General features: G+C 58.9%; 3 protein-coding genes across 9 annotated transcripts in view; 1 reads left to right on the forward strand and 2 right to left on the reverse strand.

The window, feature by feature from the left end:
* The window catches only part of ARL8A (ADP ribosylation factor like GTPase 8A), a 13855-nt gene extending 10465 nt beyond the window's left edge, over window positions 1-3390 (reverse strand). The window contains exon 1 of the mRNA XM_062625695.1: window positions 3174-3390. Coding sequence (XP_062481679.1) covers window positions 3174-3296 — 123 coding nt within the window. The 5' untranslated portion in view covers window positions 3297-3390. The remainder of the gene's footprint in view (window positions 1-3173) is intronic.
* A 3880-nt stretch (window positions 3391-7270) lies between these two features.
* PTPN7 (protein tyrosine phosphatase non-receptor type 7) lies at window positions 7271-16978 on the reverse strand. 3 transcript variants are annotated; one of them, XM_062625698.1, is made up of 11 exons: window positions 16449-16978; window positions 14529-14604; window positions 13038-13256; window positions 11921-12104; window positions 11464-11548; window positions 10990-11066; window positions 10282-10419; window positions 9681-9791; window positions 9212-9369; window positions 8875-8988; window positions 7271-8359 (listed from the first exon to the last, which is right to left on the reverse strand). In XM_062625698.1, exons 3-11 carry the CDS (start codon window positions 13175-13177, stop codon window positions 8266-8268), a joined length of 1101 nt encoding a protein of 366 aa, XP_062481682.1. In that variant the 5' UTR covers window positions 13178-13256; window positions 14529-14604; window positions 16449-16978; the 3' UTR covers window positions 7271-8265. The 3 variants fall into 3 exon arrangements, with proteins under 3 accessions (XP_062481682.1, XP_062481683.1, XP_062481684.1); XM_062625699.1 differs by having other exon boundaries at window positions 16429-16978; XM_062625700.1 differs by lacking the exon at window positions 16449-16978 and adding an exon at window positions 15812-15934.
* A 9867-nt stretch (window positions 16979-26845) lies between these two features.
* On the forward strand, window positions 26846-59114 carry LOC134167252 (receptor-type tyrosine-protein phosphatase V-like). Of its 5 annotated transcripts, none has more exons than XM_062625703.1 (39): window positions 26854-27375; window positions 28402-28465; window positions 30501-30767; window positions 31706-31975; window positions 32470-32736; window positions 33662-33934; window positions 34330-34590; window positions 35089-35361; window positions 35762-36031; window positions 36579-36851; window positions 37028-37300; window positions 37507-37779; window positions 38144-38413; window positions 38678-38950; window positions 39968-40240; window positions 41258-41530; window positions 42388-42657; window positions 43108-43386; window positions 43606-43740; window positions 44537-44747; window positions 46903-46988; window positions 47146-47272; window positions 47579-47626; window positions 48465-48558; window positions 49246-49336; window positions 49522-49598; window positions 50398-50532; window positions 51079-51201; window positions 51647-51807; window positions 52151-52286; window positions 52766-52845; window positions 53262-53349; window positions 53652-53742; window positions 54378-54454; window positions 54762-54896; window positions 55345-55467; window positions 55928-56085; window positions 56534-56669; window positions 58521-59114. In XM_062625703.1, exons 1-39 carry the CDS (start codon window positions 27184-27186, stop codon window positions 58578-58580), a joined length of 6966 nt encoding a protein of 2321 aa, XP_062481687.1. In that variant the 5' UTR covers window positions 26854-27183; the 3' UTR covers window positions 58581-59114. The 5 variants fall into 5 exon arrangements, 4 of the variants coding, with proteins under 4 accessions (XP_062481687.1, XP_062481688.1, XP_062481689.1 ...); XM_062625704.1 differs by having other exon boundaries at window positions 46921-46988; XM_062625705.1 differs by having other exon boundaries at window positions 41453-41530.
* Window positions 59115-60948: the final 1834 nt, after the last annotated feature.

Raw genomic sequence — 60948 nt, forward strand, 5'->3', positions numbered from 1 at the left:
TCGCAGCACTGATCCACATCACTTTCTGAGAGGGTCTCAAGCATGGGATCACTGCCCCAGGGCCACCACCACACCTTGGCCCCCAGCCTGCAGCTCTGCAGCCTTGGAAGGCTCTGGCAGGTGGAAGATGTGTGATGTTGAAGCAAGAGCAGAAAACCACCGTCTTTCTCGAAAGCCATCCTGTGCTGATGGGGTCTGAGCCCCAGCACCCACTGAGGAGCTCTCAACACCCTCAAGTCTCACCCTTGCCACCCCCAACCTGTGGAAAAGGCAGCTAAAAGCCCACTGGCTCCTCTTGGGAGATCTCTCCAACAATGCCAAAATCCAATGCTTTTCCTTTTAGGATTTTATCTTCCCCGAAGCCCAAATCACAGCTTCTTCCCTTTCCAGTGCTCCCATTCTGTTTGGCTCAAACATTTCTCATGCAGTTCATAGAATCATAGAATAGTTTGGGTTGGAAAGGACCTGAAGATCATCCAGTTCCAACCCCCCTGCCATGGGCAGGGACACCTCACACTAAACCATGGCACCCAAGGCTCTGTCCAACCTGGCCTTGAACACTGCCAGGGATGGAGCATTCACAGCTTCCCTGGGCAACCCATTCCAGTGCCTCACCACCCTCACAGTAAAGAACTTCTTCCTTAGATCCAATCTAAACTTCCCCTGTTTCAGTCTGAACCCATCACCCCTTGTCCTCTCACTACAGTCCCTGATGAAGAGTCCCTCCCCAGCATCCTTGTAGGTCCCCTCCAGATACTGGAAGCTGCTCTGAGGTCTCCACACAGCTTCTCTTCTCCAGGCTGAACAGCCCCAACTTTCTCAGCCTAACAAGAGCTTCTCCCCAACAAGATCTTCTTTACAGGCTGTTTTCTCAAAGGTTGATGCCTCTTTTTTGGGTGCATCTGCCCCAAAACCCGAATGTTCCAAATAACTTCACAGAGGCAAAACTGCAGCAGAGACTGAGCTCCATGCTCAGCACCCAGAGCCCGACTGCCTTGCAAGGAGTTAAACACCCCTCCTCAGACCTCATGGTGCACCAGCAGACCAAGAAGCTTCATCCCATGGGCAGAAGCATAGAATCATGGAATGGCTTGGGCTGGAAAGGACCTTAAGATCATTCACTTCCAGTTTGCTGCCATGGGCAGGGATGCCTCACACTAGAGCATGCTGCCCAAGAGAGGAGCACGGAGAGCTTCCCTTGGGAGCTGCCGTAATTCCTGGATGCCACTCTTCCCTACACCAGCAACCCAAGCAAAGAGAGCCTTGGTGCACAAGTCTTGCAGGCAGCACAACTGCCAGGTCCGAGCCGTTGGCAAGAGGATGAGGACCATCCCCAGTGATTTCCAGCCTTGTGCAGGGGAAGAGTCCAGCATGGGTGGGATAAAGCCCCATCGCCCTTTAATGCTTATCCAGTTCTTTTAAAAGGCGCTAAATAACCACATCCCACCCCGATACTGGACTGCAAAAAGGGCCCATTAAACATGCAAATGCCAGGGTCAAAGTCACCCCAGGAAAGGACGGGTGCTCATGGTCCCTGTCCCACAGCTGGCATGGGTCTGCTGGGAGAACCAACACGGGGCCTCAAGAACATTTGCATCCCTGCAGACACCGGCACCCAGGGAAACCCTCCCGGGGATCAGCAGCGCAAGGAAGCCTCCAAATCCAATGCAAAATCACCTTTGACAGCCCAGCAGCTCCCAGCACCGCCGGCAAGCAGAAGTCACTCGCTTTACTCCAGAGCCGAGGCACTAAGTGGAGCAATGTGCATGGAAAAGGGGGGGGCACTGAGGAACCAGGGCAGCCGGAAGATCCACATCCGCCTCCCTCCATGAAATCCCCTGGGAGCACCAGCCTGGACCTGCCCCGTCAGGATCCACCTGCAGCAGCTCCCGCATCGCAGGGCAAGAAGAACCCAAAAGGCAAGAGGGGAGACGCTGCCGAGCATCCCCATAGGGGAAACCACACCCTGGGCTTGGGGATCCAGGCACCCCAGCTCCTGCTCCATCACCGGATCCACGTGGCTGAGGCAGCAGAGCTGGGGAGAGGCCGAAGTTGAAGGGTCCCTGTCGCTGCCCCATTAGGGTGCAAAGCTCGCGCCACTGCAGCAGCACCCCAGCACCCACCGGACACCGCTGCGGGTGGGTGCTGGCCAAGGAAGGGACAATAAGGTCCTGGTGGCACCGTGAGGGGCCTGGCGATGACAAAGCACCCGCCACGAGGGGATGCGGGCAGGAGCTCCCCGGGATGAGGCACCCGTGAGCCTGGGACCAGCCACGGCCCCAGGACCCGCGAGGGGCAGGGGGATGCTGGGATCCTCCCCTAGGGCCTGCTACAGCTGCGGCCCCGGAGCCGCCGCGCTCAGCACCAGGGATGCGGGAGCAAAAGCTGGGACCTACTGGGGGTGCACCCTGCACCCCACTGCCGTCACCCCACACCTGCACCACAGCCTGCACCCCACACCTGCACCACTGCCTGCACCCCACTGCCTTCACCCCACACCTGCACCACAGCCTGCACCCCACACCTGCACCACTGCCTGCACCCCACTGCCTTCACCCCATACCTGCACCACTGCCTGCACCCCATACCTGCACCACACTGCCTGCACCCCACAGCCTGCACCCCACTGCCTTCACCCCATACCTGCACCACAGCCTGCACCCCACTGCCTGCACCCCACTGCCTGCACCCCACAGCTGCACCACTGCCTGCACCCCACAGCCTGCACCCCACTGCCTTCACCCCACACCTGCACCGCTGCCTGCACCCCACACCTGCAGCACTGCCTGCACTCCACACCTGCACCCCATTCCCTACACCCTACTGCCTGCACCCCACACCTGCACCACTGCCTGCACCCCACTGCCTGCACCCACTGCATCGTGCACCCCACATCTGACAAATGCATTTCGGGGCTGGGATGCACCCGAGCAGCGCAATTCCAAGGGGCACAGCGAGGGTTGGGTGCAGCGATGGGGGATGGGGGGGTGAACGACGACGACGTACCTCGATGGAGGGGGTGCAACGAGCAGGGGTCACAATGCGGGGGAGGGGAGACGGGGAGGATGCTACGGGGGGGTGGGGGTGGGGCAGAGATTGGGGTCCATTGGGGTGAGCACCGCGCGGGGGGGGGCTGGGCGCTGGCCATGGTGGGGGAGGGGCGCGGCGCTCACCGCGATCACGTTGACGAAGGTGGTCTTGCCCGAGTACTGCAGCCCCACCAGCGTCAGCTCCATCTCCTCCTTCCAGAAGAGCGCCCGGAACCAGTCCAGCAGCTTGTTGAAGAGCGCCAGCATCCTGCCGGGCCGGGCCGGGCCGAGCCGAGCCGAGCCGAGCCGAGCGGGGCCGAGCCGGGGCGGGGCGGGGCCGAGCGGAGCCGAGTGGAGCCGAGCGGGTCCGGGCCGAGCCGATCGAGGCCGAGCCGCCGCCGCCGCCGCCCCGGTATTGTCCGCGCGCCCTCCTGCCGCACCGCCGCGCGCCGGGTGGGGCCCCGCGCGCCGCCCGCAGCCCTCCCGCACTCTGCCGCCCCCTGCCGGATGGGAGGACCCGCAGCACGCGGCGCTCCGCTGCGCCTGCCGGGGCGGGATGGAGCGGGCCGCTACCGCCAGCGCCCGGTACCCCTGCATCCTGCACCCCTACATCCTGCATCACTACATCCAGCACCCCTACATCCAGCACCCCTGCATCCTGCATCACTACATCCAGCACCCCTACATCCAGCACCCCTGCATCCTGCATCACTACATCCAGCACCCCTACAACCAGCACCCCTGCATCCTGCACCCCTGCATCCTGCATCCCTACACCCAGCACCCCTGCATCCTGCACCCCTGCATCCCTACATCCAGCACCCCTGCATCCAGCACCCCTGCATCCCTACATCCAGCACCCTACACCCAGAACCCCTGCATCCTGCACCCCTGCATCCCTACATCCAGCACCCTACACCCAGCACACCTGCATCCTGCACCCCTACACCCAGCACCCCTGCATCCTACACCCCTGCATCCAGCACACCTACATCCAGCACCCTACACCCAGCACCCCTGCATCCAGCACCCCTGCATCCTGCACCTCTGCATCAGCACCCCTGCATCCTGCACCTCTGCACCCAGCAATCCTGCATCCAGCATTCCTACATCCAGGAACCCCGGCACCCGTCACCCTTACATCCAGCACCCAGCACCCCTGCATCCAGCACCCTTGCATCCTGCACCTTGCATCCAGCACCTCTGCACCCGACAACCCCAGCATCTGGCACTCCTACATCCAGCAACCCCAGCATCCAGCACCCCTGCACCCGGCACCCCTCTATCCAGCACCCTTGCACCCAGCAACTCCAGCACTCCTGCACCCCAGCATCCCCTGCACTCAAGTGCCCCAGCACCACTGGACCCCTGCAGCATGCACTGTTATCCCTGTACCATGCGACATCCCCCACCCAGCACCCCATTGCCCCCAGCACCCTTGCACCCCTGCACCCCATTTCCCCTATACCCAGCCCCCTATGCCCCCAGCACCCAGCATCAGTTCTGCACCAGCGCCTCTGCGCTCAGCACACCCACACCCCCTTCACCCTATGGCAGCAGTGCCCAGCACCCTGCTGTGGCTGGCACCGATCCCGCATGCTGGAGCAGCACCTCTGCAGCACCCAGCACAGCTCCTCCATCCTTCCTGCACCCTTACACATCTGCTCCCCTGGTCCCCAGCTCTCCGTGCATGAGGGGGACCTCAATGTCACAAGAGCTGAGGAGCAATTTTCCATGCGCAGAATGAGGCACAACCCAAAGGCACCAAACTGTCTGTGAGACGTTTATATACCCTGCTGCAACACCACCCTATAGGGACCAGGCTGGGCCCTGCAGCCTCAAAACACCCTCATTTTCACCCAGCTAAGCTCTGCTGGGCTGCAAGGGGATACTGAACTGCTCCTGCACCTTAGGTACATGTGCAGGCTCTGCTTTCAATCTGCTTTGTGCTTCCACACTGATGCTGAGTGCCCAGGGCAGACCATAGCCCAGCTGTGCAATACTGACAGGGCTCAGTCACATCCAGGCTGGATCTGAACCAGTCCTAAAGTGAGGGCTGACACACGGGGGGCACTTAACCTGCCAGAGGGGAGACTGAGATGAGCCCTTGGGCAGAAGCTCTTCCCTGTGAGGGTGCTGAGGTGGTGGAGGAGGTCGTTGGTGCTCCCGCAAGAGAGCAGGATGCTGAATGCACTGCTGGGGCTGCCTGAGGCAAATGTATGCATAGAAAACAGAAACTGAGCTGTGGCTGGGTGTGCCTCGCAGTGGGTATCTCAGAGCCCGTGACAACTGATGGTGGGAAAGAGTTTCCATCACATGCTGTAAGTCACTGGGAAGCTGCCTTTGGTTTTGGAGACAGAACCCATTTTGCTCACAGAGATGCTGCAGCCTGCTAAAGACCCCCATGCTCGCAAAGGTAGGCCTAAGGAAGCAGGAGTATCATTGCTTTTGGTGATGAGTCCATTGTAACTCCTCTTTGTGCCAGCGAAAACCTCATCATTGCCCAATTCCTGTGGGTAATTCTGTCTGAAGATGGGGTTTCTCTAAAGAAAACGCAACAGATTCCAGCCCAGGGAATGGCCCACACCAGAGCAGGGCCTCCCTCCCAACACACCTGTGGCATTCAAGTTGGTAGCAGAGATTACCTCTTGATAGCACACGTTTTACTGCATGGTCTCCATGGACCGCTCCAGGACCTCTCGAGACAAGAGCATGTTTTACATTCCCAGCACGTTTCGATGTGGTTGCTCAACCAAGTTCCTTAAAGAACCTGAATCCCGGTCAACCTCCAGCCTGGGGACTCGTCACAAGGGTAGGAAATGCAGTAGCAGCCTGGGAAGCCCCAGGCCAAAATCAGAGTCATGTGGAGAAAGGTTTCGTGAACCCTGGGCAGGATCTGACCTCCTGGGGGTCTGCTGGCCAGGGCTCCCAGTACTGGAGCTCCCTACCTGCTTGTCTGGGCTGCATCCCCAGCAAGGCTCAGAAACACCATGGGAAGGAAAAACCTTGGGGGTCGATAGCACGCTTTTAAGGGAGAAGAATGAGGAACAGGAGCAGCCTTGACCCTGCTGAACCCCCTGGCCAAGATGTGGGGAGAGGCAGGACGTTTGGAGGGATTCCCCTCCTTTGCCTGCTGGCCACCCCGTGGTCTTTGTGGAGAGGGTGAAGCAGCTTCCCAGGACTGACACAGCCCAGCCCGAACACCCTGCTTCCCCGAGCGAACCCCGGGATGGGGTTTTGCAATAACGCAGGCAATCGCTCAGCATAGCCCTGAGGAATGCTTGGGAAATCAATACAGAGAGGGTGGAGAGGTACTGAGATAGTGCAGTGGTAATGGCCTGATAGAAATGGAGATTGAAAGACAGCAAAACTGCTTAACTGATCATCACCTGCATCAGAGAGGGCTGATGGGGATAGTGCAGTGGTAATGGCCTGATAGAAATGGAGACTGGACAGCAAAACTGCTTAACTGATCATCACCTGCATCAGAGAGAGCTAATGGGGAGCAAGCCCCATCAGAATCAATGGGGGGGAGCAACACCCCTGCCTGGCTGCCAGCCCCAAAGATGCTCCCGTGGGCTCCTTCAGAGACCCTCACACAGCTCTTGCTGCCCTAACATCTCTCCTCTTGAGAATAAACCACAAGCGTGAGAGAAATGGTGCCTGTCCTGCTGGGCAGGGAGCATAGGGAAAGGCTGGGCCTTGGTGCAGTTTGCAGGCTCAGGTTCCCCTGCCTGATGGCGACGTGGGGAGGAGGATGCTGTGGGCAAGCTGAATGAAGCCATGCTCAGTGGCACGAGGAAGGGTTGACCTGGCATTGGGCATGAGGAGGTGGGGAGATCGATGCGCCAGGGAGATCCAGATGCTGAATGGGGAAGGACATGAGTTCAGATGTGGGGTTTTTCCTTCTGCAGGGCAGGGAGCGGGTCTGTTCCTGGTGATGGGCTGTGCTAGCAGAGGGGTTCTCGCTATCCATCACTCTTCCATCCACTCCTTGCAGCAATCAGATGCTTAACACGGCTTTATTTTATAGTGCCCTGGCAAGTCCTCTATCCAGAGAGTCTGCAAGACACATGGGAATGACTGATAGGGACTACCAGGGCTCAGCAATACATTATAATTACTGTAATACTGGATGTTTTTGCACAGTGCTTGGTCTGCCACTGGGCTTGCTGCTTAAGGCCAGTGAGAACAGGGAGAAGCAGCTGCCTTTGGCTCAGGACCCATCCCTGGACAAGGCTCACTTGCACACTTGGGCAGCCACTCAAGTGCATCTCGGGTACCCACAGTGTGGTGGAGGGGGGTCCATGCACACAGCCCTGACCTGGGGATGCTTGGGGCAAGCTCAGGCTCTCTCAGCAATAAGATTGACCCTTTTTTCCCTTCATCTCATTCACTGAGTGGGTCACGTCAGGGCTCGTGGGCACCGGCAGGTGCAGTGCAGGCAACCCCCAGCTCCTTGTCAGTCGTTGCCCCGGAGGGTGTGCAGCATCCCTCAGCTGAAGGCCAGGCTTGAATGGCTTTGATGTGTTTTACAGACTAGTTCCATCTCTATGCTTTGTGCCAAAATGTTCCTCTTCTTCCTTCCCCCTCCCCATTGAATTTATCAGTGAAAAAAAACCACAAAACCCAAATATTTTGCTCCGATTTCAGCCCCAACCATTCAAACCCTCCTCCCTGTGTAACAGAAGGCGATCGGGTATGCATCACTTGTGGAGTTGAAGATGCACGTAGGAACCTCCCCTACTTTAAGGCTGTTGAGAAGGTGTTGGCTGAAGGTGGAGAGGAAAGCAAGCCTTGTCATGAAAGCAACCAACTGCAGCCCTCTTGTGCCACATCATCAAGGGGTGTCTTTAGTAAGAAGAGCATCGCAGTGCGTGTTTGGAGCAAGCCCAGCACTGCCCACAGGTGATGCTCGGGTTATTTGCAGGGTGATTCTGCCAGCTCTGGGTCTCACGGGGAGAGCATCCCCATGGAGCTAAAAGGCAAACAGTGCTCCCAGTGCTCATCCGGCTTCAGCTCCTCTGCACTGCTTGGGGAGGCTCCCGTTGCTCCTTTCGAAAGCCAAAGCCTTTTTCCATAGGTGAAATCTGCCTTGAGCCAGCAGCAACGGGCACCTCAAGCACCCACGGAATCCCTCAGGTGGACCTGTCGAGCCTTGCTCGTCCCCAGGGCCACAGAGTCCCCACGGGTTTGCTCATCCTGAGGGATGCTCCTGCTGCTGCTCCGGTGGGAGCTAGCAGCATCCCGCCTCCAGCAGCTGGGAAGCGTAGAGAGCCAGTGTGTGATGGAGGAACTGGTACTGCTCGCTCGTCTGGATCATCCCGCCTCTGCAAGGGAAAGGCAGGTCCCACTGACACCTCCCAGAGCCCACAGCCCCATCCCTGGCTCCCTGCTTCCAGGGCACAAACATTCCTGCTTCACCCACCATGTCCAGCTACCTCTGGAATAGGCACCAGAGCTGTCTGAAGAGCGTTCAGGCTCAGCAGCAGCACCGGGCTGTGCACAATGCAGATCAGCAACTGATTTGGCTCTGATTTTTACCAGTGAAAAGGGGCAAAGCAAGTGTTTCTGGATGCAGTGGCTGAGCTGGAAGGAGCAGACTTGGCTGCCAGGCTCAGAGCTGCTCTCCTCTCCCTCATGTCCTCAGCTCCCCAGAGCTGCAACAGCCCCGATAGGAAAACCAGCCCGGCACTGGGGAATCGTTTGCTATTGACCCATCTGCATCCCTCAGCAACCCTTCTGGTTTCCATCAAAACCCATCCCCGTGCCCCCTGGTGATGTCCATCCCCACATCCCTCCTCCCAGGCTGGGTACCCAGCAGGCCCCTGCTCCGAGCCCCCACCTGTCCATGCGGAGACGGCACACGATTCCCAGGATATCCACCTCCCCCTTGTCCTTCAGCTGCTGGCACCCGATCCTGGTTGCGATGAAGCAGCCCGTCCGCCCGATGCCTGCGCTGCGGGACACACAGAGCTGTGCTCAGCACCCACAGGATCCTTTGTCTGAGCTGAACATGCCCCTGGCTTGGTTTGCTGCCGTTGCAGGTTGAATGGCTCTGCTGTGGGGATGCTGCATCCTGGGACCCCTGCAGCACAGCGGGATCAGGTCCCCTCCTGCATTTGCAGGCCGACCCCAAGGCGGGGAGCACCCAGGGGCTTGGGTGAGGGGAGAGCTCTTACCTGCAGTGCACAACGATGGGTCCTGGGCTGGCTGCAGCCTGCAGAGTCTCCTCCACCTTGGACACCAAGTGCAGCAAGGGCTTGGCTGACCCAGGCGTCTGCTGGTCCGGCCAGGAAGGGAAGAGGATGTGCTTGACCTGGCGGCATTCACCTTCGAGCTTTCCCAGCATGGAAGAAAGAGAAATGAGGATGTGGGAGCAGCCCAAGCCGGGCAGACTGCATCCATCTCTTTTCCTCTGAATCCCTCTTTGAGCCTCTGCCATTCACCCAGGAGAGACCTCCTTGGGCAGGCAGGGGCTCTGCAGACCCCTCCTCTGCCTGGGGCTCCTAAGAGCCAGCTCTCAGAGCCGTGAGCCCTGTGCTCTGCTCCCACAGCAGTGCCCTCCTGCCAGGGAGCCTGGGGATGCTGCGGGCACTGCCAGACCCTGCTAGGCTCCCCCTCCGCCCCCAGGATGCAGCTCGAACCCACCTGGATGGAGAGATCCCGCACCACGTACTCCGCGCAGTCGCTCACCCCCTGCACACGGATGGTGAAGGGGCCGTAGGTGCCCTCCTTCTGGGGCCAGTAGTGGACACATTTCTGGAAGAACAGGGCAGGATTTGGGCCGTGTTGATGCCCGAGGCACCCAGCCTGCGGGGGGGGACACCGGGATGCTCTGCCAGGCTGGGAGGGAGGGGACAGAGAGGGGGAACCCCCCGCCCCATGCAGGTGCTGCTTGGACAGAGCCAGGGTTCAGGGTGCTGCCAGCTCCCATCCCAGCCCGGATCCACTGCCTGGGAGCTCCCAGCCCAGAAGCAGAGCAGCTCAGGACTGGAGGGACGCTGCTGTCTGCTGCTTCCCCTCCCTCTCCCAGGGGTTGCCCCAGGCTCTTTATCCTGTTATCCCGCTGGCAAAGCATGCCCAGGGCACGTGAGGAGGAGGGGGGCCAAGGCTGCAGCCCTGGGGTTCTCCACCTCCATGTGTGAGGGGAGAGAACCTGCTCAGACCCCCCCTTGGTCTTGCAGGACCCTCTGTTGTTGTCATCACCCCACAGCACCCTTGGCTTCTGGCTGGGGAGGGGCAGCGATACCTCCTTGTGCTCCTGGAGCTCGGTTATCTTGATGATGAGGGGCACCTCCTCCTGCCACACCATCTCCCAGAAGTCGCTCACAGTGTTCAGCATGGGTCCCTGCGTGGCAATGTACTCCCGGGGCCGTCCTGCATAGCCCTGCCAAGCACATGGTCCATCGGTGATGGTGCAGGGGGACCCTGATGTGTGGGGATCCTGTCTCCAAGCCGCTCCAGCCCTCATGGTGCTTTTCTTCCTCTACAGACTGAGCCACACAGGCCGTTTCCTGCCAAACCTGTCCTTGAAATGCTTTTATAGACCCGATCAGAAACCACCGCACGTCCTCTCCATCCTCCTGGTCCCACAATCCAGGAGCGAGCCCATGAAGCAAGCCCTGCGCATCCAAGCTCCTTGCAAGCATCCCCAGGTTGCTGGGGTGATGACACCCAGGGTGATGGACACCCTGGTGAGGCAGAAACGCAGGGAGCAGCATCCTCACTGCAGGCATTCCCCCAAGGACAAGCAGAGCCCATCCAGCCCTGCTCTGGCTGGGACCTGGGATAGTCCCAGCTGGGTCCCACCAGTCCTGTGGCCGCCAGCCCAGTGGTGGGCACAGCGTGTGCCCCAGGGTGGCACTGTGCACCGAAGGGTCTGCAGCCTGATGCCTCGTGATGCTGCGTGCGGCAGCACCCGGGGGACCACCGCTGTCCGAGCAGGCAGGGCGCTCACCGTGATGTAGTTGGCATTTATGTAGCTGCTTTCCTCCTGCTTCCCTGCCCTCCGGAGGCAGACCCGGCTCTCAGGATCTACAAGACGCAGAAGGCAGCACCTCAGGACCCTGACCCTGTCCATCCTCCAGCTCAGAGCTGTCTGCACCCTCCCTCAAGCCCCTTCTTGCCCCACTTCACCCTCACTGCCATGGCAGGGTGCAGCCAGCCATGCCCTGTACCGCAGCGGGATGTGGGGTAACTCAGCTGCCGGGCAATGACTCCCAGGGCCAAGCAGAGCCCAAAGGAGCCCTCCTGTAACGTTCTCAGCCTTTACATCCCATTGGCACATGGCAGGGACCATCCCTGGGAATACAACCCAGGGAGCAGCTCCCCACAACGCACGGTGCACCCCTGCTCTGCACAAGCACCCAGGGATGCACCACCACCACCACCACCTTTCCAATGGGAGGTAAAGGGATGCAGCAGCACTTACTGGGGAGGATGGTTTTGTATCTGTCCTTGGAGGCACGGCCAGGGATCTCCAGCTCCTCCGGACTCACAAAGTTGGGTGGGATTTTCTGCAAGGGGAGAGCACAATGAAGAGGAAACCCCATTGCTGCTGCTTGTGGGGGCAGAGCTGGTCCCTTACAAACACAAGGCTAACCCAGGGACCGAACGGTGTCCCAGCTCCTGAGATGAGCCCTGTCCTTACCCCAGATGTGGGGGACACCCTAAAGAGGGCCTGGTTTGGGATCTCAGCACAGGGGCACAAACAGGACTTGGGTGCACCAGGGAGTGGGCAGGCAGGGAATGCCCAAGGTCCCCCTCACCTCTGTTTGCCCACATCCCCTTCTCGGGCCTCCCTTGGTGATGTCCCCCCTGCCAGCCCCATCGCTGCCAGCCTCTGCCGTGCCTCCTGTGAGGAAGGGGAGAGGAGGGGAGCATCGCACCGCAAACTCCTCCTGGAGCTGTGTCAGGCTCTGGGTGCGCTGCTGGAGCTCCTCTGTCCGCAGCACGTGGCTGGATGTCCTCAGGAACTGCAGGGTGATGTCCCGCGGCGTGCAGACGGGCTGGATGGGCTCCACGCTCCCCAGCAGGCTCATGTCCAGCATCAGCGACATGTTGGAGCCCCTCCTGTAGGGCAAAGGGGTCCCTGGCTGAGCCTCTGCACCACATCCTGCCACGCCATCAGAGTCACCCCACACTGAGCAAAAGCCAGGCAGAGAATAAGAGAGGATGAAGCCCAGAAAGCCAACCGTATCCTGGGCTACATCAAAAGGAGCGTGACCAGCAGGTCATGGAGGTGATCCTGCCCCTCCACTCTGCTCTCTTGAGGCCTCACTTGCAGCACTGTGTGCAGTTCTGGGGTCCTCAACATAAAAAGGACATGGAACTGTTGGAACAAAGCCCGAGGAGGCCACGAGGATGAGCAGGGGCTGGAGCAGCTCCTGTATGAAGACAGGCTGAGAAAGTTGGGGCTGTTCAGCCTGGAGAAGAGAAGCTGCGTGGAGACCTCAGAGCAGCTTCCAGTGTCTGAAGGGGGCTGCAAGGATGCTGGGGAGGGACTCTTCATTAGGGACTGCAGTGACAGGACAAGGGGTAACGGGTTCAAACTGAAACAGGGGAAGTTTAGATTGGATCTAAAGAAGAAGTTCTTTACTGTGAGGGTGCTGAGGCACTGAATGGGTTGCCCAGGGAAGGTGTGAATGCTCCATCCCTGGCAGTGTTCAAGGCCAGGTTGGACAGAGCCTTGGGTGCCATGGTTTAGTGTGAGGTGTCCCTGCCCATGGCAGGGGGTTGGAACTGGATGAGCTTAAGGTCCTTTCCAACCCAAACCATTCTGTGATTCTATGATTCTATGATAAGGCAGAGAGCCCGGAAGATGCAGGAACAAGGAACAAGCTGGGGCATTTCACCCTTTGCTGGCATCTGCACAAGCGGGGGGGCAGCAGGAGGCAGGGATGGGCTGGGGTAGGGAAGCCTGGGCAGGCCCAAGCTGTGGGGGTGAGCAGCGCCGTGGGTCCCTGTGCTGAGCGGGCAGGCAGGGGTCAGGCTGCAGCCTCTCACCTCTCCTGCAGGCGCACGTGCTTCTTGGCAGGGGTACTGGGCTTGTCCTTGTCCTTGTCCTTGTCCATGGCTGTCCCGGCTGCCCGCATGGTCACACTGCAGCTAGGAGCTCTGGAACACACCAGGCAGGATTGTACCATGCTGCGGCAGCCACGAAGCCCTGGTCCTGAAGCGCAGGGAGCGGATGCACGGGGCCCTCAGCCGTCGGAGGGGAAGCGGCTGCAAAAGAAAAGGCAGATCTGAAGGATACCGTGATGCTGGGGACCCCCCCCGACAGATGGTCCCTAAGCATGTCACCGATCACCCCAAAACCAGGACCCCTGCATGCGGGAGGGTGGCACAGGGAGAGATCCCAGCGTGTTCACTCTCTGGGATGCTCACAGCACTGCAGACCGCAGGGGCACCCACTGGGCATGGCATCTGCTTGCACCAAGTGGAGGACACCCAGGCCCCGTGCACTGGTTTTGGGGGGGGTCCAAGATGCTCTCCACGTCCATGGGATGCGCACACTGCTTCCCACGTGCCTGCTGTGGGCTGGTGGGGAGGAGGGAGAGCATGAGCACAGCAGCATTGGGAATGTGAGATGAGGGAGGCTGAGACACCGCAAGGAGCCTGGCCAGCTCCTGCTGTTGGGAAACACGGGGTCAGGCCCCCTCGCCAGCCCCGTGGTTCTGACAAGGGAGGGATGACCCTGGGGCTGCCTCATCCATCCCTCAGGTTTCAGCAGCTGTCGAGGAAACTGCTTTATCTGGGTGGTTGAGCAAGAGGCGATGGGGCAGCGCTGCTGGGGGAGGGTGACCGGGCCCCACCAGCCCCAGGACAGAACCTTGTAGGGACATGGAGATGCAGGTGATGCTCTTGGGCAGAGCTCCTCATGGCGCCGGCAGCACCATGGGATCAGGAGGCTCCTTCCCAACCCCAGATTCCTTCATGAGGAGGAAACAGATCCAGGGCAACACAGGATGCTGTGGTGTTGGAGCTCCTGCTTGTGAACCAGTGGGACCTCAGCTACCCCATCAGCTCAGGGAGGTCCTGCTGGTTCCCCGCTGTGGCTGTGCCATTTGGGAGCGCGGCTCAGAGAGGAGCTGTTCCCCATCACTCCCTGCTGCCCCACAGCACTTTTGGGGGCTGGCCAGGCTGCCGCTGCCGTGCACAGCATCCACATGCCCCACACAGGGTGCCCTAGAGGCACTGTGCTGCTGCAGCATCCCCTGCCAGGCAGGGCAAGGACGGCTGCTCCCTAGGAGAGCTGGGGAGATGCAACCGGAGGCAGCAGCAGCTCCAGCCCCAGCAGCCCCATCCCTCACCCACCAGCCAGGAAACACCCAGGACATGACCCAGCCAAGAAGCCCCCCGCAGGCAGGAGGGCTCTGGAAGAGCCCCCAGTGCCAGCGCTGCAGGGAGAGCACCCCATCACCCTGCCCAGCATCCCTGCCCTGCCCCGAGCTGCCCCACGGGGTCCCTTCTCCGGGCGCGCTGGGTGCTGCCTACCTGCTGCCCATGGCGGGGGCTCCCTCGCTCTCTGCCCGGGCCCACAGGCACCGCGTGCATCAGTGACAGCCACGGTCTGAAAGGATTCAGGAAGCTGCTTATCAAAGGCGCTGCTGCTCTGCCGCTTCCTCCCCTCTTCCGCACACCCTCCCTGTCACCCACACGCGGACCGGCCACAGCGCCGCGGCTCCATCTGCGCGGCCCCGGCCCTGCTCTGGGGACACCAGGCATCACTTGCCCCACAGGGAGCCAGGGTGGGTCAATCACAGAACCCCAGCCTGGTTTGGGTTGGAAGGGAGCTTAAAGCTCCTCCAGCTCCAACCCCTGCCACGGGCAGGGACCCCTTCCACTAGAGCAGCTTGCTCCAAGCCCCTTCCAACCTGGAGTCCCCCCATCCCTGTCTCCCTGGTATCCCCTTTACCCAGGTTCCACCATGGGGCAAGCCAGGGCTCGGTGCCTCTCACCCTCATTGCCTGGCGTGCACAGTGTGGTCCTTGTGCCCCCCCGCTGTCTGCCTGCCCCATTCCCGGGTAGGTGCCCTCCACTCCCCCTCTGCATCCAGCATCATCCTTGGGCATTTTAGGGGAACCCCAGCAGAGCAGGGAAGGGGATGTGTTTGGGGAGGCTGTGGCTCAGGTAGGACAGGCCTGCCCATGGGGCACTGCACATCCTTCCTGTGAGTGCCTGCTGCCGCAGCGCTGCCACTCTTCCTGTTGCTGCCCAGGCTCTGTGCAGGGACACTGCAGGCTTCCTTCCTCTCAGCTTCCTTCATCCCCCCCAGCCACCATGGGCCTCGCATCCCTTGGCTGCTCCACAGCTCATTGCAGCGACCAGAGCTGTCTCTGGGATTTGTGGTGCCAGCACTGCCCATCACTGAGCTGTCTGTGCACGCCTGGGGGTTTGCGAGGGGATGCAGAACATCATCACTGATGTTCCCTGTCAGTGCCCCTTTATACCCAAGAGCTGGGAAATCAGAGGGCCCAAACTCCAGAGCAAAGTGCTGGGCTTGGCCAGCAGCACAGAAGCTTTATCCTGGAGAGCAAACTCTCCTAACCCACCAGCATCTATGTCTTATGGGCAGGTACCAGGGTGCCACAGCCTCTGCACACCTGTACTGGACCATATCAGTGCCTGGACCATAGTGTATTCATTCCTGACTTGCCTGACTGCAGGAGGACCTGCACAGACCATGCATGGCCCAGAGACCACCCACAAAAACCTGGCAGCGCTTGGAGGTGCTGAGTGAACCCACACGTGCAGAGGGCATGTTCCTGTTTGCTCACTGGTGGCCACCCGTGCATGCAAAGGGCCTGCAGAGCACAGAGCTGTGCGCACTGCTCCTGGCCAGCCCTGTGCCCCAGCTTGGAAAAGGATGCTGCCACCCTGCTCCTCTTGAAGGACACACGCTGGGCACGGGACGTGTTCTCTGCCCGTGGATACCTGTGCATGAGCATCACGAGTCGGGATGTAGGGACTGGAGAGGCCTGTGGCAGGTTTTGAAGGGGCTGTATAGCTGTGGTTGTATCTTCAGAAAGCCCAGCAGGACATGGGGACTCTGTGGAGCTGGTGCTTCAGGGAGGGAGATCTGGATTTATCCCTGACTGATACTTGCTGGTTGGTCACTTGCATTTTACAACTCCACTTGCATGGGGTCATTTGCACCCTGAGCATCCTCTGGCCCTACCTACCCTTACAGTCACTTCCCCTTGTGCAAAGAGCAGCTCCCAGCTTCAAATTCCTCCTCTCCCAGCCACCCTGCCTGATCCACACACCCCAGCACCTCTCCTCACCCTTTCCAAACAGCAGCGTATCCCCAAGGTCACAGCAGCCCAGGCAGGCACCCAAGTAGCACCCAAACACAGATGCTGCCCCGCAGTCTCAATCCCCTGAGGTTGCCTACCACACCATGGCCTCCCTCACCTTTAGGTCCAGCGCTCAGGAAGGGCTGGTCTTGCTGCTGCTGGGAGCTCAGGACATCGTGCAGGGTTTTGGAAACTGGCCCATTTCCTCTGCTGCCCGAGCATCGTTCATAGGCTTGAAGGTGAAGCAGCTGCCTGGGGATTAAGCAGACTCTGGTGAAAGTGCCTGCTCAGCTCCTGGAGGGCGTGAGGACCACTCAGGGAGCCCGAGCATCCCAAAGAGCCGCTGCGGGGATGCAGTTACCGCACGGTACCAAGGGGCTCCGCGGCGCCCCGCCGGCCTGGGGACAGGCAGGACCGGGGAGCCGAGCGAAGCACCTCTGCAGAGCGCTGTTCCCAGAGAACCACGTCTCGCTCCTCCAGCGCATTCCCAAGGACAGCCCCGGTCGGAAGCGCCTGGCACGCACAGGCTGTGCTGGCGGGGCTGCGGGAGCTCGGAGCCCGCAGAGCAGCGCTGCACAGGAGCGCTGGGCATCCGGCTGGGATGGAGCTGATCCCGGGCAGGGAGAGCCGGGAGCAGAGGGGAGAGGACGTGTGACCTTGCTCCCCATTGCCGCGGATGCTCCTGCCGCTGGCCGGCTCCGGCTGGGAGCAAGCCATTGCTGTTTCGTTTTCAATCCAGGCTCATCTCACCAGCCCCTGTGCTCCTGCGCTCTCCTCAAGGGGAACCAAAAGGATGTTTTATAACCTGAATTTAACTCTTTATTGGGTTTCATTTTCCCTTCTTTGAATGAGTGCCGAGCAGAGCCACGTTTGGCTCCTGGGATCAGACATCCTCCCGCATCTCCTGCAAACAAGCCAAGCTTTCCTTCAACTTTGCAAACAGAAAGGCAGAGGCAAAGCAGATGAACCAGCAGCCCCTCTGTGTGGGGCCAGCAACGAGGCAGAGGTGTTGGACTAACGAGAGGTGCATGGGCACAGGAGCAGCTCTGCTGGGAGAGGTGTTCTAGTGTGAAGGTGCTTGATATGACATGGAGGATTGCTCCTAAGCCGAGAGGTGAGGGTAGAGGGGAGCTAAGCCTGCTTGTGGGGCCAGATCTCCAAGGTGCTGGAGGAGAAGCAGAGGCACAGCAGGAGCCATGGGATTACCTGGTTACCCAGGACTGCAGAGAGGGGACAGTTACAGCAGCATCTCACCCATCTGTGAGTCTTGGGCTTGTCCTGCGCTTCCCTGCCTGCCTCTGGGTGAGCGGTGCTGTTGGCGAGGCTGCCTGGGAAACACGGCGTGCCTCAGTTTCCCCTGGGGAGCTTGCTGTCTGCAGGGCAGGAGGGCAGAAAACTGTGGCTTGCCCCAGGCCAGCACATACACACACACACACACACACACACGTGTGTCCTCTCAGGAGGCTCTATCCCACAGCATCTGCTTGACATCAGTGAGCTCTGTGTGTAGGAAGGAGGCTCCGAGGAGCAGGAACCCCCCAGCTCCTCCCCATCCCCAGAGCATTCAGGACAAGGCAGCTCCCTGTGAAACAGGCACCAAAAGGCCTGGAGACCCTGCAGACTCGTGCTGCTTGCACCCAGGCTCCCTTGGCACACTGCAGCCTGTGGCAGGAGGCTCCTTGGTACCCAGCGGCATGGCTCGAGCCCCCCTGTCTGCCCCAGCAAAGCTGGGTTGGGTTTGCTCTGCACACCCCTGGGCTGTGTTCTGGAGGGGTCACTGAGTGTAGTGGCAGCTCGGTGGGTGCAGGGCCCGCTATCAATAACAGGAAGCAAACGTCAGGACAGGCAGGAGGGAGGGAGATGCTCAGGAGGAAAGGAAGCGGTTAGCAAGCAGTCACTTCCATTTCTGCTGCGAGACAGCCTGTGCCCACGTGGCACTGGGCCCAGGGGAAGTGGTGCTGGCTTTCTGTAGGCTTATCTGGTCTGGGATCAGCGGTGAGTGTTTTGTGAAGAGCACACAGATCCAATCCTAGCCGGTGATAGCAGCCAGAAAGAGCACAGTAACCCAGGGGTGGTTAAAAATAGCCCGCTCTCAGCCAACGTCCGGTGCAGAAATAGGTTCAACAAGTGAAACAGATGCTGAGTTTGTCCCTCCAGGGGCTAAATTTCTTAACCTCTCTAAAAACCAGCCCATACGTGTGATGCTGACTGTGCCATCTGGCCCCAGCACAGGATGGACCTGTGGATGCAGCTACCCGAGCCAAAGGGCTTTGCTGCTGCACGGTGCGGGCCAGGGAGGATGAGCCAGCAAGCAGCTCCTGCATGGAGGCTTGGAGGTGGGGATGAGCTGGGGTTGGCTGAAACTAGTGGTACAGGGAGAGGCTACCCAAGAGCCTGGATCCTGCAGTTCCCAGCTGCTGTTGTGGCATCTCCATGCAGATACAGCTGTACTCAGAGCAGCTCCAGTGCCTAAAGCGGCTGCAGGAAAGCTGGAGAGGGGCTTGGGACAAGGGATGTAGGGACAGGCCAAGGGGAATGGCTTTAACCTGCCAGGGGGGAGACTGAGCTGAGCTCTTAGGCAGAAGCTCTTCCCTGTGAGGGTGCTGAGGCGCTGGCACAGGGTGCCCAGAGAAGCTGTGGCTGCCCCATCCCTGGCAGTGTTCAAGGCCAGGTTGGACACAGGGGCTTGGAGCAAGCTGATCTAGTGGAAGGGGTCCCTGTCCATGGCAGGGGTTGGAGCTGGATGAGCTTTAAGGTCCCTCCCAACACAAACCATTCCATGATTCTATGATACCTGCATACTTACCCTGGTGGCCTCTTTTCTTCAGCAAACCATAGAGCTGAGCCCTGTCAGATCTCTTAATGAAAGCCAGGTTTTCTTGAGCTTCCCGTGTTGCTTTCCTCATTCTATTAAAGCATCTTAAGGCAGGAGAGCCCACAGGAAAACCTTGCTATCTCCTACAAATGTGAATCCACTGCCATATCCTGTTATCCCCTAGCAGCCCTTGAGCATAGCTGCCTCACCCTGAATCCCACCAAGGAAATCCTAAGCCCAGCAGGGCATGTCCTGGGCTGCCAGCATCACGGGAGACACGTTGCATGTGCAGGTGAGACCAACCCAAGCCCTTGATGCTGTAGTTGTGGTGCATCTCACCCTGTGACAGCCGGGGCAGGTCCCATCCCTCCAGCCATGGATGCGTGGAGGCAGCCAGAGGGCAGCAATGCAGAGCGGATGGGACCCGCAGGGTGCCGCTCCCCCAGCGCACAGAGTCCGTTTTAACCCAGCTCCAGGTATCAGGGATATTTCTGTCGCTCCCTGTGGCAAAGCCACGGTGCTGGAAGCCGCGGGTGCCCCAGATCTGAAGGAAAAGCTGAGAAACTGCAAGGTTTGGGTCTTTTTCTTCTGCTTTTGGGGCCACGAGGAGTCCTCAGATGCCCTGGGGCAGGGGCACCTTCACTGCCAGGCAGAGGATGGACCATGGGGCTTTCAGCACTGGAGAACAAATCAAGGCCAGGTTGGACACAGGGGCTTGGAGCAGCCTGCTCTGGTAGAAGGTGTCCCCGTGGCAGGGGTTGGAGCTGGATGAGCTTCAATATAAACCGCTCCAGGGTCCTATGGTCCCACGACACCGCAGCAGATCACGTCCCACTTGGTGGGCATCACCCCTGCCAGAGTCCATCTCCAGCTCTGCCTGCCCATTCCTGTGGGTCTCTCTTCCCAGACATGGCAGTCACCTCAGCTGGGCTCGGGGGTCACTCCGGTGCTGCAGCCTGTGGCCCTGCTGCCTGCTCCTGCAGGCAGGGAGGATGTGCTGTGTGATGGGCTGCATCCTGCAGCACTGCCCGGGTCTGAGCCCCGTGTCTGCCTCTGTTCCTGCAAGGGCCTGGTTTATGTTCCTGTCCCTGTCGGGGATGGCTGAGCATGTAAGGATCCAGGATGGACCCCGAGGAGGCCCAGATGGATCCTGTCTTCCATGAGGAGCCAGGACCGAGTCAAGCAGTGACACACAGAGTGTGTCAGCATCTTCCCTGCCTGTCTCTTCTGCATGGGTCAGGCACTGCAGGGGAAGACACAGGCTGGCTTTTGGGGCAGACTCTCTGCCAACGCTCAGCAAAGGAGGGGAAAGATGCTTTCAGCCCCGGGGGGAAGAGGGTGATGCTGTCCCCTCCTCCAGGTAAAGGTCGCAGCTGATCCTAGAGCCTGTCTTTTGTGACACCTTTCTCTGCCTGATGTCAAGCAGTAGGAACTTGCCTTCCTGGTGAGGGTCTGCCCTGGGATCAGCCAAGTCCTCTGCCCCAGTGCTGCTGGAAGAGCTCCTTGGAAAACAGGAAACCGCTTGACCAGGCAGAAGCAGGGAAACGTTCCTTTGCTCTGCAGTGTTTGTTGGTTTAGGCTCCCCCAGGCAGGCGGCTCAAGCCAAACACCAGCGCCGTGAATCCCTTCAAGCTTTGGGCAGTCCCTCCTGGACCCTGGGGCCAGCCCAGCCGCAGCACCCATGGGAGAAACAGGGTAGCGTGGCTTCACAGCCCAGTGCTGAGCTCACTGCTAATGACAGCCCAGGGAGGGATGAGGAGGCACAGCAAAACTTCCCCATCCCCGCTACCAGCTCTGCCTCCCGTCCCGCAGCAGAGCACCTCTGCCTCCCGGTGCATGGGTGCTAAACTGAGGCAGGGCACGTGTGTCCCAGCACAGGGGTGAAAATAGCTTTAGCCATAGCTTTGGGTGGAGACCAGTGCTCCAAGGCTGGCATCTGGGAAGGGACGGACCCTCCTTGCCCCCAAGCCCTCAAGCCAGGGTGTTCAGCTCCGTGGACACATCACTGGGGACCCCTGGACAGGCAATGCTGAGCTCCACGTCACCCTGCAAGACCCAATGAAAGGCCCTGCTATCCCAAGCCAAGCAGCAGAGGCTGTGCCTGAAGGGACAGATGCTTCACGGGAGCAAAACTGTCAACAGGCAATGGTGGGGGGGGCTGATCCTGCATCCCTCTGTGACCGCCTCACCCCTGCTCCGGAATTCCAGCACCCGCCTGGTGGGGCTGAGCTTGTGCCAGCAGAGCCTTTAGCAATCACTGCCCATGACACCCATACCCATGGCCATGGCCCAAGAAGCAGTTTTCATTGCAATGGGTGAATGCCATCTATGGCAGCACCCTGGGGAGCAGCCAGGCTGCAGCTGTGCCAGCCCCAAATGCACATCAGCCTGGGGAAGGGGGAGTCTTGGGGGTCCTGGAGCTGAGCTGGGAGGAGCAGAGCTGGGGGGGTCCCCATCTGCTCCTGTGAAGCAGCAGAGCTGCCTTCTCATGAGGGCTGCACACCGCAAGCAGCAGGCGCCGCTTGTGTTGTGTTTGGCTCCGGGTGCTACGGGAGATGCCAGGGAGATGCCAAGGAGCTACAGAAGCAGGTGCTGCAAAGGCTGCGGGTAGGGGAGCACCCCTGGGTGCCACAGGGCCCTGGGACCGCTGCGGTGCAAAGAGAGCCACAGGCAGACATCGATCCCTCTGCGGAAGGGCCCTTGCACAGCCCCATCCTGCCCCTCTCCCTGTGCTCCAAGGCGTTGCTGCAGGCAGGGGATGGGGAAGAAGGAAAGCAGCCAGGCAGCAAGAGGGGACGATGCCTTCGCCCTGAACTGAGAGGCAGACATGGAGGACGGGCAGGCCTTGTGTTTACTGCTCAAAAAAAGAGACCTTCCTCCTGAAAACAAAACCCTTTGTGTGCAAATGCAGCCGTCGGGCAGGTTTGTTTTTACACAGGAAGCTCGGAAGCAGAGGGCTGGGGCTGGCTTCATTTTGAGGTGAGCTCTGCAGTTCAGGGCGGTGTTTGGAAGCGGAGCCGCTCTCCGCATTCGGAGGCTGTTTTCTCATAGCTGCTGAGCAGGGCAGCGGTGTGCAGGGCTTCATCCCCCCCCTGCCGCTGCCTTGCTCTGAGCCAGCATTGCCTTCCCTCCCCCTGCTCCCTGCACAGAGCTTTGCCCAGCAGGGACAGGGCCCATGGTGGGGAAGCTGCCTCCCATGAGCAGCGCCGGTAGCACGAGCGTTAATGTGACCCTCGTGGAACCATAAAGGGTCAGAGACCAAAGTCCCCCTCCCATGCACCACACATGGGGGAACCCACAGCTACCACATGGGGCTAAAGCTGGGCTAATCCTGCCAACCTCTCGCAATGACACCAGAAACAGGCACTCCAGCCCTTGCTTTCAGCTGGAACTGCAGGAGACTGGAGTCCTCACGCTTGCTGCCATGGCTCTTGTCACGTCCATCAAGACAGGGGAGCAGGTGCCTTGGTACCTGCTCCCATGGTCCCAGGTTTCCTCCGAACCCACTAGCAAGACCTGGTCCTTGCACCCAGGCACCAGCTGGACACCCGCTCACAAGGGTGAGGATAGGTTCCACCCTGGACAAACTCTTGGGATGTTCTGTACCTCTTAAGCAAACTCACAGGCTCCTCTCCATCCACCCCTTGGTATGAGACTGAGAGGGACCAGGATGCTCTCACTGCTTGATGGTGGCTGGTCTAACAGGGCTCAGGGCAGCAAATCCTTTAGCAATGTCCACAGATACCTGCAGGGCTGGAGTGTGGATCTGGGTGTTTGTGCTGGCTCCATCAACAGCCTTGGCGATCTCCCTGTCGCCCTTTGCAAGAGCTGCATGAAGGGATGCTCACCACCCCCAAGGGTCCTTCCCATCGCAGGATGCTCCCAGCAGCATGTGGTACGAAACGAGGCGAGGTGCGAGCCGTGCACAGCACACATCTCCCACCCTCCGTGGTGCTCAGACCCCTGCCCTCACAGGAGCTGCTCCTGCCCAGCCGATCCCTCCTCCCTGGCATCCTGCAGCGAGGAGCTGGGCGAGCCCAGGCGGGCCTTCCTGCGGGACCAGCCCAGACTTGAGCGTCAGGGCCCTGCACAAGCAGCAGTAAACGGCAGGAGTGAGTGTGCCAAGGCGACACGGCTTGCGCCAGGCTCGCGGGGACAGGCTGAGGACCACACCGGGCATGTCCAGCAGGACAGGTACCGCTCCGGCTCCTTGCTCCCCTCCCTCTCCTCCCTGCCGTGCGGTTGAAACCGGGATGCGTGCGGTGGGGGGGAAGCAGCGTGGACCCTCCTGTGCTCTGGCACATCCCAGGGCTATGGGACAGGCGGTGCGGAGCAGGCAGCTGCTGCGCGTGGCTGTGCCAGAAGCAGAGCCTGGCATCGCTGTGCCTGTGCAGGGGGATCTGGAGCCGGGGCTCCCCAGCAGGATGAGGCACGGGTGGGCGCTGGGAGCTGCTTCATGGCTACTTCTTGGTCCTGTGAGTGCAGCATCCAGGCAGCACCGGGCACCTTTGCTGTCAGCCTGTGCTGGCACAGGTATCCCTGGTGGGATGCCAGGGTGGGAGCCGAGCCCCACAGGGCTCCGCAGGCTTTGGTGACGGGGTGGGTTTGGGGCCGTCCAGCTGCTGCCCTTAGTGCTACTCGCGGTGCGGGGCAGGCTCTCCCCAGGCTGCTGCCAGCTCTCCCCACCGGGTGCCTCTGGCCCCAGCCAGGGAAAGGGAACTCCTGATCCTGCTCGTCTCCAGGGCAGCACCCACCCCCCGGGGGGCAGAGCAGGTCTGCCCGGCTCTGCCGGCTCCGGCGTGCTCTGAGTCACCGCAGCCCGGCTCTTCCCAGCTCTGCGGCGCCGGGTGCGCACCCGCAGGCACCGCGGGCTCTGCTGCCAGGTCTCCAGCAGCAAGGGAGGGGAGCGCAGGCACCACCCGGGCATGGGAGTCATTCCTGCGGCTCCCGGACATCCCAGAGCCTGGCCAGAGCGGCCGTGCCTGCCCTGGGCGCAGAGCTGCCCTGCAGAAGGGGGGATGGCTCCCACTGCCTGCCTGCCTTCCGTTCTCTGCCAGATGGGATGAGCTCCAAGGTTTGAAAGCCCAGGGCAAGAGGCAGGCAGCGGCACTGGCAGGGTTCCATGTGGAAGTGATTAAACACTTGTGAGGGGTTGAAGGAAGAGCATCCCAGTGCTCTAGGGTTTAGGTTTGGTGAGCAGTGGCGTGTGAACCTTGTGAAGAGAGAGGTCTCAGCAGCACCTGCATCCTGCACAGGCTCTGCTCCAGGACCAGCCTGTTCCCCTTGTTCCTCCCTCGCAGCCCCAGGCGGTGCTCGGCACCTCAGAGATGGCAGAGGGGAGAAATCGTGGCCTTGGGCAATTCACAGCAATGGTCTGCCCAAAGAGAGACAGGGAACAGAGTGGTGGTGCTGCTGGGCCAAGGCAGAACAGGAACCCCGGTGCTGCTCTGAGCCCAATCACAGTGGCATCAGTGCCCCACATCATGGGGCCCTTGGGCACCTCGCTGTGGCAGGGTGCCAGTTCGGAGGCAAGGTGTCCTGGCCAGGGAGGGATGGCAGAGCTGTCGCAGGGACAGCAGGGCTGCACGTTGAGGCATGGGCACAGGCTCCTCCATGCACTGACAGCACTGCTCATGGCATAGCGCCTGCCTGGGCAGCAGGCTGAGTCCCTCAGGAAGCAACAGCATCCCTGCCTGCATGCTGTCCCCTGGCAGCCGTGTGCAAGGATGTGCCGGGCTCTGCCCTTGCCCAGCCTTGGCAGCACTGCCCACCCCTGTCAGCACACACAGACCCTTGGGTGCCGCAGGCATGCATTCTGCTGCCCACCCTGCTCATCCTCGCTCCCGCTGCTGCTTCCCAGGGAGTGGGAGGTCTGTGACAGGCCTCAGGGGGAACAAGCCCTGTGCCACCATCTCCATGCCCAGAGCGCCTGGAGTAAAGTCCAGTGTGTGGAGCACAAAGGCAAATTCGGGGTGGACCTTGCTCTGGTCTGAGGTTGGCACTGCCAGGAGGACTGCCTGGAACCTTTGCCACTACACTGCATCTACTGTCCCTCAGCATGAGCAAGACCTGACACCACAGCGATGGGCACACTGCCAGAGGTCCCCTTTCCCATCTCTGCTGCAGGCTGGGTGATTCCACTGGGGCCCGGGGGCAAAGACAATCACCCAGCCTGAGGTTCTCCCCTTTCCAGGAGGCAGTGGCTTTGCTGCACAGCTCATGGCCGGCTGCGTGTCCCCCATCCCCCTGCTCCTTGCAGTAGCCTTTGCTGCTTTATGGAGAATGTGATGACTCGGCAGCCCCTGAGTTTCCAGGCCTGGTTCCAGCTGCTGGGTGGAGAAACCTTCTGCAGTTGTTTTTGGGTCTGGCACAGGCGGAGGCTTCGCTGTCGGGGGGACCAGAGGGGAGCTCTGGCATCCCCAGTTGAAGGCGAGCTCTCTGTGCGTCCGTACCTGTGGTGGCACCGTGTCACCGGGGTGGCCGTGGGGAGGGCAGCGCCGGCACATAATGAGCAGCTTCTTCTGTCCAGTCTGGGAGGTGGCTGAGCCGTGTGGCGCCAGGGACGGGGCCTGGGTTTGGCTCCCACCAGCACTTTGGGCTGTTTCCACTGCAGGCACAGCTCAAACACCCTGAGCTCAGGGAGCACAGTGGGGCTGGTACGGGCACATCCCCATGGCCAGGGTGCCAGCAGTGTGTGGAGACTGGGAAAGCTGCTGGGTCACTTCTGGCTCCATGCTCAGAGGTCAGTCCCGTCGCGGTGGGCAGCAGGCACGGTGCAGAGGCGTCCTCCAACCCATTCTCATGCAGGAGCACTGGGGCAGCACGGTGGCAGGCTCAGCTTGCTCCCCATCTGGGGTTGGAGATGAGTCCTAAACCAGGGCCCTTGTGTGCCCCTCAGCACGGGGCTGGGGCCTCCCTATGTCTTTGCTCAGGCACTGGGGCTGCTCTGCCACAGGTCCCACCTTGACAAACCTCTGTTTTGTAGGAGGGAATCTGCTGTCCTGGGGCCAGCTGGGGCTTGCGTCCACCCTGACAGCTCTGTGGCTTACAGCAGCAGGCAGAGCCTGAATAGCCTGCTTATTGTTGGTGGCTGTGCTGGCTACTGGGACAGACTCCCATGGCCACACAGGCTGCTCTGGCTTCCGGGATAGATGCATCACTGAACCTCTTCCAGCACTGCCCCAGATCTCCGGCGCTGATGTGAAGCCAATGGCATCTCTACCCTGAATCAGAGCTGGCACCCTGCCACGCGCTGCACAGTGCAGGCCCCTCAGGGGGCACAGCCTGCTCCCTCCTCGGCTGTACCGCACACAGCAGCTCCTATAACACCCACGAGCAGCCAGGACGCTGCTCAGAGCCAGCCAGCCCCTCCCGTGGGCAAAGCACGCTCCAGGCATCGTTGCGCCCGTGGGATGTGCGCTTCCCCAGCTCCCCTCTGCCCACCCCTGTGCCGCGGGCATCGCACCCAGCGTGACCGCACCTCCCGCTCCCCATCGGCACCCCGTGCACACGGGGCTAAAGGGTGCACGAGCAGAGCACACAGGCGCACAGACAGCAGCAAGGTGCGCAGCGCTCCGCACCCAGCGCTGCTCCAGCATCCCCAGCGCATTGCCGGAGGCTGCGCTCCGCCCCTCCGCCCGTCGCTGGGGGCTGGTTTGGGCACTCCCCTCCCGCTCCGAGCCGCCATCCGCCCTGTCCGGTCTCCTCCCCTCTCGGCACCGACTCCCACAACTCAGCGGAGCTCCCGCCGATGGCCAGAGCGGGCTCCGGTCCTGCAGAGCCCCAGCCGCAGGCAGAGCCCCCGCTCCGAGCCCCCCGGCAGGCAGCTCTGGGGCCGCAGCACGCACACGCTGGCACAGGGACAGCTTCAGAGCCACCGCAGAGGGACACGGACCCAAGGGGACAATAGCAAATGCACACAGCGCGGGGCACACGCACCCCCTGCGCCTCTCCCAGCCCCGCACCCGAGGACCGCTGGCGGGGCTGATGTGCACCGCGGGCCCCACTGAGCTCATCCTGGCACCCGCACTCGGGAAGCATGCGGGGATGCAGCCCCTCGCTGCATGGGAGAAGGGGCTGGCTGGTGACAGCCACTGCTAAGAAGCTACCTCCCCCCCCCCCCCCAAACTTGTCATCCCTCTCATCTGCAGCCACCCCAGTCCCAATGAGGCCACCACTGCTGCCGCTGCTTGTCCTGTGGGTGCCACGGCTCCTGGGAACCCTGGCAGAGGTAAGCTCTTCTCTCTTCAATCCCCCACTTGTCCATGCAGGCTCTTGGCTCCGAGCTCGCTGGTGGCAGGGGCTTTGCATAGTCCTACCCCGCTGAGGAATGACGGCATCTTCCTGGGCTGCCGCTCCGGCTCTGCAGCTGAACCAAATTAGCAACGTTTGCAATTAGGAGCTGGCTCTTTCCTCCACTTCCCCCTCCAGCGCCGTGCCCAGTGCCTGGGATGGGAGCGTGTTACTGCTGCCATGGCTGCACAGCTCCTCACACCAGGAATTGGCTGGCTGCTGTTCCCAGGGGTCCAGAGCCCCTTCGCCTTCCTCCGCACCACGGTCTGTGGGGGAGCCAGCAGTGAGTCAGCCAGCAGAGCCAAGGGGGAAAGAACTAAAGATGATCTCTCTTCTGGGGCTTGTTGTGGGATAGGGAGTGGGCAGAGATATTTCCTTTAATGTGGAGGGAACTGGATGCAACCTAAAGCAGGGCACACCCTGCTGCAAGCAGACTGGGGGGAAACCGGCGTCCTGTGAGTGCTCAGCACCCACTGCGGTGTGAAGGGTGCTGGGTGCTCTGGAGCTCTCAGGCCAAGCTCTTGCTCCGCAGCATGGGGGGGTGGCAGGCTGAGGTTTGGGGTCCCTCCATCCTCCCCATGACCGTGGGAAGGTGTGGTGCCTGTTGAGGGAATGAGCTTGCCAGGGCCTGTCTGGAGCTCCCTCCTTCCCCAGCTGGTCCCCCTGTGCACTGGCTGTTTCACTGGGGTGTCTTCCCCGGTGGGCATGGCCCCATCTTGGTTTCGGCAGTGCCAGGATCCATGCAAAAGGCCAGGGCAGCCCACAAGCCATGTCTGCTGAGTGTGTCCCTGCCTTGGCCAGGGGAGTGCGACATGGGCCTGAGCTCCCCTGGGAAAAGGTGTCACAGCCCCCAGAGGGTCGCAGATGCTGTGGTGGGATGGGACCCTGCACCTCTCCCAGGCGCTGCTCTCATCCCAGCCCACCTCATCCCATCCCTCTCTCACTTGACACCTTCAATCCCCAGGGCGAGGGATGCAACCGGACAGCACGGGCAGGGCTGGAGGACCAGGCTGCACACAGTGATAGGGGTAAGTCAAAGCAAAGGGGTTCTCAGGCTGAAGAGGGTGGCCTTGGTGCAGTGAGACGGGTGCTGGACCAGGACTCTTGGAGTTGAGTAGCTTCGTAAATGCTTTAGCCTAACTGCAGGCTGCAGATCATGGCCTGAGAAAGGGAAGGACTCAGCCCCATCCTTCTCCAGCAACCAGCCTTATGGGGAGGAGTGTGACAGACAGGCCTCGCTCCTTCCCAGGGAGCATTAAGTGGGCTCAGCAGCAGCTGAGCCCCTGCATGGAGCCCCTGCAGCTGCCTGGGCAGGATCGTACCCCATGGCTGTGCTGAGCTGGCTGGGGAGCAGCACAGCCGCATGGCACTGGCCCTGCTGCTGCAAACCCTCCCAGAGGATCCGCAGGCACCAGGCAGGGCATGGGGTGTACCTGGTTGTGGCTGCCTGAGATGTGGTTAGCAGGGCTTATCTATGAGCAGTGCGGTGATCCGGGGCCTCGGGGCTGGAGGATGCCTCTGGTCCATTTCAGAGATGAGTACATTTGTGCTGCAGAGGTGGAGGTGGCTGGAGGTAGGCAGTGCAGTCTAGTGGGAAGCCAAGAGCAGCAGACAAACATGGGTGGAGAACTCGTCCCTTCGTGAGGTAAGAGATAAAAGTGATAACACATCCCTGTTTGAACTCCATGCCGGGCCCAACCCTCCTGGCTGTCTTCAGGGGATCAACCATGCCCTGTGCCCAGTGAGCCCCTGCAGCTGGGTCCCTGCTGCCCCAAGCCCATGGACACCCAGCTCCATTCACATAACCATTCCTGAGCAGGCTGCTCCTAAATCTGCATCTGCACTGCTCAGGGATGGCACTGAGGCTTTTCCCAGGCAGACAAGGTGTGCCCCAATTCCACTCATCGGCTGAGTGAAGCGCTCAGAATGGCAGCAGGCTCCAGTGCATGGAACACAAGTTGTGTGCAGCTCCAAACCTGTCTGGCTCTGTGGGAAGGCCACACACAACCCCAGAGCAGTCCCAAAGGTGCCCCTGGCCCTGGGGCTCACCCCGTGCTGCTCCTCTTTGGCTGTGTAAAGGCAGCCCCTGGGCAGTCCTCTGGGGCAATAGCTGTGCTTGTCTAAAGCTTTTTTTGCTGTGCCAGATCGCATGTGAGCCTGTTACAACGTGTTCCACATCATGCACCTTCAGTGCTAATTATTACACAAATGTCTTATTAGCACTAGAGCTGTTGTGGTGTTTCCCAAAGGCTCAATGCAATAGAGAGCTCATCGTCCACAGCAAGGCTGGGACGGCAAACACACGCAGTCTGCTAATGGAGGCACAGGGACACGTTGCCAGCTTGCTCCTGACAGGCTCTGTCTGGCTCCTGTTTGTGGAGGTGGTTCCAGAGCAACTCAAAGGGCAAGGATTCAACAGCCGAGCTGGCCAGTGACCCAGCAATTAGGCCAAGCCCTGGACGCCACTTCCTTGGCCCCAGACGCTCTCCCATCTGGATGCCACAGCATCAGCCCTGTGGCCGCAGCGTGCTTGCTGCAGCAAGGCTGAGGCAAGGACACACCTCAGCAAGGGGGTGCAAATCTCACCCCACTTTTCTTCCATGCATGCAGTGTCCTGCTCTTTCCGTGTCATCCGTGCACTGGGCAGGACAGTGGGGGCTCTGTGCCTGGATCACTCCAAAGCAGCCTTTACGCTGTCCTCTGTCAGAGCCCGTGCAGAGGCAGTTGGTTTCTGCTATAAACCAGGGCTTTCTGGACAAAGCATGTGATGGCCTGAAGCCTTCTGGACTTTCTCCAAAGGAGGAGATGTTCTATGCTTAGCAGCATCTCACGTAGTGCCTTTGACCCCAGTCCATGGGGGGGTTTCTGAACCTTCTTGTGTTTTCCAAAGGCCACTCAGAGCCCTTGGGGTTAGGGGGCCTGATGGAAGTGGGGCAGTGCCCATGGCGGTGCCCTGTGTCAGGGTGTGCAGTGAGAGGGGTGGGCTAGGGAGCCTGGTCCTGCAGCTTGGCCACCCAGCAGCACCACAGCTCCCTGCTAAGGGTTTTGGCATTGCCCCTGCAGGGACCCTCCTGAACCTCAGCGTGAGTGACCAGAGCCGACCAGACTCCATCCTTCTGTCCTGGGATGAGCCGGAGGTGGGTGCCGAGGGATACTCGCTCGCCCTCTCCCCCTTGGGCTCAGGCTCACTGCTGCAGAACGGATCTGCTGGACCCAACATCACCAGCTTCTGGTTCCATGGGCTGACCCCTGGCACGCGCTACAAGGTTGAGGTGACAGCCACGCTTGCCTGCATGGAGACCACCAGCCAGACAGTCACAGCACAGACAAGTAAGGGCTCCGCAGGGCCTGCAGGGTCCAAGGGGTTTCAATGCTCCTACCGGTGGTTTGGAGGGTGTGAAGTCCAGGTCAGGGTGTTGGGCTTTTATTCACTTCCACAAGGCTTAGGGCCCTTCCCTGGTCCCCAGAGCCCCAAGGGTCATTCCATCATCCATGTGGAGGGAGGGTTGCATCCCTGCAGGGTTTATACCGAATTTTCTGGAATAATATAGCTACTGATGGATCAACTGATGATGTAGACTGCAGAGAGCTGAGGGGTGGAAAATGTGATGCCCAGAGGGGCAGAAAGAGTTACAAGGAAAGAGCATCTGCTCCGTGATTTTTGGCACAACTCTGTCAGTTACTGGCTACCTTACCAAGCCTTGCTCTACACCATCCCTGGCTGATGCCAAGGGCTGAGGTAAGGAGGCAAGGCTGGTGAGTCCACGGCTCAGGTGAGGAGCCTTGAGTAAATCAGTGCAGGTGAAGGTAGAAAACCTACAAAAGGAGAGCTGATGATGGACCAGCTTCTGATGTGGATTGCAGAGAGCTGAGGGGTAGAGAATGCCATGCCTAGAGGTCTAGAACAAGGACCGTAAAGCTCCTCCAGCTCCAACCCCTACCACGGGCAGGGACCCCTTCCACTGGAGCAGCTTGCTCCAAGCCCCTGTGTCCAACCTGGCCTTGAACACTGCCAGGGATGGGGCAGCCACAGCTTCTCTGGGCACCCTGTGCCAGCGCCTCAGCACCCTCACAGGGAAGAGCTTCTGCCTAAGAGCTCAGCTCAGTCTCCCCTCTGGCAGGTTAAAGCCATTCCCCTTGGCCTGTCCCTACATCCCTTGTCCCAAGCCCCTCCCCAGGTTTCCTGTAGGCGATGGGGCTGTGCTTGGGGCATTGGCAGGTCAGCCACCACCAAAACAGCCAGCACCATCCGTGCCGTGTCAATGCAGGTCCTTCACCTGTCCGCAACCTGAGCCTGAGCAGTGGTGGGAGCTCTGCCCTGCTGCTCGCCTCCTGGGCGCATGGCCACGGGCATCGAGACGGGTACCACCTCGCCCTGTACCACAGCGACTCCCAGACGCTGGTGAGAAACGCGTCCATCTCACCAAGTGCCTCCACGTTCCTGTTTGACGGGTTGCTGCCTGGCAGCGAGTACGCCTTGAAGGTCAGCACCCTGGCTGGATCGAACCAGGCGAGCACCAGCATCCACCACTGGACAGGTAGGGAGTTACAGGTGTGCCTGCAGAGAGGGAAGGGGTGGGAGATAGGGTTTGGCAGCAGGGGTGCAGGACAGATTCCAGCTGTGCTGGGCTGGCAGAGAGGTCTCCAGGCTTGGGATAGGGAGTTTGGGTAGGATGGGCAGTTCTTCACATCCTTGCTGTGAGCCCAGCGTGCAGGACCCGCAGCCTGGGTTTGTGTGCTCCATGTCCCCATAGGAAAAGGGCAGTCTGGGCATCCTGGCACAAGGTCTTGGCTGGTGGGAGCTGCAGAAATGCTGCGTTACCCAGGCTGCCACCAGCTCTGCAGCCTGACGGAGCACGGAGGGACCCAGGAGCCCCCCAGCCTGCCTGGGAAGGGCCATAGGAGGGACACGCTCCAGCAGAGCCCTGCCAGCCCCACAGAGAGCAGCCATGGGCATAGGAGACCCTGGGGAGAGAGGAGGGTCCCGGGAGGCTCCATGCTGAACCTCGCTGCCTCCTGTCTTTCCCCTCAGCTCCCTCCATCCCCACGCAGCTGAGGCTCAGCCCGGGCTCCAGCACCAGCCTCGTCGCCTCCTGGATGGGTGCTGCGGGGGCCGCATGGCTGCACCTCGTGCTCCACAACCTCCTCACCCGCACGGTGACCACGACCCTGTCTGCCAGGAGGGGCCTCACCAGCTACACCTTCCAGCACCTCCAGCCTGGCACCCAGTACTGGCTGGGGCTCAGCGTCACGGCTGGGCCCTACACTGTGCCAGGGCCCAATGCCACCGCATGGACATGTGAGTGTGATGCCCAGGAATGGGGGATGACATCGGTGGTGCTTCTGGCTGGGATGCACTGGGGTCAGCCTGTGGGCTCTCCCTGAGGAGGAGGATGGAAAGGCAGCAGATCCCATTGGTGTTTGGTGCAGCTTGGCCTCAGGGCTGTTCAAGGGCAGCAGAGAAAATAGGGCAAGGGGATAGCAGTTCAGCTGGTTTGAGCTGGAGCTTTCTGGTTTGCTGCCAACACCGTGCCCATAGCACTGCAAACAGCACTGTCCCTGGGCTTGCTCTCCCAGATGTTCCCCGGAGAACCAAGAGAGGAAATGGAGAAGGCAAACAAAGCCTCCTGGATAGAGCAAGTTCATGCTGAATGCCAGGGGAGCGTTGGCACTCTCTAGTGAGGAGCAGCACGTTATGGAAGTGCCAAGCTCAGCACCGTTGTGCTGGTGGCTTGCCCTGGGCGGTGATGCTGGTCCATGACCACTCTCCAGCTCTTTCCTGCTCTCCTGCTGGCCTGTGGAGCTGGATCCTGCTCGGTGCTGACACGGGGGGTTCAGAGCTCCACACCCTGCCTGGGTTCCGCTGTGAAGTGACTCTGACTCAGTCCCACGGCTGCTGCCTGCGGCTCTGACCTGCCAGACCCAGCGCAACTCCCCGGTGCCAGGGGCACGGAGCCAGGAGCCAGCCCTGGCCGGCTCCCGGGAATGTCAGCACGCTCGTGGCAGGATGCGAATGGAGACGAGGGGGAGCGTGAGGAATTTCCCAGCAGCGCTGCCAGCTTTGTCTGGAGCAGGAGCGGTTGTGCGAGGGAGCAGGGCTCCAGAAGGATGCGTACGCGTGGATGTAACCCTAGGAATGAGGAAGCAGGGGATGCGGCTTAGGGGTGTGCGTGGGGTCCGGGGCACCCCATAACCCTGACGCACACAATGCTGTTCCCTTCCAGACCCGCTGAGCCCTGGCAACGTGACCCTGAGCAGTGCGGAGGAGCAGAGCTCCCTGCAGGCTCGCTGGAGCACCCCAGCAGGAGAGAGGGACTTCTACCTGGTGACGCTGCGGGAGGGAGAGGACGGTGCTCCAGCAAGGAACATCTCTGTCGGCGGGGACAGCGGTCATGTCACCTTCCATGGGCTGAGCCCCGGGAAGCAGTACTCTGTCCAGGTGACAGTGGTGGCTGGGCCTTACCGGGCATCAGCGCGCAGCGCAGCAGCCTGGACACGTAAGCAGAAAACCTGAGTGTCCTTTGAGGCCATTTCTGCTGCCTGACGGAGACAGGGGCTGATGCCCAGGGGGAGGATGAGGAGGGGCAGAGGTGGGGCTGGGCAGGGCAGTGGTACCTGCTCCCAAGTGGGTCAGAGCAGCAGAACCTGCAGCCCGGTCCCTCCTGGGGTCTTGTGGAGCCACACTTGGTGCTGCCGCAGAGGGGCCGTGCCAGGAAGGAAGGGATGGAGCTTAAACAGCGTGGGGAGGCACTCGCCCAGTCCCTGGCGCTGGGGGCAGTGAAAGGCTCTTCCTGCAGCCCTGGCTGCCTGTGTTTGGTGGGGGGACCACTGGGAGCAATCTGGCTGCCTGCTGCTCTGCCCCATGGCGTGACCCCATCCTTGTTCTCTGCAGAGCCGCTACCACCGTCTGGTGTGAGTCTGTCCAGCCAGGAGAGCCCTCACAGCTTGCTAGCCAGCTGGGAGGAGGCAACGGGAGAGGGTTACGTGCTGGCCCTCAGCACCATGGAGGACCCCATGAAGAACAGCTCGCTGCTCAGAGGTGCCACCAACTTCACCTACGAGGGCCTCAGCCCTGGGACTCTCTACGCCTTTGAGGTCAGCACCGTGGCTGGCCCCTACACATCCTCGCCCCAGCGCATCACCAACTGGACATGTGAGTGCCGCAGCCCTCTCCGCAGCCAGCCCCGGGATTCCCACTAGATCTTGCCCTTCCAGTGGTGTTGTGCCTCAGGGATGTGCTAGCGTGGCTCTTCTGCAGCTTCATGCATTAAAAGGGTGAAAAGCTCAGGAGGAAAGCCGAGGTGGATGTGTCTGACCCTGGTCTGTATCCCCGTCACCCAGCTCAAGGGTCAGCAGAGCCTGCTGCCCTCTTCCTCCTCCTCCCTTGGGCTGCCCCAGCGTGCCACTGCCTTGAGCCACCTCTCCACCTTGCCCAGACCATCCCAGCACCTTCAGCACCAAAGCAGCCCTCTCTTGCCATGCCAGTCTGAGCTCTGGGCTGTCCCAGTCCCTGCCAGGCTGATGGGGTGGCAGCGGCCAAAGCTTTGCTGTGGGTTTCACCAGGGCAGGGTCTCCTGCACATCTGGGGCTGCACATCTGCCGGGTGACCCCGGCTGGGTGCTGCTCTGACCCTAGGCCTTCCCTTTCCTAGATCCTTTGCCGCTGCAGCAGCTGAGCCTCAGCAACCAGGGCCGCAGCACCTCCCTGCAAGCCTCCTGGCGAGCAGCGCCCGCCGGCAGCACCGGCTACACAGGCACCCTCTGGGAAACCAAGTCCCAGGAGCGGGTCAGGAGCATGGAGCTGGGGAAGGAGTGGAGAAACGTCACCTTTGAGGAGCTGGTCCCCGGGCGGCAGTACACACTGGAGATGGCTGCTATGGCCGGACCTTACAGATCCCCTGTGCGATCAGCCACAGACTGGACATGTGAGAGTGATGCCCCTGCCTCAATCCTACTGCAGAATGCACCCAATGACAGCGGGAAGCTCATGGCATGGAAGCAAGGCAGAGTGTGGACCACGTATAGGGGGGCAGGGATACACAGACATGCAAAGAGCAGAAGGAGAAGCAGAGGCACATTTAGGTTGGAATTAGAAGGGTCTGCAGTGCAGGAGGAGCCCATCACTGAGCAGGGAAGGTGGGGACCTGCTCCCATGTCTGTCGTGCAGCAGAAGCTCGAGCTGCTCTGGGGTTTGACGTGTGCCAGGGCTAATTCTGACCTGAGCCCACCGGGGACAGGCGGTGGAGGTGCCCAGGGCAAGCGTGTGGGGTCCCTGCTCCACACCACAACCGCTTCTCACCGCCTTGGGTGTCTCTTCTCTCCCAGACCCCCTGGCTCCGGCCGGTGTGACCCTCACCAACACTCGACGCCCGCTGGGACTCTCTGCCTTCTGGGACAAGGCTGCTGGCGATGTGGACCGGTTCCACCTGCAGCTCTACAGCAAGAGCTTTCCAGTGCAGAGGAACATCACGGTGGGGCCAGACACCCACAATTTCACGTTCCTGGGGCTGTCCCCTGGCATTCAGTACTTCCTGAAGGTGACCAGCCTCGCTGGCCCCTACAGATCCTCCTCACACTTCGCCACTGAGTGGACATGTGAGTGACAAGTGTCCCCAGCCCCTTGTGGGGACGGTGCATCCTGGCGCTGCCTGCAAACCCCACAGTGACATGGATGTGTCTGGATGGAGGGAGGGCTCGGGTGAGACCTGCATGCTTCCTGCCACTGGGAATCAGAGCAGATGGCATGAGTTAGGTGTAGTGTGACTGCTTATGGGTCCCAAAAGACCTTCCCCAGATCAGGCTTTCCCCAGCCAAGCAGAACCTTCTGCCTAGGCCATTTGTGATCCCCAGGCCAGCCTGGGACTGGTGGGAGAAGGATGTGAGAGAAGAGCCATAGAGACCCATATGGGCTTGCTGCTCCCTGTCCATGGAGCACAACAGCCCACTGCGGAGCTGAGGGCTTTCAGCACAGCACACATCTGCTACCAGCACCTTGGGAATGTGCACGGGCAACTTGCAAGTCCCCAGGACGTGGCAGTCAGCTTCTGCTTTAGCCCTGTGCGGAGGTGCAGGCTGTGTCCTGGGCTGCTTCCATTGCTCACCTCCTCCATCTGATGGGTCTCTGTGCTGTGTTTCCCCCTAGATCCACTCTCTCTGGCTAACGTGAGCCTGCAGCCTGGCCAGAGACCCCAGGAGCTCCATGTGAGCTGGGTGGAGTCTGGCGGTGGTGGCAGAGACCACTGGGTGCAGCTCTCGGTGGCTGAGTCCCTGTCCATCATCAGGAACGTGTCTGTCCCCCGTGGAGTCACCCAGCTTGACCTGGAGGGGCTGGTGCCGGGCTCCCGGTACCGCGTGGAGATCATTTCTCAGGCTGGGCCTCATCGCACCTCCTCTCAGACTGCCGTCGGTTACACTGGTAGGAACGCGGCTCTTCTGCACCCATCCCTGGTGCCCAGCCTGGCTCTGATCGGGTGGGGGACTGGGAACCAAGAGCTGTGTCTTAGCGTGTTCGATGCTGACCGTCCTGCAGCTCCCAGCTTCGTTCCCAAGCCAGTCAGCCCTGAGCATCCTGTAATGCTTTCTCTCCCACAGTGCCCTTACCTCCTCCTTCCCTGTCGGCGAGCCCTGTCAGCGCTGCCTGGGCTCTGGCTGTGCACTGGGAGACCCCTTCTGGGCAGAGGGATGGATACGAGCTCAGTGTGCACAAGGAAGGCTCTTCTGCACCAGCAAGGAACCTGGAAACTGGGAAGGACAGCACTAATGTCACCCTGGAGCAGCTGGAGCCGGGAACATGCTACCTTGTTAGGATCTGGGCAGTAGCTGGACCTTACCACTCCCCCACAAAGAATGTCACTGGCTGCACAGGTGAGCATCCATAGCCCCCATGGGTGATTTTGGGTGGGAGTACTCCAGGAGCTCCAGAATGGGATGGGGATCAGTGTTGGCACCCAGCGAGAGGAGGGCAGCAGTGTTTGCTGGCCGGTTGTGCTGCCTGCCTGCGGAAGGCAGGAGGTGGCTGCCTGTTCAGAACTGGCTCTTTCTCTAACTCCTGTGTCTGTCTTTCCTCACAGTCCCTGCTGCACCTACAAACTTGAGCCTTATCAGCCTAGGCAGCTCCTCAGAGCTTTACACAGGCTGGAACAAGCCCCCTGGCAGGAGGGACCGCTACCGCGTTATTCTGTACGGCCTCAGCACCCAGAGCAGGGATCGGGTCCAGACCTTGGGTCCAGATGCCCAGAACATCACCTGGACTCACTTGGAGGCAGGCAGCAGGTTTGCTGTGCAGGTCATTGCCATGAAAGGCTCATCTGAAGCCTCCTCCACCAATGTCACCCAATGGACACGTGAGTCTGATGGGCTGGGTTGGACACAGCATCCCACTGAGACACAGAGCTTCCATCTGAGCTTTGCAGAGCATCCGCCGCCACCTTCCCCATCCCAAACCCTCCCTGCTGTGCCACGAGCTTCTGCATAGCTGTGCCACCTTTCTGCTCCCTGCCCTCACTCCTTCCCCAGCACAGAGCAAATCCTCCCCACCCACCCCAAAGGCTCTGGGTATCTCCCTTGCCATTTCCAGCTCCAAACCCTGGAGATATTGCACTCAGAGCCCATTTGTCCCCATGCTCCTCTCTGGAGGATCTCTAGATCAGCTCACAGCGCAGTGAGTGGGGGCACGCAGGGGCTGACTCTCTCCCTGTTGCTTTCCAGATCCCTTGGCTCCTGCCAACCTCACCCTGCGCAGCCCCTCTGCCTCCTCACTGCAGGCGTCCTGGGCAGCAGCGGGGCGAGGAGCAGAAGGCTACGTGGTGGATGTCTATGACACAGCCTCCAGCAGTCACGTTGGGCACATGGTGCTGGGTGCGGGTGCCAGGAGTCACATCTTCAGGAACTTGAGCTCTGGTACCCACTACAGCGTGGCAGTGAGGGCCACAGCTGGACCCTTCCACACCAGCACCCCCAACCGCACCCACTGCACACGTGAGTATGATGCTCTCCTTGCAGTCTCCACCAGCTCTCCCCCTTCCTTGTTTAAATCAGAGGCCACACTAGAGCAGCCAAATCCTGCCTTCTTCTCCCACATGCCCGAGTGCCTGGTACTTGTGCCCAGCTGGGGAGGCTCTGCACAACCCTGTGGCATGACCGCCCGTGTCCCTGGTAGCCATCCATAGGCTCAGATGTGCAGCATCTCCTTTCCCTCCGCCCAGACCTGCATCCTGGCACTGACCTGTGTCTCCTCCCCAGGCCCGCTGCCACCGGCCGCCGTGCGCTTGCTGAGCACAGGGCACCCCGACAAGCTGAGCGCATCCTGGGGAGCCGCAGCGGGGGGCCGGGATGGGTACGCACTGACCCTGTACCGCGCTGGGCTGGGCACCGCGGCAGCCAGCACCTCGCTTGGGAGGGACACCCACAGCTTCACCTTCACCGGGCTGGCCCCAGGCTATGAGTACTCCCTGGAGGCCAGCGCCACGGCTGGACCATACCAGGCAACGGCCCCCAGCGTCAGTGGCTGGACACGTGAGTGCCTGGAGGAGCATCCCCTGCACAGGGGTGGGAGGTTTGTGGGGACCCGATGGGTTTGGAGATGTGCACAGATGTGTGCGTGGGTTCAAGGCACAGCAGTCAGTGCAAGAGCACAATCTTCCTCTCATCAGCACACGGATGTTTGCCTATAGTCCTGCACAGGTACATAGAATCAGAATAGTTTGGGTTGGAAAAGACCTTAAGATCATCCAGTTCCAACCCCCCTGCCATGGGCAGGGACACCTCACACTAAACCATCTCACCCAAGGCTGTCCAACCTGGCCTTGAACACTGCCAGGGATGGAGCATTCACACCTTCCCTGGGCAACCCATTCCAGTGCCTCAGCACCCTAACAGGAAAGAATTTCCTCCTTAGATCCAATCTAAACTTCCCCTGTTTAAGTTTTAACCCATTACCCCTTGTCACTACAAGGACATGCTGGTGACATGTAGGTTTCCCCAGCTGTGCCCATGCAGGGACATCCCCTGCCCATGATGCCCCATCTTCATGTATATAGGAGCACTCATGCACTCACTGAGTCTCCTCCAACAGGTAGAAACCACACCACCATAAAGGTTAATGAAAATCAGTGTAATACAAGAGGCTGGTCCACAGCTCTCCAGGAGAGCAGCTCTCTGCTCTGGAAATGGACTAGTCCAGCACCTCATCCAGAAAGACTTCAGGACCAGACAGAGAACAGACATTGTGCCAGCTCTGCCCACACTAGCTGGGTGCTGAAGGATGCATGTGCACACAGTGGTGGCAAAGGCACTTCAGCTTGGCTATGGGCTTGAGGGTGACCTGGACAAAGGGTTGGCATGTGAGGGAGCAGCATCAAAGGTGAGGTGGGATGGGACAGGAAAGGGAAAAGTGAGGAGGAGGAGTGTGCTGAGGGCACCTGAGTCCCAGCCCTCAGGAAGCATCTGCCCCATGGCACAACGTCCCATCAAGAGTCTGTTTCCTTCTGCACGGTCTCCAATCCCTAACATCAGGTTTGGTGTCTCCCCCAGGCCCGCTGCCGCCGGCCGCCGTGCGCTTGCTGAGCACAGGGCACCCCGACAGGCTGAGCGCATCCTGGGGAGCCGCGGCGGGGGGCCGGGATGGGTACGCACTGACCCTGTACCGCGCTGGGCTGGGCACCGCGGCAGCCAGCACCTCGCTTGGGAGGGACACCCACAGCTTCACCTTCACCGGGCTGGCCCCTGGAAGCAAGCATCTGCTGGAGGTGGCATCCGTGGCGGGGTCCTACCACACACCTGCAGGGAACGTCAGCAACTGGACACGTGAGTGCCTGGGTCTGAGGGGGATGTGTGTCCTGCTGGGTGGTCACGGCAGCTCATGGCAAAGGACATGGCCTTGCTGACCATGGCAGACCCCAAGCCCTGCCTGAACTCGAGCGTGTTGGTGCTGTGGCACTGAGCAGGGCTATGCGCACCCTCACCGTCAGCTCCAACAGCTCCAGGCCAGTTGAAGCTCCAGGGCTGTGCTTCGGAGGAGAGGCATGGAGGAGGGAGCAGTGGCCAGGGGTATTCGGCTTCCCTTCCCCTGGACTAGAATGGAATAGAATAGAATGGAATAAATTAGATTAGAATAGAATGGAACAGAATAGAATAGTTTGGGTTGGAAAGGGCCTTAAGATCATCCAGTTCCAACCCCCCTGCCATGGCCAGGGACACCTCACATTAAACCATCTCACCCAAGGCTCTGTCCAACCTGGCCTTGAACACTGCCAGGGATGGAGCATTCACAACCTCCCTGGGCAACCCATTCCAGTGCCTCACCACCCTCACAGTAAAGAGCTTCCTCCTTAGATCCAATCTAAACTTCCCCTGTTTCAGTTTGAACCCATCACCCCTTGTCCTATCACTGCAGTCCCTAATGAAGAGTCCCTCCCCAGCATCCTTGTAGCCCCCTTCAGACACTGGAAGCTGCTGTGAGGTCTCCACACAGCTTCTCTTCTCCAGGCTGAACAGCCCCAACTTTCTCAGCCTGTCTCCATACAGGTGGTGCTCCAGTCCCCTGCTCATCCTCATGGCCTCCTCTGGACTTGTTCCAACAGCTCCATGTCCTTTTCATGTTGAGCTTCCTTCTCGCCCATATCACTCCAGCTGGAGCAGAGCTATCTGCTCAGACAGACATTGCTTGAAGCTTGCAAAAGCTTCCAGGCTGCTGGATGCAGCCATCTACCCGAGACAAAGGGCCCTGAGCTGCATGGTGCAGCCCTTCTGCTGACACTGCTGAGATACCGAGGCAATGTCCTCAGGCCTTTCACTGACCCATCTCCCATCCTGTCTCTCCAGACCCCTTGCCCCCCCGTAACGTGTACATGACGAACCAGGGGTATCCCAACAGGCTGAGTGCATCCTGGCAAGCTGAACCCCAAGGACAAGACAGTTACAGGCTCCTCCTGTATCACTGGGGATCAGGTATTGTGGCAGCCAATGTGTCTGTTGGGAAAGGCACCAGCAAATTCACCTTTTCTGGCCTGGCTCCAGGACACAAATACCTGCTGGAAGTGGTGTCCATGTCAGGGCCTTACGCAGCCTCCGCTGGGAACATCAGCGACTGGACAAGTAAGTAGCAAGAGCTGGAGGTCCTCGCATCATGCATGAGGCTCAGCCTTCCCCAGCAGGGTGGAAACACCTGCAGTGGGAATGGGCAGGGACCTGGCCAGGACTGCAGCCTGAAAGCTGCAGGAGCCAGCAGAGCAATGGGATAAGGGGGTGTGAAGCCCCTTGGGAGGGAGAGCAGGGCAGTGCTGGGGCTCATCGGGCAGCCTGGCAGCCGTGGCTGCTGTTTCAGGAGGCAGAGCCCTACTGGCTCCTCCAGACATGGGTCACTGAACAAGAGCAGGGGATCCCATGGCAGTAGTGATGCTCTGGTAGAGGACACCCACAGCCTGGGAGACCATGAAGCCTTACAGCTGGGGGGGGGGCATCCCACCATCCCTGCTGCCTTTTTCCCCAGGCATTCCGAGAATTCCTGGCATGGGGAATAAAAGGGGCTGGGCATCTGCTGGACTTTTTCTCAAGGAATGTGAACGTTGCAGATAAGCATAATAAGCCTTTTCATGTGCTTGTCCCCACAGCCCCTGCACTTTGCTTGGGTAATCCAAAGGCCTCTGCTCCCATGCTCAGCCAGCCGCTGGCAGGGTGCTGGCAGTCACGTGCAGAGCCCTTCAGGCAGGTCTCTAATGAAACATGTTAATTAGCAAGAGGGGGAGCCCATCTCCTCGTGCTCCTCACCCTGCATGTCCTCCCATTGCCATTCAAAGGTCATCTCTGGTAGCGGCAGCCGGCAGCTGCAGAAAGGGTACCACTGAGCGTATGAGGCTTCCTCGCATATTACCCATCTTCTCCTTGTGTCTCCACAGGGTGGAAGAGAGTGCATGCATGCCAGTAACTGTCCCCTGGTGTGGTTCTCATTGCAGCCCCCTCCGTCCCCAAAAACCTCTCTGCGGTGGTAGAAGGGAACCGCACGATGCTCATCTCCTGGGGCAGTGTCTCTGGACAGCAGGATGAGTGCCAGCTGTGGCTGCGGGATCCCAGGAACTCCACGCTGCCCTGGAGGCACGTCCTCCAGAGAGGACAGGTCCAGCACCTCCTCAGGGGGCTGATCCCAGGCAGGAACTACTCTGTGTCCTTGAGCTGTGTGGCCGGGCCCTACTGGAGCAGCACCAAGCCATTGCCAGTGCCAGTGGGTGGGTATGCGCTGCCGTGGGGATGGGGGGAGAAACGCCTGTGTGGCCTCAAGACTGGATCAGCCCTTGGGTATCAGTGGGAGCATAGGAAGTCTTCATGGTGGGAGGTAAGGAAAGGCAGCTGGGTGATGCTCTGGTAGCCATCAGCTCCATAAGCTAGCCCCAACACAAGGATTTCACAACCATCACCTTGTGGACTGGTTACCTGTGAAGTGAGTTGGCCTCTGCAGAGATCTCCTATAAGGCACTTGCTCAGACCCTGACCCAGTCACTTTATCCTGTGGGCCTTGGCACAAAAAGCTCCCAGGTTGCCCATGTCCAGCTCTGCTCCTCTCTCACTGACATAGGGACAGGCAGTAGAGGTCCATAGTGATTCGGGGCTGATGTATGGACTGAGGTTGGGATTCCTCTGGTCCAGTGAGATCAGATCCTGCTGTATCTCCTTCACAGAGCCAATCCCAGTGGAGGATGTGCAATGCCTACCGGAGTCAAGGAGCCTTTACTTGAACTGGAGCAGCTCTCCTGGAGACGTGGAGGCTTATGAGGTGGTGACAGAGAGACTTTCTGATGGCCCTCCCACCTCCAAGTATGTCATGAGCATCCCTACAAGCAAGGCCAGCCTGGAGGGGCTGGAGCCAAACTCTTCCTACCGAATCATTGTGAGCACAGTGGGCATGAACATGATGAGGAGCCAGGCTGTTACTCTGCTCTGCAACACAACAGTGGAGGGTGAGTCCCCTTCCTCCCCACAGCCTTGCCACAGACACCAGCAGAAGACACACAGTGTTGCTAATTAGTAGGCACCTGGGGACTCTTTCAGGTACCTGTGACCCATTGCAGTGGGTCAGGGCTCTGGGCAGTCATGCTGGTATTAGTCACAGGCTGAGCAATATGGGAGTGGGAGCAGGGGACACGCTAAAAGGCTGTGCTTTCTGGTTCCTCTTCCAGCCCTGCCTCCACCCCTGCGAGCAGACATCTTCCGGGTGGAGGCCAGCTCCACAGTTATCATTCCATCTGACCTGTTCAGCGAGGAGAACGGACAGATTGAGTACTATGGTGTCATCGCTACCACTAATGAGTCCTGTAAGTGCCCCCATTGCACATCCCAGTCTGCCCTGGAAGGGCAGCAGCTTCCCTGGATGTCATAGAATCATAGAATAGTTTGGGTTGGAAAGGACCTTAAGATCACCCAGTTCCAACCCCCTGCCATGGCCAGGGACACCTCACACTAAACCGTGGCACCCAAGGCTCTGTCCAACCTGGCCTAGAACACTGCCAGGGATGGAGCATTCACAACCTCCCTGGGCAACCCATTCCAGTGCCTCAGCACCCTCACAGTAAAGAACTTCCTCCTTAGATCCAATCTAAACTTCCCCTGTTTCAGTTTGAACCCATCACCCCTTGTCCTATCCCTGCAGTCCCTGATGAAGAGTCCCTCCCCAGCATCCCTATAGGCCCCCTTCAGATACTGGAAGCTGCTCTGAGGTCTCCACACAACTTCTCTTCTCCAAGCTGAACAACCCCAACTTTCTCAGCCTGGCTCCATACAGGAGGTGCTCCACCCCCTGCTCATCCTCGTGGCCTCCTCTGGACTTGTTCCAACAGTTCCATGTCCTTTTTATGTTGAGGACACCAGAACTGCACACAATGCTCCAATTGAGGTCTCACGAGAGCAGAGCAGAGGGGCAGGATCACCTCCTTGGACCTCCTGGTCACACTCCTTTTGATGCAGCCCCGGACACACTTGCTTTCTGGGCTGCAAGCGCACACTGAAGCCAGCTCATGTTCATTTTCTCATCGACCAACACCCCCAGGTCCTTCTCTGCAGGGCAAGGACATGTCACTTTGGAACTAACTCCTCCTGTGTGTTCCTGCTCAGTGCTGAGGCCCACCCAGGAAATCATGTCCAGCACTTGGTATGACCACTATTACGGGACAGAAGACTCCTACCTGGCCGTGCTAATCCCCAACCCCTTCCATCCGAGCCCTGGGAGCTCCCCGGAAACCTGGCGAGTGCCAGTGGGAACAGACGAGTGCGGCCGGTCCAGGGCAACGTGCAATGGGAAGCTGAAAGCCAACGAGCAGTACAGGTGAGGGTGTCAGCATCCCTCCTGAGCAGAAGGGGCTGGCGGAGCGAAGGTAAGGACTAAAATGGATGTTGTTATTTGTGGCTCAGAACCACTGAGTGCAAAGCTGCGATTGATTTGGGAACTTTAGCTCAAGCGGGTGCCCCGATTCAGTTGAAATAAACTTAGAGCAAGAGTGGCCGACCAGTGCTAGGAATCGCTGAGGGTGTTGGGGTAAAGAGAAAGACGGTGAGAAAGTGTGTGCCTGAGGGAGAGCTTCCCTTCCCCTGTGAATGAAGAGAGGATTGGATCTGCCCTGAAGTTTCCCTTCTGTGAGATTGATTGTCCATCAAGCCCAGCTATTCATTAGCGCTAAAGACTCCTGCCCAACTCACTCTCAAGCATTGCAGGGCAACCCTGACTTACTGAAGCCTTCTGCTTCAGCCAGCACAAATAAGACAGGACAGCCTGAGCACAAGCTGGGTCTGTGTGACAGCTCTTGGCTCAGACCAAGATGTGCCAGCAGCCTCAAGGGGAGTTTAACACCAGCATAAACACATGAGGATCTGCCCTCTCTGCTTCTCAGCTGCCATTTTCATCCCAACATCGACCTCTTCTGTTAGAGTCAAGTCCAGAGGAGGCCATGGAGATGCTGTGAGGGCTGGAGCAGCTCTGCTCTGGAGCCAGGCTGAGAGAGCTGGGCTGGGGCAGCCTGGAGAAGAGAAGGCTCCTGAAGGGGAGACCTGAGAGCAGCTCCAGTGCCTGAAGGGGCTGCAGGAAAGCTGGAGAGGGGCTTGGGACAAGGGATGTAGGGACAGGCCAAGGGGAATGGCTTTAACCTGCCAGAGGGGAGACTGAGCTGAGCTCTTAGGCAGAAGCTCTTCCCTGTGAGGGTGCTGAGGCGCTGGCACAGGGTGCCCAGAGAAGCTGTGGCTGCCCCATCCCTGGCAGTGTTCAAGGCCAGGTTGGACACAGGGGCTTGGAGCAAGCTGCTCTATGGAAGGGGTCCCTGCCCGTGGCAGGGGCCGGGACTTGATGAGCTTTAAGGTCCCTTCAACCCAAACCAGTCTGGGATCTAAGAAGAGATCAGGAAGATGCTGCTCTCCTGCAGGGTAGCAGCCTTTTCAGAGCCATCGGGCTGCCATGATTCAAGAACATGGACTTAACTGTCCATTTACTCAGGACTAGGAGATCCTTTTGCACCTCTCCACAGCTTGCTTTCATTTTGGCTGCCCTGAACAATGTGTCCTCAGTGCTGCTTTCCTAGTCAGTCAGTAGTAGTGTGGTAGAAGGCAGATACACTGACAGCCCACCTCCATTCTGAAAGCCAGCCCTTGTTTCCTATCATCTTCCAGCAAGTTATTTATCCACAAGGGATGAGGCTTGCAGTGCACACCTCTGGGAGGAAGGTGTAGGGCAGATCACCACTAGGTAGGGGATGCACCAGCCACTTCTTTGTGCACATGGAAGGGTCTGGGTTGGGGCTCAGCCCTTCCAGCTGAGGTGTCCCTGTTTCAACTACCTGGGCTCAGCTCTTGAAGTTAATTAAGCTCTTTAATTAATGGGTTGACATGAACCAAGAGAGTGACTCAGCCCTTGATTTTCCCTCCTTACTGCTGCCTTCCCCTATTTTTGTCCCAGAAGAGCAGAAACATCCTTTCATCTGCGAATAATGCATTGGAGGAGAGCTGTTTCCCTTTGTGCTTTCTGAACATTTTGTCATGTTCTCCCAAGCACAACCACCTAGTGTAAGAAGCAGGAAAGGGAGGAAAGACCATTTTCATGCGTTCTCTAAACCCCATTTCCATGCATTCTCTAAACCCCATTTCCATACATTCCCTAAACCCCATTTCCGTACATTCTCTAAACCCCATTTCCACACATTCCCTAAACCCCATTTCCACGCATTCCCTAAACCCCATTTCCATGCATTCCCTAAACCCCATTTCCATGCATTCCCTAAACCCCATTTCCATGCATTCTCTAAACCCCATTTCCATACATTCTCTAAACCCCATTTCTGTACATTCCCTAAACCCCATTTCCATACATTCTCCAAATCCCTTACCACAAACCCGATTTCTTCCAATACAGCATTTCAAGACAGAGGCAGCTTCCTGTTCCCTTGGGTCTTCGTGCTGATGGGTGTTGTGCTTAGTTCAGATTGCCTTCACGACAGGTCTCTGCTTTGCCCTAGGTTCAGCATCGCTGCCTTCACCAAGTACGACCCTGTAGCCCCTGCAGTGACGTTCACCATGTTCTCGGGTAAGATGGATAACGCCATCTTCCCTATCTGGCTGTGTAGGTTAGATGTAATTAACAACCTAAATGGCAAGCCAGAGGGAGATCATATGATACAGTGTATGTAACACAATAAATGCCACCATTTACTGACTTCTCCTGTTCTCTTTTGTTATTCCAGCTGCTGGGTCTGGAGCAGATGCAGCTCCTCTCTCAATACCAATAATCTCCGGAATCATCGTGGGATTTCTTTTGACACTTGCAGCTGTTTTTGCTTTGGTCTACTGGAAACAGCTCAGAGCAAAGAGGTGAGGATAAAGCCATCTCTTACCCAGCGGGTGCAGGCTGAGAAACCCAACCTCCAGTGCCAGGTCAGGAGGAAGAGCAGTGAGGGTATGATGCAGGCAACAGGATACCTGCTGGTGGAGTTGTGCCTGGCAAGGCCAGAAGCAAAAGGCAGGGGGGAAACAAGGAGCTGCCCATGTGCAGTTAATTCACAGAGCCTACACATGTACAAGGCAGATGTGCTTGATGTGAGCTGAGCCAGCAAAACACTCACTGAGCCTGTCCCTGCACTGCAGGGAAGAGTAACATTTCCCATGCCTTGATTCTAGGACCAGGAAGAGCAGCCTGCCCCAGGAAATGGTGACCTACAGCTTGAGGTGAGTGCTGGAGCCTTCCCTCTCTGTGTGTCCCCATTGCACATCCCAGAATCCTTCACCTACTTCCTTTCTCTTGCTTTGACTCAAGGAAAATAGAATCATAGAATCATAGAACAGTTTGGGTTGGAAAGGACCTTAAGATCATCCAGTTCCAACCCCCCTGCCATGGGCAGGGACACCTCACACTAAACCATGGCACCCAAGGCTCTGTCCAGCCTGTCCTTGAACACTGCCAGGGATGGAGCATTCACAACTTCTCTGGGCAACCCATTCCAGTGCCTCAGCACCCTCACAGTAAAGAACTTCTTCCTTAGATCCAATCTAAACTTCCCCTGTTTCAGTTTGAACCCGTTACCCCTTGTCCTATCCCTGCAGTCCCTAATGAAGAGTCCCTCCCCAGCATCCTTGTAGCCCCCTTCAGACACTGGAAGCTGCTCTGAGGTCTCCACACAGCTTCTCTTCTCCAGGCTGAACAGCCCCAAATTTCTCAGCCTGTCTCCATACAGGAGGTGCTCCAGTCCATCTCTGTCTCCTCTCCTTCAGTTACGCTTTAAATCTCAGGCTTTCCCACGTTCAGTATTTCTTGCCCAGCTCCATTCTGTTGTCCACACCTCCTCTGCAAGGAAACTTCTCATTGTCCTGAAATCCTTCCCAATATTTAAACAATGCTTGTTGGACCCACTTCCCTGGGCAATGAGGTGGGCTATAAAGCATCCCTGTGTGTGTGCATCCAGGTACTGCAGGTCTCAAGGCTGGGCTGTCTCATTGGACACCCGTCTGGCCTGCCAGACCTCCCAATAGCTAAGGAAAGTTTTCCTCTGGACTTCATTCCCTGCAGAAACATCCATCGGCCAATTCCCATACAGAACTTCAAGCAGTACTATGAGATGAAGACAGCAAGTGCTAACCATGCTTTCTTCCAGGAGTTTGAGGTGAGATGAGACTCCTGCTCGAGGTGGGGCTCTATTTCCCCTCTAGGTAGCTCATGCTGTTGGGTGGCCAGGGTGGGTTTCTCTCCAGAGACAGTAACCCGTGTGCTGCAATCCACCCTGCCAGGCAATGCTGGAGGACAAAGGTTGGATGATCAGGCACTTTGGTCAGGTTCTGGTAGAAACACAGGTTGTCTGTGGTGTGGGGTCAACGAGTACCGTCCATAGCTGCTGGTGGACAAAGCTCTAGGGGGCTCAAAAGGGCCCTAGGTCTGCACTGAAGGTGAAAAAGCTGAGTGGTGTTGCAATGAGCCAACACCTTTGAGAGTCCCATCAGCAGTTTCAAAGCCTCCTCAGTTCACCCTTCTCTGGCTTTCTCAGTGGGGACAGAGACAGAAGCAGCACAAGGTATTTCTGGTTTTGCAGCACAAACCGCTCTGAACTTCCTATTGGATTTCTGATTTCTGGGAAGGTTTTTTTATTCCCCCCAATACTTGGACTTTTAAATACAAATGGTGCTGCTGGAAAAGGCACTGGCAAAAGCTCACAGCTCACAGGCCATACTGAGGGAGGAGCAGAGCAGTCCCCTGTGGGTGGGTGACCCTCTTCAACCACCAGACAGAGCTGTTAGCCTTGAGCAGGAGCTCTCCAGAGAGACATTTAGGGCTTCTTTTCTTCCCTGTCCTGCAGGAGCTGAAGGAAGTTGGGAAGGAGCAGCCGAAGGTGGACGCCGAGCTCCCAGCAAACGTCTCCAAGAACAGATATCCCCATGTGCTGCCCTGTAAGTGCTGTCTCCTCCAGGGTGGGAATTCCCATGCAGTGCATAGGGACCGGTTTACAGGGGTTGGCTCCTCTCCTGGCAGAAAGCTGCCCTTGAGCATCTCCTCATGGTGTGCTACCAGGAGAAGAGATGGGCACTTCTTGAAGGATGCATTGGGGGTGTCACGGGGGAACGGTCTCTTTCAGATGATCACTCCCGGGTCAAGCTGAGCCAGCTGGGGGAAGATCCACACTCGGACTACATCAATGCTAACTTCATGCCTGTGAGTGCCCACTTGTCTTCCCCACAGAAGGATGGCCACAGGGCCCCACCAGAGAAACTCTTCCTAGGTTGAGGTTGAGGGCTGGTGGGAAAGAGCTGGCACATCCAGCACAGACTGGCAAGGAACTGGGGGTCAGGCAGAGGTGCATCGCTGCCCTTTAGCAGGGCTTGATGGAGACTCAGATGGCAAGTGCTGAGGTGTGTGTTTGGGGAGGCTGGCTAGGCTTCCTGCTTTCTTCTTGAGGACTGCCCTCTTCCCATCATCTCCCAGCTTACTGTCCTGTCTGTCTGCCTGCTCTTTCTCCTTCTGGTCTGTGCAGCTGCATTTGAAAGACCCCGGAGCTGTGCCCACATCCCGCATCCGGGAGGTTTTCCCAGGTAACAGGCAGGGCACAGAGCATGCACGCGCGGGAGCATGGATCCACGGGGCATGTGTGTGTCACGGGGCAAAGGAGCAGCCTGAGACCTTGCATGCTCACCCCACCTTCAGCAATGACTGCAGAGCACGAGAAAGACCCAGATCTGCCTTTCCCTGGTTAGGCTGAATGAGGAACTGCTTGGAGGGGAACAGCAGGGCTCATGTCTTTAGTCCAGATATGTAGAGAGCATGTGCTGGGCAGCACAGGATTCCTGTAAAATCGGCTGCTTCTGAGATCAGCATCCTGGGAACTGTGCCTGCATGTGCTAAGGGCAATGGGCATTTCTCCCTCTGCCACAGGAGCAGAGCAGGCACTGATTCCATCCCAGGGCAGGGCTCACCTGCCTCCACACCTCCCCAACTCCTGTCTGCCTCTGCTCAGGGCTATACATCCCAGCAGGAGTTCATTGCCACCCAGGGGCCCCTGAAGAAGACGATAGAGGACTTCTGGAGGCTGGTGTGGGAGCAAAACGTCTGCAACATCATCATGCTGACAGTGTGCATGGAGAACGGGCGGGTAGGTCGGCACCACGGGGCTTCCATGGGCCAGCCCCAGCTAAGAGAAGACCTGGTCGTGTGAGCCAAGGCCAGGGCTGGGTTTGTGCCCTCCACCAGCCCCTGTTCAGATGTGGCTCCAGGGTAAGCATGGACCACACAGCTTCCCTGACAGGCAGCCTGTGGGGAACAGAGGCTGATGCGTGCAGCTCAGCGTTAGTTTGGGGTAGGAAAGGGGCAGAAGTGGAGCTTAGGTGGAGCCATGCCCATCACCCCCAGGTGTTTCTGTGGTATCGGAGGTGACCGCTTGCCCCTGGATAAGACCCCTCACACGGGCTGTTCCTCTGGTCTCCAGGGATGATGAGACCCAAACAGTTTTCTCTAGAGGAGGCTGAGATCCAAATGAAGGGGAGGTGTGGGGAAGGGGTGCAAAGGGCACCTCTGCCTGCTCCCTAGACCTGCCCTGGTCCCCTGCACAGCTGCTGCTCTCCAGATGCTCTCAGGGAGCTGGGATGTCCCCCAGTGGGACCTGGGCCCTCATTAGGACCCCGTCCTTCCTGTGCTTTAGGTCCTCTGTGATCATTACTGGCCATCGGAATCTGCCCCGGTCTCCTACGGGCAGGTCCGGATCCACCTGCTGATGCAGAGCAGCTCCGAGGAGTGGACCATGCGCAGGTTCAAACTGTGGCACGTGAGTGAGGACCTTGGGGAGCTGCCAAGGGCTGGGGCTTTGCATGAGATGTGGTGGTGGTGTAATTTCCTTTCCCATTAGTGGGGTTCAAGACACCCCAGTCCCCGAGGAGCAGTCAGTGCCTTGAGACTTGGTGGCACAGAAGTGTCCAATATCCATCATCCCCGAGTCCACCCTTGCTCTCTCCTTTCCACATCCCTGCACTCAGGCACAGCCTGCAGCATCAAGGGCAATCTGGGGCAGGTCTCCTACCACCTCCATGTGCCTCCCCACGGCAGGGAGGACAGAGGAGCAGGACCCACAGGGAGAGCAGCAGACCTTGCGCTGCCTGTTCCCTGCAGCAGAGCTGGGTTTTACCCCAGGTCCCAGGGTGCTCCCAGGGCTGTGGGGTGCAGCATGTCCCTGTGCTGGGGGCTGCACCCTGACCTCCAGCACCCGCTGGCAGGAGGGTGTGCGGGCAGAGCGGCACGTGTCCCACCTGCACTACACGGCATGGCCGGACCACGGGATCCCAGAGTCCACGACTTCCATTCTGACCTTCAGAGAGCTGGCTCGGGAGCATATCCAGAGCACCAAGGATGCGGGGCCGACCCTTGTGCACTGCAGGTGAGGCTCTGCTCCGGAGGCGGTGATGGGAGAGGGCATGGGCACAAGGGTCCTACTGATACACAGACCAGGAGGGAAAGCAGTGCCTGGGAGACCTTGGTTGGTCTGTAGGGAGTCTTCTGCCTGGCCACTGGGGATAACAGGTCTTGTTGCAGCCTGCCCTCCCGCCCGGTCCTGTGGGATGGGGTGACTGGAGATGGTCAGCATCAACCCAGGACAATCGGAACGGCTCCTCAGCCGCATGCTGTGTTGGGACCGGTGCCCTGGGGTGCAGCATCAGGGAACCTCTGTAGCAGGATGGGAGTCCATCAGCCTGTCTAACCCTTGCTGTCTGTGCTCTCAGTGCTGGGGTGGGCCGCACCGGCACGTTCATTGCTCTGGACCGGCTGCTGCAGCAGATGAAGCAGGAGAAGGTGGTGGACACGTTTGGGGTTGTTTATGCCTTGCGGATGAACCGTTACCTGATGATTCAGACACTGGTAAGACTGAGCCCTCTTCCCCCTTGCTTCCAACCCAGCAGGGCTGGAGGAGCTGGCTGCACAGCCCAGGCTGGACCCCAGCCTGACACTGCATCACCGCACTGCTCAAAGCAGCTTGCTTGGCTTCATGCCCTGCTAGACCCACTGTACAATATCCGAGTCCTCCCAGGAAGCTCAAGGACACCCCAGAGCACCTGGGAATGGGATCAGACCATTTGCAGGCAATTCTTAACCCTCACCATGTTGTTGGCCTGTGATGCTCCACAGCCCATCTACTATTTCCAGTACTCAGGGTTAGGACAAAGTGGCCGTGCTGCCCTTCAGGACAAACAGACCCAGTGGCTCTGAGATTGAAGTAGGCAGAGCCTTTTGGGGATGAATGTAGGACACCCTCTGCCCACTAGGCAGTGTCCTAACCGCCCTGTCATCCTGTCTGTGTGGTACAGTGCTCTGCACTGCTTTCTGCCTTTGTCTTCCAGTCCCAGTACATTTTCCTGCACAGCTGTATCCTGGAGAAGATCTTGGAGGAGCCACTGCTGGGTTTATCAGGGACAGAGAGGTAAGGGCCTGCTGTGTTTTCTCTGGTACTCTCCCCACCCTGATCCACAGCCCCTCCAAGATGGGAATCTCACCTCAGCTTGAGCCTTGGCTCCAGGAGATCTCCCCTGGTATTTTGAGGAGCCCAGCCCAGAACTGGGTGTGCATCACTGGGGGGCACGTACCTATCTTTAGGGTTAAATCATCTACCCCATCCCTTATCCTTGCTGTCTTAGGAATGGGCCCATGGTTGTGGCACACAAAAGTCTTGCCATTGCCTAGGGGAGAGCAAGTTGGCGTGGGTCAGAGCTGGGCTGGGGACCTGTGAGGTCCCCGGCATTTGAGGGGTGAAGGTCTGCTCCCAGCCCTGCTGCAGACACAGCCGGGATGCTGCTGCGTTTGCTCAACCTCACCCTTACACCCAGTTTCTCACCCCAGGTCCTGCCCCATCCCTCTGAAAAGCTTTGCTCAGCACTACGCTCAGAAGGCAGCCAAGTCCCACCTGGGCTTCCTGCGAGAGTATGAGGTGAGAGCTGTCCTGAGCAGGGTGGCCATAGGCACTGGGGAGACCTCAGGGTCGGGCTGGGGGGACACGCAGCAAGTGCATCCCGAGTGGGTCCCACGTTCTTGGCTGCATCCCTCTCCGTGGCATCGCATCCCCAGGCACGGAGCTCCCTCACACATCCTGCACTGCTCAGAGGTGGTCCCATTGCACCCCTCCTAAGGCTTCTGCATGTGCAGTGACGACCCCCTTCTGCTGAGCCCTGGAGTTCCCAGTTCCTCCTGACCCTCCCCTGCTCACCTCTTCCTCCGCTTCCACTCTGGCAGAACCTCCTAGAGGTTGTCAAGGAAGAAGCCAGCTCTGCAACACCATCTTCAGGCACCCAGCAGGCACGGCCCTCCTCCAGCATCCTCCCCTGTAAGTGCTGTGACACCTACCAACCTTTCCTTCCTGTACCTGTGTGGAGCCAGGCTGGACCAGGGCTGGTGCTCCACAAGACATGATAACACTTGGACACCACTGCATTGGGTTCAACAGAAGGCTCCAAGGGTTGTTTTGGGGATGGAACATGTGAAATATGGGACTGAGATAGGTGGGTTTGTCCAGCCTGGAGGAGAGAAGGCAAGGGGGAAATCTTGTTGCCATCTTAAACTGCCTGCTGGGAGGGCACAGAGAAAATGTAGAGGCTTCTCAGAAGTGCACTGTGAAGGGCAAGAGGCAATGGGGATGATTAGGAAGGGTAATCTAACTCTATACGAAGACAAATGATTCCCACAAAGGTGGCCAGAGACTGGAACAAGGCATCTGCAGGCTCTCCATCCTTGGAGATAAGCAGCTCTCCATTGGCTTATACTGAGCTACCTGCACTCTGCATCTCTGCTTTGAGCAGGAGTTTGGGGTCGGTACCTGTCTTTTGGGAGCAGCACCCATGAGCTGCAGAGGAGCAGAGCAGAGGGGAGCACCTTCGCAGAGAAATAGTGGATGTGGGGTTGGATTTGTGTGGCTGTGGGCACGAGGCTGCCCTGGTCCCTCCACCTCCACGTGTTTTGCAGATGATCGCTCCAGAGTGAAGTTTTCCCTGCTGGAACAGGGCCCTTTCTCAGGTCTCCTGCAGGTGTGGCACGTCCCGGTGAGTGTACCCCCAGCAGCAATGCCCACCCCTGTGCCTGGGTCTCCCTTCCTCATCTTGTCCCTGCACAGCTCCACTGGTGACTGCCGCTGTGATCCTGTGTGGACAAGAGGGGACTGAGGATGTGTCTTCCCTCACCTGCCCAGTTTGGGCTCTCCTTGCTTCCCTCCCCTGGTGCTTTCTCATCTCTCCTTGCTTCCTGACCCCCAGAGCTTCCCTTCTGTTCTTGGCTGCAGCCACCTGGGCTGACTGGGATACCTGTGCCACCCTCTCCAGCAGGAAAGTGATGTTCTCGTTCCCCACTCAGGGCTGCAGCTCCAGCAGGGAGTATCTGGCTGTGCAGGGGCCTGACAAGTTGGCCATGGAGGACTTCTGGACCCTGGTGTGGGAGCAGGATGTTCACACCATCCTAACGCTCCTGCCCTGGCAGGAGAAGGGAGAGGTAAGGTGCCTGTGCCCCGGCAGCGCAGGGATTTGTTTAATGGGGTTGGAAGCTCTAAAACTGGAATGCTTTTCACTGATGCCTCGGTGCAGGTCCAGCTTAGCTAAAGCCAAGCCTTTCCTGTGTCAAAATGCTCCCACAGCTTGTCACAGGGGACAGGTTCTGTCTGCTCACCGTGCCATCCATGGCCCATGGCTCTGCAAGCTGCATCTCCCTGGCACCCAAGGACCCCTGACCAGCCAAGGTGGAGAGCCAGGCAGCTCTGTGTTAACAGGGAAGCTCACTGCAGTCTGCTCCCAAACTCCCCCAGGGTTTAGCTAGGAGATGACCTGCCATGGAGTGATGCTGGGGGTGCTCTCGGTCCAGCCCCATCACAGACCCCTCAGGTGGTGGCTGATGTGAAAGATGGGAGCTGTCAACATGAAACCAAACTTGCTGTTGCCCACAGGTCCCAAGTGAGGTGTGTTGGCCCCTGGAAGGAGACTCTCTCTGCACAAAGATGCTGAACATCCAGTGTGGCACAGAGAAGGTTGTGTCTGGATGGAGGTGTACCCAGCTCAAAATGAAACATGTACGTGTCAATGGGGCTGGCCTGGCTCCCACTGCTTTGGTGTTCTTCACTGCTGAGAGAGGAGATCTGTAGGCAAGGGTTGAAAGGTCCACAGAGACTTGTCTGAGCTGCAAGTGCTGGCAGTCCATCAATGCAGGAGGGAATCTAGACTGCAGCACCCAGAACTTAGGCTGCATGGACATAGATGCACGAGAGAGGCTTCTGCCACCCCTTGCTGATAGCTCTGACCTTTGAGAAGGCCACCCCCTGTTCTCAGCCTCCCTCTCAAGAGGCAGGGTGCTGTGGGGAAGGAGGCACCGTTCCCACTGCACAAGTGATGGGCAGTGCCTCAGCAGAGACTGCACAGCTTTGTAGAGGCTAGAGCTCAGGAAAGCATGTGGCAGCCTAAGGAGTGGGGAGCTGGGACCCCTACGCATCTAAACTCACCCATCAGACATGTCAACTCTCTGTGTCTCGCCAGGAGAAGAAAGCAAAGGAGAGGCAGGTACAGCAGTTCCTGTATACGCTCTGGAGCAGCAAGAAGCAGCCGGATGCACAGAGCCTGGTGGAGCTCCTCACTGCTGTCACACGGTGCATGCCCTACCGAAAGCGAGCCGGTCCTCTCCTGCTGCACTGCAGGTACATCACGGTACTGCTGCATCCATGGGCAGCCTTGCAGAGCTGGTGCCCACCAGGCTGCACAGCACCTTGCCATGGCCACCACCAAGCCCTGGGCTAGGATCCTGGGAGCAGCCTTGGCATCCTCAACTGCTTGCAGCACAGCCCCACAAGAGCCACCACAACTGGTGTATCAGCAGCGCTGGCTTGGGTGAGGGATGCACAGCTCAGCAGGGCAGGGTAGGCTGGATGCTGCAGGCTTCTTCAATGGGCACTTTGGGGTCCCGTCTCCCACGTCAGCAAAGGCCTCCCTGCCACCTCCACCAGTGCTCACAGTCCTCTATCTCCACCATACCATACCCTGCATGTTCTCTTCATGGAGCTTATGACTTCCTGGGCTCGTGCCCACTTCCATAAAGGCTGAGCTCAGCCTGGCCTGACGTCAGTGACCCTCCCTTGTCCCTTGCAGTGGTGGCGTGAGCCAAATGGGGACGCTGATCTCCCTGGATTGCCTGTTGCACCAGATGAGAGCGGAGAGAACCGTGGATATCTACGGTGTGACCCTCCAGGTGTCGAGGAGCTGCTGTCTCATGACCCCAACCCTGGTAGGTGGGAAGGAGGAAGGGTGATGGGCCGGGAACAGAGCAGTCATGCTGAGCTGCCCACTGCCCAGGAGCTCCCTGCCACCTGGGAGCCGATCCAGCCTATGCAGGGATTTATTCCATGCTTCCTCCCCATCCTGCAGCTCTGCCAGCCACCAGAGGCTATGGTCATTGTCTTTTCCCAGGGAAGAGCTTTCATGCTACATGACAAACCTTGCCACGTTGGCAGCTGCCCTGCAGCCCCACGGGCTGTGGCACTATCTGATGGTGCTGTGCCAGCCCAGCCTCGCAGGCCTCCAGCGTGTGCTGCTCTTGATGGGCACTGGTGGCACAGATGCCCTCTGGACAGAGCTTTCATTTGCTGAATGACCACTGAATGAGGAGCATCCCATGAAACCCTCCCCACAGGGGACAGCAGAACTGGGGCAAATCTCTCTGGGGCTACCCCACTGCAGGAGCTCGCTGTGTGCTTCACTAATGCGAGCCATGAGCACAGTGGGAGCCGGAGGAGGGTCCCTGCTTCAGAGCTGCTTTGTATTTTGGCAGCGGTCCTGCAGGCAGTGACACGATGTGCCCATAAACTCACAGCAAGCGCCCATCAAAAGCCGCTGCCTCTGCACCTTGCTGTGAGCAGGGGTTGCTTTGATCCCAATGAAGGACAGGCAGGGTTGCCCTACAGCCCCACACTGCTGCCATGCGGGTGCCAGCTGCTGCCATCCCCATGGGGGCTTGCCAGGACCCCTTTATCTCTGCTGGGGGCACCAGCTGATATTTGGGGGAATTTAGCATCCAAACAAGGGGGAAGATGAGGGATTGCCCATGGATAACCACTGGGTATTTAAGCACCCCCAGTCCCAGCATGGTGCGTGTCTCTGGGGACATAGTCTTCCTTGCACTTGGCCAGGCGCTGAGTGTGCCTGGACTGAAGTCAATCCCGGGATATCACTCCAGACCTCACAATCAGGCCAGGGTCATTGAAAACACGCTGTGGGTGACCTGGACCCGCAGACATTGTGTGATCTGTGGCTTTCCCAGCCCTTCAGTGGGGCTAAACCCACTGCCGGCAGGGAGGACGCTCCTCGTGACTTGCAGCTTAGCCAGCGCATGAGCGAGCTGCTCGGAGGCCCCTTGTCAAGGCCCTAATTCCTCTTTCCTGGCTGCCCTGTGATTTCGACCCACACCGTCTGCAGGCTGGCCCTGTTTGTGCACAACCTCAGTTACCTTTGCTGTGTTCCCCCAGAGCCCTGCCATGGCGGTGGGTCAGTCCTGGGTGTTTTATAGCCGAGCATCACTTTGGAGCATCCCGGCATTTGAGCAAAGCTTCTTACCTGCCTCCGAGAGCTCGCAGAGATCTACCCTGATCCCCTGTCAGCACTTGGCTTGGGTACTGAGGCTACCACCAAGGGAAAGTCCTGCTCCAGAGGGCTTCCCTCCTGGCCTCAGGTCATTGCCAGACCCTGTGCCCTCCAGCAGGGCAGAGCTCTCCTTGCTTGCTGTCCTGCAGCATCACTGGGGTTGCTCTTCAGTCTTGTTTTGGATGCAAGCACCATGCACGGCGGGTCCAAGAGCCACTGGGGCACTTTGAGGGAGGCAGATGACACTGTTCCTCCCCTTCTCAAACAGGGGGAATGAAGCAGGAGGAAACAAACGTGGTGGAACTACGACTCCAGGCCCAATTCTTCTTTTCTCATCAACTCTGGTGACACAGGACAAACGTGTGCATCACTTGGGAGAGCACATCCTGCTCTGCCATCGGACACTAAATTAGGATCTTTGGAGGCAAATTGCAGGGTTACTCTGCAAGCTGGATGTGCCTGTCACAAACCTGACTGCAGCCCGTTTTCTGTCTTCCAGGACCAGTACGTGTTCCTGTACACCTGCATCCGGGACATCATCGCTCAGAAGCAGCCCTAACACCGCTCGGCACTTCCTGGCACCCTCCTGCCCTCCACCTCTATGGGGTCCTGTCCATAGCCAGGCGGTGGGGTGAGAGCACCATGGGGCTGCTGACACATAGTGAGCCCTGCAGCGAGAGGGGATGCTCTGGCACTGTCACTGTGCAGTGTTATCAGTGACATGAACTTGCTGTGCAGCTGATGGGCAGTGCTGTCCTGCCACAGGCTGCTGTTGCCCCTTGCTGCAGACATGGTGATGGGCTGGGTGTGATGCTCCCCTGCTTTGTCTATCCCCCGGGATTCCTGGTGCCTGGAAGGTTTGTCAACCCCACTGCACTGTGCTGGGGGCTCTGCATTGCTCTTGCCCCTCGGCATAGAAGAGGCACCCAGAGGCTCCTGAGTCTGACGCAAGCACCGGGCCTGTGGTCTCCATGTGCCTGTGGGTACCAGAGGTGTTGAGGTCTCAGACCCTGCTGTGGGCAGAGCGTGGTGGGAGCTGGCTTGTCTCAGCTGATGGATGTCTGAAGTGCAAATAGCCCTAGGGTAGAGTGTGCTTGTCAGGGCGGGTTGGCTTTTGTGGGGTCTCAGCAATGCTGAGATCAAAAGGGCATTGTGTCCCCAGCCACCTTCATCCCAGGGTAACCCACCAGCATGACGGGGCAGGACACTTGCTGCTCAGCCTGCATATAAGTGAGCATCGCAGTGGCTTGTGGTGTTTCTGCTTCTGGTTGGATGCCAAGAGCTCTCCAGGAGGATTTGTGCATGCTTTCAACATGGAAAAAGGCCTGAAAATCTCAGTGGATATTCTTATGTGCACAAAAGGATTTATGGTTTTGTCTTGGGAAGAGTCTGGCACTTGGCCTTATGCTCATGGGAAGCCTGGTGGCTTTATGGCTTTCAGGTCATCAGTAACTCCTAAACTATGCTTGTGCTGCAGGGTGGGTGTCACGGTGAGGAAATGTTCTCTCCCAGTGACCCCCCAGCCTGGTGGGCACGAGTGGTGGTCGGGCTGTGTCCTGCTCATGTTGTGTGCACCTCGCAGCAGCAGCCCCTGTCCTGTTCTCCTGGGGCACCGTGGGAGAGCACAAGGGTGCGTGCTGGAGGCCTGACATAGAGCAAGCAAGCTGCAGAATCAATGTGGTCCAGAGAAGGATGTGCCCGTGCTCTGGCCACGTTTGAGTGCATCGGCTGGTGAGGTTTGGACCGGCCCACAAGCACAGGATCTCACCAGTGTCTGGGTGAGCTCCCAGGACAGGGGAATCTCAAAGCACATCTGCCCTGCTGCCATATACACACGGGCACATCCTTCTTAGGACTCCATCAAACAACCCTTATGTCCAGCTTCCACCCTCCACCTCCAGCCAGCCTTAAAAACAGTTCCTGGGCTACAGGACATTATTGCCAGGAGCCTCAAGTCCATTCTAACGAACCCTGCAAGGATGCTGAAAGTGCTGATACTTCTTCCCAACAGCTCACATCCCTCTAGGGAAGGGTCCTCTCCTCACTGCCTTTGCCGCAGCACAGCTGACTTGCAAAGCATAAAGACAGAGCTCTCCACACAGGAGCTGCTGATGTAGGGAAAGAACTGGTGCTCATTCCCTCAAACAGGGGCGAGATGAACTGGATCCAAGTCCAGCATCTCCATGCTGATGCTGTTGAACAAGTGAGAGTGAAGAGGTGAAGGATAAGGTAGGGCAGGAACTCCACAGCCTCTCTCTTCTAATTTTCTGCAATCAGAGCTACCCTCTGTCAGAGTCGTTATGCCTGGGGCTTTGCTCAAAGCCATGTTCCCTATGGAGATGGCCTGAGTCTGGCTCTACAGCTTGTGGCACGGGAGAGAGGCCTCAGAACAGGACAGCATTCCCAGGGGCTGACTGTGGGCTCTTGACTTTCATGGAGAAGAGCAGGATAACATCCACATGAGACATCTTGGCCACCCTCCGCTTTACCCTTAGCTGATGGCAAGACCAAGCAAGATGAGGGGTGAGTTCTGCTGGCACCTACCCCACAGCATCTCTCATGTCAGCAGGGCTCAGTTCTGCACATCAGTCCATCTGCCTTCCCATGTGGGTTACTGCACCAGGATCCTTCTGCAGCCCTTTGGGAAAGCGCCTATGGTCTCCTGTGTGTCCATGCAGAGAGATGGCAGTCCGGGGCACAGCTGAACACAGGCATGAATGCTGGATGCACAGACACAGGACTTGTGGCACGGAGTGGTGAGGGTCATAAGGAAGCAAGTGAAAGCCACGATGGGGGAGGCATGCTGCTGTCTGCAGAGCTTCCAAAAGCCTGGGAGCGAGTGGTCCCAGAGTCTCACATCTGGCTAGCACAACACAGCAGTGTTCACAGGTGAACCTGCAGCCATCTGAAGCTAAAGCACAGCTGCT

The sequence above is a fragment of the Pezoporus occidentalis genome, unplaced genomic scaffold, assembly GCF_034315485.1.
Source record: "Pezoporus occidentalis ecotype Australia unplaced genomic scaffold, CSIRO_AGI_Poc_V1 ctg280, whole genome shotgun sequence".
Lineage (NCBI taxonomy): Eukaryota > Metazoa > Chordata > Aves > Psittaciformes > Psittacidae > Pezoporus > Pezoporus occidentalis.

What these genes read in the sequence shown, in the direction of transcription:
- LOC134167252 (XM_062625703.1), top strand. Translation starts at nt 27,184, where the DNA reads ATGCGGGGATGCAGCCCCTCGCTGCATGGGAGAAGGGGCTGGCTGGTG. An exon ending in GACTGCCGTCGGTTACACTG is followed by an intron (nt 36,852 to 37,027) that starts GTAGGAACGCGG and finishes TCTCTCCCACAG; the next exon opens with TGCCCTTACCTCCTCCTTCC. An exon ending in CTCCTCCAGCATCCTCCCCT is followed by an intron (nt 53,743 to 54,377) that starts GTAAGTGCTGTG and finishes CGTGTTTTGCAG; the next exon opens with ATGATCGCTCCAGAGTGAAG.
- PTPN7 (XM_062625698.1), bottom strand. Translation starts at nt 13,177, where the DNA reads ATGGTACAATCCTGCCTGGTGTGTTCCAGAGCTCCTAGCTGCAGTGTG. An exon ending in AGCTCCAGGAGCACAAGGAG is followed by an intron (nt 9,792 to 10,281) that starts GTATCGCTGCCC and finishes CTGTTCTTCCAG; the next exon opens with AAATGTGTCCACTACTGGCC. An exon ending in TGCGGGATCTCTCCATCCAG is followed by an intron (nt 9,370 to 9,680) that starts GTGGGTTCGAGC and finishes ATGCTGGGAAAG; the next exon opens with CTCGAAGGTGAATGCCGCCA.